Source organism: Diadema setosum, chromosome 6 (genome assembly GCF_964275005.1).
Source record: "Diadema setosum chromosome 6, eeDiaSeto1, whole genome shotgun sequence".
NCBI classification, from domain to species: domain Eukaryota; kingdom Metazoa; phylum Echinodermata; class Echinoidea; order Diadematoida; family Diadematidae; genus Diadema; species Diadema setosum.
Genome location: NC_092690.1, coordinates 42492096 through 42564184, shown reverse-complemented (window position 1 = coordinate 42564184; position 72089 = coordinate 42492096). Strand labels below are relative to the sequence as shown.

The 72089-nt window shown below is 39.3% G+C and overlaps 2 protein-coding genes and 1 pseudogene across 2 annotated transcripts; 2 read left to right on the top strand and 1 right to left on the bottom strand.

The window, feature by feature from the left end:
• The first annotated feature begins 18870 nt into the window (after positions 1-18870).
• Positions 18871-41781, top strand: LOC140229817 (SID1 transmembrane family member 1-like). Its single transcript, XM_072310048.1, is given in 10 exon segments — positions 18871-18884; positions 20983-21106; positions 21977-22094; positions 26042-26100; positions 28115-28161; positions 29315-29394; positions 29397-29419; positions 29932-30051; positions 33050-33163; positions 41764-41781. Coding segments are annotated over 10 exon segments (717 nt in total).
• Positions 41782-51927: 10146 nt separating this feature from the next.
• On the bottom strand, positions 51928-56494 carry LOC140230297 (uncharacterized; annotated as a pseudogene).
• Positions 56495-65386: 8892 nt separating this feature from the next.
• On the top strand, positions 65387-67930 carry LOC140229844 (uncharacterized). The gene has a single exon (XM_072310068.1). The coding sequence runs from the start codon at positions 65387-65389 to the stop codon at positions 67928-67930; it is 2544 nt and encodes an 847-aa protein (XP_072166169.1).
• Positions 67931-72089: the final 4159 nt, after the last annotated feature.

Below are 72089 nucleotides of genomic sequence, written 5' to 3'. Positions count from 1 at the left end.
AGACTCATCAAAGTTTCTTGTGGTCTTCGTCGTTCATCCTAACGATCAGATGTGTCATTATAACTACACGCCATCGAACCGTCAAAGTGGTCAGTATAAAATCGATACACCTCGCATTAACCCGTTCCTTACGGGCGTCAAGTGATATATGGGAACTTGGTATACAAGGTTCTCAAAATGTAAACAAGATTATCTATATTCGTGGGCTGAATTCATGTTTGTTTGTCTTATGCTGCCCATAAAAAAATGTTGTAATAAAAGGATTATAGTTCCTTCTCGTCAATTGATTGCAATTTATTCGGCACAAAATCGATAAGTATAGAATAATTTTGCATTAACATAAAAGACAATGCCTACACCTGCACTTGTTTAACAAATCAACGCCAGGACCCCTTTGAAGTAAATAGAGCTTGTAAGTAGGGCCGGAAACGATTACACGGAATATGGCTGATTGTTACACATATCATGAGAAAAAAAAAAATAGTTGTATAGTGGATGAGAACCAAAGGAGGAAATAGGTTAAGCATGATCAAAAGTCAGTGCAAACCAATTTACCTTTTGTTGAACCCGCTGTTTGAAAACCATGCACCCTATGTCGGCCACCTTAAATGTCATTATTAAAATAATTCACCTTACATTGAACCCACTCAAAGAATATATCTGAAACCAAATTACAATGTACATTTCCCTAAACACTCTGAAAGGTTATTTATTTCATTTACTTCTCAATGAATTTACTTTAAAGTAATTGAAGAAAAGCATTTAGGCCCTACTTGGTAGTGAGACAACATGACATGCTCCGCCGGCAATAAGAATTGTTCCGTAAAATGCGACAAATCATTAAAAGATAGACATAAGTATGGCCCAGCGCCAACTCTGCCGAAGACATTATTTGAATTCTTAATTGAATTCTGAGTTGCTTTTGACAATTAGAGTAGATCCTTTGCTTTTCATGAACTGCATGTATCTAAAAATAGACGTATCTATCTTTAAAGAAAAAATTGTCAAGCACATTCGTACGGAGTGCATCTCTTGTAATTAATATATTCCAGTGGTTGTTTTTGGTCAGTGTATCGCGTTTGAGTGTTTTTATAAATTAACAGTTGAAAATATTTCACCTACTGTAACACTGAATGATAATTTTATGGACAGAATATCAAATATGATAAGGGATTAGAACAAAAAAAAAAAAAAATAAGTGAAGACAGCTGCTTAAAGAAATACCGGTAAATCATAATGTCGACACTTTACGAGACCGACACCCACGTGACCGTATTAAGAATAGTTCCATGAATATTACCGCTCAAGTGCAAATATATATCTGTACAGGGTGTTGCATTAATGACCTGTAAAAGGGTAAATGACATACTAATACGAATAATTTAAAGCGCATTTTCGTCACGCTATTTTTTTTTCCAGGCTAACATTGTACCTTCCACCCCCCCCCCCATTTTCCCTTTTCTCTCTCGCTTCACTAGAGAAATGTTAGATATCCTGCCTGATTGCTAACAAATCATTACAGCGCCAAGTTGTAATCATCTTTGTAACTACAACGCATGGTAATCAATTGATCTAATCGTATAAACGCTTTTTGTATATCGCAGCGATGCATCCTCCATTTGACGTTTGTGTTTGCGATGATTCTTTCCCCATGGTAAATTTATGAACGAATAAATAGCTCTTTGCATGGATGCATCTTCTTTTCCTGATACATTACTAATAAATTGATAGAGTACTTCGTTATTTGAGGTGAATTCATACTAAATCTAGTATTACTATGACTACTGCACCTCTTCAGATCGTGTGAAGTAGGTGTGTGTTGTGACATTGACCATCTTGTGAAATATTTCCTTGATTTTCGTTTTCATAGCTGCCTAGATTACGCATTTTATACAGAGTGATGAAAGCAAGGATATAGCTAAAAAGTTTGCAGAGTAACAAGTAAACGGGGATGCGTTTACATATTTGGAATTGCAGTAAAATGATCTCTTCCACACTTTAGTGAAATTTGTAAGTTTTGTTTACAGACACACACACACACACACACACACACACACAAACACACACATACATTATTAAGCGTCTTGATTTTTTTTAGGGGATGGGGGAGGAGAGCTGACGTTGTAACACTCTAGCGCCCGTTCTTTCCCATCACTTATTTCTTATGCCATTATCGGTACAGCCTCTACAATTATGCATTCTTCATTGGCTTTTAGATGGTGCTTTTCTTCCTGTCAATCTCATGAGCCTTCTTTGCCTATAGGTGTTGTTGTTGTTTTTTTACTCGTAAGCGGTTTTTTTTTTTTTTTTTTGCGTACTGTCGTACTCATAGCCTTTATGCCTAGTGTTGAACTCATGGGCTTTATAACTTGTGGGCCCATCTACTTAATGTCAAACTCGTTGGCTTTGGTCATTGGGCCGAATGCATAAAACAAGCAATTGCTTTAAGCAAAAGCACAAGCTCGTCTAGCAAAAGGTCTAGATCAAGCAATTGCTTAGAACCATATGCATAATCTTTTGTTTTGTGGTTATATCTTTTGCTTGCGTTTTCAACAAAAGGAACGTCACGCCTGTGCGAACAGAAGAACAAAGGCGAGTGTGCTTGAAAGGGCATTTGTGTGCGGAAACTCTCTGACATAGCAGAAGAGCTACGAAATGACACTCATAAATGCACACACACATACACACACACACACACACACACACTTACGTGCTGGCTGATTCCCATCACTGCTTATAGTAGCCCGGATGTGCCAGATTGCACGTGGAAAGAGGTCTCCTTGCTCTCCACCGAAGTCAGACATCTTACCTGTTTTTCATCACATTTTGCGTGCTAACCACGGGACATTCCCGTTGTTGGAACGAAAATGCTTCTTACACTACTTAGGAGTAATTTCTTGTAGATTTATACCACTCCTGCACAAGTGTGATCTTTCTTTTATGGATATGAAAATGATACTTAAAAGGGAACGTGCCAGTTAAATAAAAGCTCAAGCTCATGTTATAGAGCTTGGAAAACTGTAAGCAATTGCTTGCAAGAACAAGCAAAAGGTATGTTTTATGCATGCGTTTTTAAGCAAATGCTTGGTCCTTAAGCAATTGCTTGCGGGCAGTAAGCAATTGCTTGTGCTTGCTAGCAAAAGCTTCTGCTCGCAAGCAATTGCTTGTTTTTATGCACACGGATTTGAGTAAAAGGCTAGCACAAGCAATTGCTAGCGTCTATGCATCCGGCCCAATATAACTGGTGGGCTGTACGACTTATGGGCTGTGTGATTCAGCAGGGGATGTAAGACTCGTTGGTGTTGATCTTGTTACCCATGGTTAAACCCTTTGGTCGTCAGTTGGCGATATAGGGGTCGTAATTGTTGGTGCCGAAAGCATTACTAAAATATTGGTTCCTGTTTGCGTACTGACGAGACTTGAACGAGCCCTTTATGGACAATAAAGCAATTCATTCATTCATTCATTCATTCATTCATTCATTCATCTAGGTAGCATGGATTTCATATTTTTCAAATGTACTTTCCTGAAATGGGACAAATTTCGAATGCTATAAAGGAGAAATCATGTAAATACATGTCCTGTTGCATAATGTACAAATAATAAACCTGATACAGCTTGTTATGATTTGGTGTACTCGTTTATCAGTTCCATTGGCTTCACTTGCATTTTCAGTCTACAATAAACTATATTTACCTTACATGTTGCAGCAGGAACGAGAGAGAAGGAGGAGGTATTTTTACACCTCGTCATGTTGCCATGTGACAGCTTCTTTCTTCTTCTTTCTTAGTGTGAAACAACGATATTCTGTGCTGAATTAAAGACAAAGTCTGAACACTTTGATTTCCTTTGAGACAAACGGAAAAATGTCACAAAGATAATACAATTCTACACGATAAATGCTTATATATATATATATATATATATATATATGCAAAATACAAATCAAATAATGAAGGGAATTGAAACGGAGGGTCCCACTGAAAAAGGAAAGCTTGTACGACATGGGGCCCTAAGAAAAAAAAATAAGAGAACGAATAATAAATTAATAAAACTACAAACAGATATAAACCAAACTAAAAGGATCAATGATATTTGGTCTGATGTAATACAAGAATTAATCTCTCAGGAAATAGAAGAAAAATATCTACTGTGATTCAATTCAATTCAATTCAATTGACAAGATTGACTCATTTCATCTATTTTGACTCCTCACGCAAAATCTTGACGAGCCACTGTGTGTGTATGTCTCCGTACGCGCGCGTGTGTGTGTGTGTGGGTGGGTGTGTGTATTTGACATACGGTCACGAAGGATGTTCTAAAGAAACTTGACTTCATAGAAATTATTTGGATAGTGTGACCACAAAACTCAATTTGCCAAATCGAAACAGCATGCCACTTTGAAGACCCCGTCTTGTGAGGAATTGCATTTTTTGTTTTGTTTTCTAGAAACTTCCCATCATCGGAATGATTCATTCAGAAGGAAGACAGTCACTATCAATGTGGAGGAGAGGTGTAAGTAAAGGACTTCATAGGGAGGGAGGAGAGTTATAGGGAAATAGGACTTCGCCCAGGAGTAGATTTCGGAGAGATGAGTTCAGCGAAATGGGAGTTCTGAGAGAGTGGATTTGTGTAGGCATAGGGCGGAGTATGGAAGAGCGTTAAAGAGGTAGAAGTGGAAACATGAAGAGAGGATGAAGTCAAGGTAGGGAGTTCAGCTGGCATCAGACTGGTCATTAATTCTTCGTGTATTTTCCCCTCTTTCCCTGTATCAAGTTTTATTATAAGGGGAAATGTTTCCTTAAGATAAAGTTGGAAAGAGAAAAAGGCAACGGTGCACACGCTTACATTGATAGACAGGAAAAAAAGGACAAAGCAAGGAAGAATGGTGGCACAACATCACCAGGAAGATCGCTGTCAGACAATGATAAAATGTATAACCAGTGATGGGGAAAAAAAATCGTAATTTATAGAGAGTTTTATCACTAAACGAGCTAAATCCATTCTTGTTGAGATATTTGTGTTTAAAGCTCCCTAAAAAAAAGAAAACAAAGAACTTCAAGAATATTCCTTGTTATGTCACAAGTGAGGTATTGCTGAAAAGGTTTACTATCTGATGATGGACTTACTTTGAAATGTTTAAAATGGCGCTTGGCTCATTTTGCAATAAAACTCTTCAAATATATTTCTATATTTATCTGTCTGTCTCTGTTCAGATTTTGACTACTGGAAACCCATTTTGACGACGTTTGCAGTCACATTGGCGATCTACCTTTTGGCTGGAGTTATTCTGGTTGTTTATTGGTGCAAGTAAGATTTTACCAACGTCTGTGTATAGAGATATGTGTCCGGTTACTATGACAACAAGTACTGAAACTTATACCCGCATACCACTATAATTCATTTACAGGATCATTTCAAGTGCAGCTGTGTATACAATGCACATTGGAGCCAGACCCATCTCAGACACTTCTATATGCAAACAGTGTGTACATTTGATTATGTTTCAATTATTTCAGCTCAATACTAATGTTTGCCATTAGTGCAATTAGAATGATTACCATGGTTCCTCAAATACAGTAACATATTAATTGTGGCTTTCAACAGGTACAGCTGGAGTTTGTCTCATGTTCTGAACTGCTACTATCGTGGTAGCTTAATACTACGAAAAAAAAAGCATATCCTTTTCTTCTTCTTTTGACGGATCGCACGCTTAATTCTGACTATCCCCTTATCCAGGGAGGTCACCTCCCTGCCTTATCCAAGTACCGCAGAGTTCATAATATATTGACTCAAGTGCTAAACATTATCTTGTGTGAAAGTTAAGAAAGCAATGTGACTGGTTACATTGTGTCTGTTTCAACGTTACCAGTGACGGTATGATTGCGAAATCAGAATTTTACCCAAACTCCTAATTTATGAACTATCAACTACAGAAGACAAAAGTTTGTCGTCAAGGAGTGTCTTGTGCAACATTCCTATTCAAGAATTATGCACTTGTCAATGTAATGACTCACCCCACTACCCCCGGACATGGGTGCGTCATTTCCTCGTTTGGTCCGTCAAATTTGTGACCCAGGTGTTCGTCATTTTACCAGCTTTGTCCGTCAAATGTTTGACCGAGGGGTGCGTCAAAATCCCATCATTGTCGGTCAAAATTTTGACCGAGGGGTGCGTCATGGTACGTCACTTGGCTATGGAAAATAACACGCATTTTTGCACGCTGGATACACGTACCGCGAGTGAAATTACAGTGAGCGCTTTCCCGCGGCAAGTGAAAATCAAAGTCGGGAAGCGTTTTGGAATAAGAGGAAAAAATGCTTGCCAGAATCTGGCAAGCAAAGAATTTAAAAGCCACCCTTTCTCCTTACATTTTCCCTCCAACAAACCCATGAAATCATGCATACTCAATCTCAAACCAGGGACTGTTCAGCGATGTAACAACTTAGTTCAATCTTCCTGTCGAAACGGCAGCAGACTGCTTGCCGCATGCCATTTTCTGCTCGCGGGATAGCCCGACCAGCTGGCCAGACGCGCGCGCGACGCTGTTAGCTGTGCGAATCTCTACGTACCGCGACTTGGCTGTAGTTACGCAGTACTCGAGCGGGAATATGAATGCCGTGGCGTGGTGTGTACCTACCTGCGCTGCAGCAGTATGCATCCACCGCGCGCACTAGCAATGGCCGCGCACACACAGCGCATTCTGCACACATGTGATTGTCATGTATGGGTTGCATGCACAGAATACATATTATAAAATGGGTTCAAGAATGTAGCCAATAGGAAGCGCTGAAATGAGACACACCTCCTTCCTTTACTTCAGTACAATTGCACTGCCTGTAATCCTATGGTAGATTGCCGATCGTCTGTGCGCGCGGCGGCTCCTTTGATGAATTGCATGCATACGCGCTGTCAATCCTGTAAACAACTTCTAGTTCGGGCTGCCGGCCGGCCGGCCTGTCAGTCCCTTGTGCACATGTGTGGCGTACGTACGTATACTCTACTATACGTACACTTTGTACAGTACAGTAGACCAAGCGTTATGGGACCGGACGCGTACATGGAGTCACTTTGAAGAGCAAATCCAACGATTTAGCAGGTTAATTCTCACGCCGTTTTCAGAGTATGTTGTCTAGTAGGCCTATATGAGGAGTCTATATCAAGTCTTTAAGGTAAAGGGTGCATATTCTATGTAAAATAAGTAAGTTTTCATGCGGGAACTTAAGTGTCCGGAAACCCAACCCCCCCCCCCCATTATACTTATACTGTATGTGTGGGACTTCCGCGAGTGCGACGTGCGTAAATGTTTGGGACGAACATCTTCGGACGTCTTGCGCCACAAAGGTACGTGAAAAACGCTGAAAAATGATGTTAGTTTTCGAATTTTCGACCCATTTTATAAAACAAATGATGCACAGGATTATTTCGTGGCGTTAGTGGAGGCGTAGCTCACTCTCGGGTATTTACAATGTAGTGCATGTTTCACAATTGTAAATACCCTCGAGTGCACCACGCCTACACTAACACACTCTATCCTGTGCATCATTTGTATATTATAAAATGGGTTCAAGAATGTAGCCAATTGGAAGCGCTGAAATGAGTCACGTGTGCGTGCATTATTTTCTTCAGGTAAGCACTAAGAAGAGTCTCTCTTCCACCTCCCTGGCCTGACGTACGTCACAATGTTTTACACTAGCAGTGCGCACTCAATCAGTTGTTACAAGTGCGTCACGCGCTACTATACGCGCTGTCAATCCTGTAAACAACTTCTAGTTCGGGCCGCGGGCTGCCACAACAGCCGGCGGCCTTTCTTGTGCATAACAGTACGTGGTGTACGTATACTCTTATACGTACGTACAGTATTAGGTGAGTGTGCGGGATTTCCGAGTGCGACGTGCGTAAATGTTTGGGACGAACATCTTCGGACATCTTGACTTTTGAGCGAGTGCTACATGTAGCTGACTGGTATTGACCCACAAAGGTACGTGAATAATGCTGTTAGCTTTCGACCCATTTTATAAAACTAATGATGCACAGGATTATTTCGTGGCGTTAGTGAAGGTGCGGCTCACTCTCGAGTATTGACAACGGTTGCAAACATGCACTCGGCTGCGCCTCGTGCATGTCGCACCATTGTCAATATAGTCCAGTCAAAATATGAAATAACCCACAACTAATTGCAACAGAAACAATTCCACTTGCATTTGACCCGGAAGAGCTATCGAAATAACATAGTAAAAGTTCCCTAAAATTCGAGTGGTGGATCAGTGTCTAATTTGCATAAATTCAAAATGGCCGCCATACAACCTATTTATGCCTATATCTGGGGATATGTAACCCACAGACAGTAAATTCCGGTGTCTAATCCTATGTTTTTTAGGTCAAGGAATACAAATATGTTATGTATAGCAACTTTCAAACATCCTTTTATATAGTTTTTGCATATATTTGCATATAATTACATGCAAAATGGCCGCCATATTGCCTGCGCAAGCCCGTATCTTCGTATATCATTAATGTAGTACACTCAGGAATAAGTCGCTATATATCTGGACATAAAACCGCAGAAAATAGATTCTGGTGTCTAAACCTATAGATGTTTTTTTAGGTCAGGGAATACATTATGATATAAGCAGTAACTTTCAAACTTCCCTTTACACATTTTTTTGCATATATTTCCATTCAATTAAATGCAAAATGACCGCCGTAGTGCCACTACATGCTTATATTTCTATCTGTAAAAGGTACCTAGTGATGGTGTCTGTGGTCTTAATTTTACTACTGAGAATCACTGATGTAGAAGACGTTCCACTCAGCAATAGTTACCAATATTTCACTAAAAATTTGCATATATTTATACATAAATCTATTCAAATTACTACCGTGAATATGATTTCAGATATACAAATACAAGCTGCAGAACGTTGATTGTACTGTAATGTCTCATCCAAGATATCAAGGGAAAATTGTTATACCATTTAAAACCTTGATGATTATCCTACACCTAGTGTGTATATTCTTGCATTATTAAAAGTATTGTATTACATTGTACTCACATTTTCTTGAGATACAGCCTCAAAACAGAGAACAACTGTAAGTAGCATCGAATAGAACATATCTTTATTAACTGTAAATTCAACTTATCTTCCAAAGTGTGCTCAATAGGTACACAAATATTAAAGTCTAAAATTATGTATTAGGAATCGTTAAAATATTTCATGATTGCATGATATCTAATGTATTATGTTTTGTAATTTGCCCTCATGTTTACTGCTTATTACTTGTGTCTATGTTGCAATTCTTTATTTCTTCTCTCTTTTTTTTTTTGCCAAGGGGGGGGGGGGGGGCATGTCATCAAGTTCATGATTATCCATAAGCTACTCTACAAAAGTTTAATGAGTTTGGACATATCTCATATAGCTTTCAAAGTGTGCTTACGGTACACAAAAATTGGTCTTAAATCATTCAGCAGTTTTTTTTTTTTTATTTCAAACATCTTTTTTCCTACCTACGATGATTTACATCCATGTTTAGTTGATACTTGTGTCCTTTGTTGCAAAACTTTTGGTAAAGGCATGTTTATCAATGAGCAACATATGACCGTGATAATTTGTATGGAAGTGGATTTTGTCATATTTTTGCACGGTTTCACCCAGTGACTCACTTAAAATGTAAAACATTGTGATTTACAGCCAGATACAAAGAAAAAGAAAAAAAAAGGAAATGCCTTAACATTTCTATTACTAGTACTCTGGATTCATCAGTCGATCAATACAAACAGCATCCTTCTCATTGGCTTCAAGCTCATACAACACATATAAATTCTTATACGTCTTACTTTCACCATTTTTCATGTTGTATCTGCAGCTTTAGTAAAAGAAATGTTTCCTATTGCATTGAGGCTTCGCACTAATAACATTTTCACCAACACACAGTTGTTGTTTTTTTAGAAATGCGAGCAGCATGAAGGCTGAATTCAATTTTGCTGGCGAAAAAGCAGTCTTAAGTCAGATAAAAAACAAAATACATAACATCATTTTCTGTTCCTAACCCTTCCAAAAGGTCCCTTCCCTCCAGCTTTTCTTCAAGTTAAACAGTGGAAGGGAAATGACATACAATCATTGGAATTGGGACGATTTTAGGAAGATGTTTAATCAAAAATATGTTCTGATCACTACAGAAAAAGCTGCAGCTATTAAGGAACTCCTGAAGAAAGTCTGATGCAACTGCAAGACAGGATGTTAGCAACTGGCAGTGTATAGTTGCAGGGCAAGCAGATTTGACTGCACACAACCCATACCAGTGTCAGATGCGGGCCATTATATATCAGACACTTGTAATGTTGTATTTCTAAAATATGTGAGGAGTGAGATTATGCTGTTCTAATTGGTGACTAGGAATAAGAAGCATTCTCGAAAGACATCGACACAGTTTACAACAAACGTGAGACTTACCACGCTTCAGTATGAAATGGAGCCGAGATCCTGTTTGCTTTAAATTAATCAACTGCAATTTCACACCATCCTAGTCCAGAATTTGTGGTAAACACATAAAACACTGTGAATGTAAGCTATAGTTTTGTATACTCGTGTTTCTATTTTGAGAGATCACATTACATACCTTAGTATCTGTATTATCACAAGCTAGAAAATGAAAATGATGTACAGGAAACGAAAGTTTTCTTGAAATCAAGTGACTTTGATCCATTAGATTTTAAACTCATCTTAGCCAAAGGTTCAAGACAGCAAAAAAGATTCAAGCTAATATTGCAAATAGCCATCATTTATATTCTACTGTCCGGTCGTCGGTCATGCATACATTTTCAAAAGCCATTTCCAGCTAGGTTCTCTTTAAAAAAAACCCATGTAATGACAGATTTTCAACAAACTAGGCAAGTAGCATCCCAAGGATGATAGGCTTTCAAGGTGTTCAAATAGACACCATATTCCGAAAGGTCCCAGAACCCCGAAATTAAGGAATCTATTATAAAAAAAAAACTCCCGTCACACACACACACCCTCACACACACACACACACAAAAGTAGAACCAAGTGTAACAGAGCTAGGTATAATGTACAAAGTTGAATATCTTGGAGATTGCATATAGATTTAAGCTTACTTTCACAGTTTAACTTATTTTCGAAATATTACACATTATATATATATATATATATATATATATATATATATATATATATATATATATATATTGACAGCAAATCTTGCACATATAGACGTGGCTGGTGTTGGGTAGCACCCCTTTAATCATCGAGTGTGGTCTTGTAGTGTTGTCTGTGTACAGACAACACTACAAGACCACACTCAGCACCAACACAATCCTGAAGAAGGGCTTTTCGCCTGAAAGCTCGATGATTAAAGGGGTGCTACCCAACACCAGCCACGTCTATATATGCAAGATTTGCTGTCAATAGATTTACTGTTCTTGCACTGCCCCGCCATGTTGTGGTTAAGTCCTTTGATGTCAGTATATATATATATACAGTGTATATATATATATATATATATATATAATGATACTTGTAATCAATGTGTTGGTACCAGTACAGAAAGATGACGAATCAGGGTGGTAATGCATTTCAGTCCAACAGTGCTATTTAGTCAGACCAAATTTTCGACGCAAACATTCGTCTTTCTTCACAATTGTCATTGTCGATCCTGAGGAAGATGAATGTATCCGTCGAAAATTTGGTCTGAATAAATAGCACTGTTGAACTGAAATGCATTGCCACCATACTTCGTATGTATATATATATATATATATATATATATATATATATATATATATATATGTATATATATATATATATATCTCACGGGTACCATCTACCCCAACCCCCCCCCCCCCTCCACCCCAGGCCACAGGATGCCCAAAGGCACCTTGAATATTACCTATAGGTGCGGATGCCTTGGGGCTGGGACCAGTTATTGGGGGCCACTTTTGATTTTTGATTCTCTCTTTGAAAACATATGGTCAAATTTTCAACAAACTTAGTACTGTAGGTGCATTTATCGCTAGTGTCATGAATATATGAACATTATGCCTCCCTGGGCCATGGAGGTCCCTAAAGGCTTGTAGAAATGGCCCTTCCCAAAGTCTTCCAATCTCCTCTCTCCCAAGTAATAGTCTGTAAGAATGCATGGAAGGTGAACTTGAGATACTCGAGTGAGGGCTGGACCCCTGGGTCTTTTATTCAGAAAGTGAGTGAGTGACATGGTATCCTGATATGACAAGAACATTCTCTAAACAAATGTCCAAACTCACGAAGCTATTGTAGAGTAGCTTATGGATATAAGCTACTCTTAATTTGAATAGATTTATGTATAAATATATGCAAATTTTTAGTGAAATATAGGTAATTATTCCTGATTGGAACGTTTTCTACAACAGTGACTTTCAGCAGTAAATTAAGACCATAGACACCACCACTGGGTACCTTTTACAGATAGAGATGTAAGCCTGTAGAGGAATTATGGCGGCCATTTTGCATTTATTGAATGTAAATATATTCCAAAAAATATATAAAGGGAAGCTTGAAATTTACTGCTAATATCATAATTGTATTCCCTGACCTAAAAAACATAGGTTTAGACACCAGAATATATTTTTTGTGGGTTTTATGTCCAGATATATAGCGACTTATTCCTGAGTGTACTACACTAATGGTATACGAAGATACGGGCTTGCACAGGCAATAAGGCGGCCATTTTGCATGTAATTATATGCAAATATATGCAAAAACTATATAAAGGGATGCTTGAAAGTTGCTACAGATAACATAATTGTATTCCTTGACCTAAAAAACATTTACTTTCTATTGGTTACGTATCCCGAGATATAGGCATAAACAGGTTGTATGGCGGCCATTTTGAATTTATGCAAATTAGACACTGATCCACCACTCGAATTTTAGGGAACTTTTAATATGTTATTTTGATAGCTCTTCCGGGTCAAATGCAAGTGGAATCGTTTCTGTTGCAATTAGTTGTGGGTTAACCCACTTGTTGTCGTATTTTGACTGGACTAATACTCTCAAGCGCGCCGCACCTTCACTAACACACTCTATCCTGTGCATCATTAGTATACTACTGCACGGAATATCGTAGCAGCAGCGTGATGTACGGTGAATGACAATACGGTGCTTACATGGTAAGGGAAACTTGCCGAAACTTTTACAAATTATGTGTACGAACCAAAAGAAAATGAAATTGCTTGAATAAAACGTATGCAAAAATCGTTTCAGTATTTACGGGGGTGCGTCAAATGTACCGAGGATGTCCGTCAAAAAAAGTGACCGAGGTGTGCGTCACTTTCAACGTGTTGTCCGTCAAAAAAGTGACTGTGGTGTTCGTCACTTGCAGCGTTATGTCCGTCAAAAAAGTGACTGTGGTGTCCGTCAAAAACCCCGTTTGGTCAGTCAAAAAATGACCATGACGCACCCATGTCCGGGGGTAGTGGGGTGCGTCATTACATTGACAAGTGCATTACTTTTTCTATCCATATAAGTAATTTTCTTGGAGTCATAGAACAACAAACTGATTTGTAATAATGTCCCCTAGCAGCAAGTCCCAGAGATGTATTTTAGCCACAATTTGTTTTCAGGACAGAGCAACGTGGCGAGGAGTCTGGTGCTGCAAACGAACGAGGTATGGTGTGATAAGAAAATGGGACTCTAAATTCCCTGAGCAGTTCAAAGAAAATAGTCTTTGGTTATACTGCGGTGACATGAGGTAACAATTTGTGGCATTATGTGGTTTTCAAGTAAAACCTGTAAATAGTTTCATCACGCAAAGAAACGAATGCTTACTGCCACTGGCACAAAAACTCATCAAGAAAAAAAAATTATGCATGCACCCACATAAATACATACACATACTGACATGCTATCTACGCTGACAATGTTATAATGAAAATTCAGCACACTGATTTTAAAATGCAATCTTCAATTTCTTGTAAACAAATTTAACGATGAAATCTTCTTGACAGGAATCCAAATTTTTGGTCATAAAAACGAATATACGTAACATTGTACCACCAAACCAAGAAAAAGTCGCAAGACAAGGAATTTTGATTATAGGGCAGATTCTGACGTGGCAGACTTTAAGCTTTAAAATGATGTGTATTAAATTGAAATCAAATGGACTCTCCGAACCAGTCCAAATATTGGAAAGAAAGCACACATAATGGAAAAGTGTATAATGTGAAAAGAATCTATGAAGTATAGGGTATAGTCAAGGGCTTAATCCTTCCAAGCAGTGCTCTGAGCATTGAATGGGACAAAAAGTAGGATGTAAAACTCCATAGCAACAACAGTGAAAGTATTAACAAATTGAGTTGAAATCAAGTATGCTCTATTGACACATTTTGGACATTACTAGTACCATGAGTACCATATGTCAAAACAATATCCGCATCAACTTAACTGGCTAACATTACAAAAGTTTTAACTATAAAAAGCAAAGGCATGTATGACATTTAAATGTGTTCACCACCTTGCACCCTCCTTTTAAGCAAACAAATTTTGTTTCTGCATGATGATGAAGCGCAACGCATAACACGTTACTCACAATAATTTAAATTTGAGCATCCTAGAGGTAATACTGTTTTACAGGCGGATTGGCATGATTGGAATGATTTGCCACTAGAGACACTCTGTTTCCCTAATTTAGGATTGTAGAAAAGTAAATCATGATGTGTGTTTTTTTTTATATCACGATTTTATTCAGTGATTAATATCCCCACAGTTATATCAGCTGTTTCATTTGAACAATAGATGTTATTGTCCATCATTTCCCCAATTAATCTCTCTCTCTCTCTCTCTCTCTCTCTCTCTCTTGGTTTGTTTAGAAATTGTTGTATTTACATGTCTTTGAAATTATTGTATCACCGGGTAATGCTTGTTTTTTTAATTACATTTAAATGCTTTTTTAATTGTTTGCTAGTAATTGTTTTTATATGTGACTCTGCACCTCAAAACAAACAAAAAGTCGCGAGACATGAATTTTTAGTTAAGACCATATTCTAAAAGAGCAGACTTTAAGCTTTAAATTGATGTATAGCTCCAATCAAATGGACTCTCCTAACCTATCTAAATATTGGAAAGAAAGCACAAACTCAGGAAAAGTGTGAACTGAGAAAAGAGGCTCTGAAGTACAGTGTCTATTCAAGCGCTTAATCTTTACCAAACCGTGCTTGCTGTGCGATGAATGGGACAAAAAACAGGAAGTAAACCACCAGAGTAACAACAATGAAGGGATTATCAGATTAAACTGAAATTAAGCATGCCTCATTAACACATTCTGTCCATACTTAATGCCAACTTTCAAAGCAGTAGCATTATCCCTTCAAAAGTTATTAGAGTTGAAAGTGAAGAGTGTGGACAAGGTTTTTCAGAAAGGAAAAGGGGATTCTAAAGACACACCTGATCACAGTATTCTACCAAAAATGTTCGAGATAAACTGCTAAAAAAACACACTTTCCTGCCCGTTTTGTGATACCAAATTTTAGCATAATGTAAAAGAAGACCCGCTCTTTCAGAAAATATGAAAAAGTCAAGATCGGCTAGGTTGACCCATTTCACTTATTTTCAGTCCTCACGCAAAATCAGTGTGTGCGACTTTATGTTCGTTTTGAGGTGCACTGTCACATATATTGTTTTATGTACTGTGTTTTAAAAGGCCCCGATGGTAACAAGCAAATGCTGACTTGGACCACCATTTTAAAAGATGTAAAATAAATGAAACAAATCCTTTCAAAAGTTATTAGAGTTGAAAGTGAAGAATGTGTAAAGGGCTTTTAAGAAATGTAAAGGGACTGTGAGGCACATCTAACCATATTATTCTTCACGAAGGTATTCAACAAAATAATACTGCTTTAAACACAATTTCCCATTCGTTTTATAATGATAAACTTCAAAATCATGTAGGAGAGTTGGTCTTTCAGAAGTTATGAAAATTTCAGCTGTCTACGTTGACCCGTTTCACCTATTTTGAGTCCTCACATACAACCAGGGAGCGACTTTTTGTTGTGCACAGTTACGCGCACATACACACACACATACATATGTGACCCTGCACCTCAAAACAAACAAAAAGTCGCCAGACATGAATTTTTAGTTAAGACCATATTCTGAAAGAACGGACTTTAAGCTTTAAAATGATGTATAACTCAAATCAAATGGACTCTCCTAACCTATCTAAATATTGGAAAGAAAGCACAAACTCAGGAAAAGTGTGAACTGAGAAAAGAGGCTCTAAAGTACAGTGTCTATTTAAGCGCTTAATCTTTACCAAACCGTGCCGGCTGTGCGATGAATAGGACAAAAAACAGGAAGTAAACCACCAGAGTAACAACAATGAAGGGATTATTAAATTAAACTGAAATTAAGCATGCCTTATTAACACATTCTGTCTATAATTAATGCCAACTTTCAAATCAGTAGCCCTATCCTTTCAAAAGTTATTAGAGTTGAAAGTGAAGAGTGTGGACAAGGTTTTTTCAGAAATGAAAAAGGGATTCTAAAGACACACCTAATCACACTATTCTACCAAAAATGTTCGAGATAAACTGCTAAAAAACACACTTTCCTGCCCGTTTTATGATATCAAATTTTAGCATAATGTAAAAGAAGACCCGCTCTTTCAGAAAATATGAAAAAGTCAAGTTCGGCTAGGTTGACCCATTTCTCTTATTTTCAGTCCTCACGCAAAATCAGTGTGTGCGACTTTGTTCGTTTTGAGGTGCACGGTCACATATATGACAGTCCATCGCAAAATCAATAGAAAATTTGATTTTGCGCTTCTTCTAGTTCATTCAAGGTGATTACATGGTACTCATTTTTGTAAATCTTCATTTGATGTATTTACTGTGCACTGTTCTCGCATGCTTGTTTGTCTCCCGGCTGTCTCAGTTCCCATGAATTAATACAATTTTCATCCGCTTTTCTTTCAGTGTTACTCTTTCTTTAGTTAGAATTCAGCATAAAAAAGATTAAACGCGCTGGTCATACAATAACAGAAGAAGAAATATTCTTCAAAAATACCCCTGCATTCAACCTGAGCGAGGTTTCGACTCGGCTCTCCAATAGCGCGTGCTAGAGGTGTTGGGGTAGAAGAAGGCCAGGAAGCAAGCTTGTCCTCAAGCTATCCCATAATGCATCTAAAATGATGCTCCGTCGGCACATGCCATCTCGGTATTGGCAATCCCGAGAATTATTGTAACCAGGTCCATATTTATGTCACCAGTATTCTGTGACTTCCAAAAATGCTGTTAAACTTTAATGACCTGGTCAGAGCCCGGATTGATTCACACGTATGATATCATTGTCATAAGATAAATAATATAGATGGAAAATAATCAAATACGAGTTTCTTTCTAAGATTTTAGATATTTTAAAGGCAATACGGATATGGACCGGTGATTCGACATTTATGACCAATGACCAGGATGAACTCCAGTAGTTCTTAATTATTTCGTCTTTTGGATGTGATTGATCAGTAGTTATTTTATATCCGCTCTTTTCTTAATTTCCTTACTATAAAAGTAGACCACAATGAGCTAGAGGAAGTCCCCAATCCTGTAGGAGAAAGTCGGATGTCAAACTTTGACACAGCAGGTAAGATCAAGACGAGGTTTTCATTTCGCCTCAGTCTTCACTAATAATATTTCATGTGACACATCTGTCACAGTTAAAGGGAAAGTGTAATTGTAAATGAGATAGAGATTCAGAATGTATATATATATATATATATATATATATATATATATACGAGACAAGTAGAAAGCAATTATATAAGATTTTAAGATGGAAAATATGATTAATTAATTCATTTAGAGATACAGCCCACTCCAAACTCTGCTTACAATTCCCACAGTTTGATAGTTCTTATATCCTTTCATCAACAATGTCATGAAACTCCCAAGCAAACTTCCTGTGGAAAAGCCAACCATCACAATTATACACCATCCTCTGGTAATCCGCAGTGAACTTAAAGGGAAAATCCAGTCCAAATATAAGTTAGTCTGATAAGAAAGAGTATAATCTAACAATTTCAATGATATAATTTTGATCAAAACCGGATGGAAAATAAGAAAATTATGACATTTTGAAGTTTCGCTATTTTTTTTAGGAAACAGTTCTTGAACAGTCAATATGAATATGCAAATGAAAGAGTGAGCATGTCATACCCTAACAACTTGGCAAATTTTAATATAGTTTGTACATAAGATTTTGAAATTTCTAGTTTTTCATTCAAACGCAATTATGTCCAAGGCTCAAATCCTGATGTATCTAACTGATCACTATTCTGAAGTTATTCAACCAGGAATAAGATCATGTTTCAGCTTCAATGACAGAAACATTGAATTTTCGCCATTTTCTGTACTTGATCAATGGAAAATTGTGAGGATAATACTATGACATGGTCAGCTCACTCATTTGCGCATTCATATCCACTGTACAAAAACTGATTTGCTGAAATTAGAAAAACTTCAAAATTTCATAACTTTTTTTTTCATCCAATTTCAGTCAAATTTTTTCCCTTGAACTCGTAAGATTTTATTTTTTTTTAAAATCAGACTAACTTATTTGTGGACCAAATTTCCCCCTTAACACTTGAATAATATAGTATATGTAGTATAATAATATATATATATTATATATATATATATAATTATATATATAGTATGACATAGTATAATATGGCATATATCATACATTTATTACATGTGTATTGACGTAAGCTTGGTTACCTAAAGGGCTTGATCAGAGACTACGCCAGTTCATACCACTGATCGTTGTTATCCGTGTAATATAGATACAACCCCAGAGACAGTGGAGAGACAAGGGGAAGATGGATCTACAAAGGTAACAGAAGTGAGGTTTTGAGAACTAGACTACACGTGTGCTGTAATTACTCAGTACTGCATTCACTCTACCTTTAATTTGCTAACTGTGAAATATATATTAATCTGGAACATAAATGGTTATTAGAAACTAGGCCTGTTTTATATGTGGGAGTGTGAAAAAATGCTCTGTTCTATTTCTTTTTTTTTAAAGATTTTCATAGGTGTACATACATCATGATATAGTGTAAGATTTGAGATTTACGTCTTTTCTGACAAGAGTCTGAAGAATAATTTCATGACATACTTATAGAAACACATACCTTGCCCATTTAGAACTCTTTGCCAGCATTCGAAGCAGCAATGTGATATATGAACAAGGTTCTATGAATGGATTAGATCAATTGAAAATTCACTCCTGCATAATGTATCATAACCCCGGCCTCCGCTGATGTACACTGATCAGCACAGATATATGTCGGTAAAGAACAAAGGGAAGGACAAGGGAATAATGCAGGAGTAATCATATTTTTTTTTACAGTGAACGGCTGTCTTTATTTCATTACTCTTGACCACATACTTTTTTTTACATATATTGATATTAAATTTATCTATAGTCAAATGAATATATATCTCGAATCTTTCTCTTATCAGAACATACAGTTCGTGAGCGACCTTTACACTAAGAATCCTAGCTACCTACAGAAGAAATACAAACTCTACACCTGGATGGTCATCATTGTTTCTCTCTTCTTTGCTCTGCCTGTTGTCCAACTTGTCGTGAGATACCAACAGGTATGAATTATAGGGTCTGAAAATGAACTTTTGATTTGGTTTTGTTCGTTTGTTTGCATGATAGAGTAATGTCATTCGCAATCCAAAACATTTTGAAGGTAAATGGGCAAACACAAGTGAATTCATATGAGAGGGAAAATCCATTCTCTGGCAGCTTTCTGTTAGCAGAGTGTTGTATGTTTAATGCTGTAAAAACACACAAACAAACAAAACTAACAACAGAACCATATAATGCGACATTGACCAAACTGAGCCTCCAACTCTACAAGACATAATAAGACAGGGAGAAAATCAACTAAATATAATTATGATTTCTTTTTCTGGGTGTAGCCACTATCTCATACGATCATTCTGACAAGGCTTCTAGAAAAAAAAAATGTTCTCAATCTGAACTTACATTTAGTTTTGAAATCATGAATTCTTTAATCTTTGTTGAGAAATTGTTGTAAGAAAAGAATCCAGATGTACACGATTATAGAGCACAGTGTGTAGGTCATTACCTGACCTTGAAGGGGAGAGCCAGGGTTGAGTAAAGTAACGGGATTGACTATCAGAAAATTATTTGATCATAATCCTTTAGTGCTGCTGTGTATTGCCTTGATAATTAAGTGTGAATAATATAAATTATATTGATTACAATGTTTCTGTTGATCTTTATTTCTTGTACCATGTCTTTATGATGACCCAAATACAGAGAATTGATATATGATGACATCCTTTCGTTTGTTTATTTGTTTCTTTGATAGTTTGTTTGATATTATTCGTCCGCAGGTCATCAAAATTACAGGAAACGAAGATTACTGCTATTATAACTTCAAGTGTGCAAAGCTGTTTTGGGGGTTAAGGTAATGAAACAGGAGCTATAAGATATAGTGAAAAGTCTATGAAACAAAGGTATTACACATCTGGCTGACTCCGACCTTTATTACCCCCCCCCCCAAAAAAAAAAATACTAGTATTAAAGTCACACTTACAAAACAAATTTCTCTAACACAAGCCGTTGAATAATAGACTTTGATATTTTCAAGTAGCTGTAAAATTATTTACATTCATTTCAAAAGTGTACAGGAACATTATATTGTATTTTCAAAAATGCCATTTGAGTTTCTGCAAATACGTGTTCGCTTTGCAATAGTTTTCAAAATTTTGTGAAGAAAACATTCTGACAGCTTCCTCAGTTCTGGCCACATCAATTTTCTTTGTCAGATAATGAAAAAAAAAGGATATCTTTGATTATCAATTCACAATTCTGATTTGAGGATGTAATGGTAATGATGTTGATAAGCAAGGAAACAAAGTCTCTATGTCACTCATGTCATTGACAGTGCCTTCAACAACGTGTTCGGCAACATTGGCTATGTGGTCCTAGGAGTTCTATTTCTACTTTTGGTCCTGAGGAGAGAATTGATCCACAAGAAACGTCTGAAGGAAGTATGCATTAGTGAGACGGTATGTCTATCCATTTATATACGAGACATTTTTTTTTTTTTTTTAATTCTGGTTATGCAAATGTATCCGAAGACTTTATACACTTGATCTTCCTGCGGACACACATTTCATGTGTTCTTCGTTACAATTGTCAGAAGAATTGTGCATCGTTAACAGCAGTACTTATTCCCCTTTGAGTTTTCAATTTACAGTTGATATTCCGACTGCTTCAATGAATAATATTGACAAACGCAGCACTTGTGATACGCAATTAGTCCGGTTACCTATTTTGAGAGACAAGTATAGAAGGAATTACATGATTAGAATGGTAACATTAAAGTTGAAACGACAATTAAAAGATATCCAACACATATTTTACCAGCACATGAAGCAAGCGAGTGTGATATCAGATACGTTTTTTTTTTTCTTTTTTAATGTTAGAATGGATTTTTCAGATGAGCTGATACTCAGAAGAAGAGCATACCATGCAGGAAATATGTCATGTAGGGTTGCAGAAATAAAGTTCCTTTCTCAGATAGCTAAGATTGCTCTTGGATTTTCTTATATTTTTACTGTTAATTGTTTACTATTGCAACAGTGGAAATTTCTTGCGAGGAACATAGGAACAGGTTCTGCAAATTATGTTGTAGTTGACACCTGGTTGAAGCATGCTCTTTGTATTAGTGTGTGGAATGCGTCGTTGGGATCACAATATTTATCAAACTCTGTTCAAGCACCTCGAATGAAAATATTAAAAGATTTATCACAGTTTTCTGTTTAACGCTTCCAATTAACGAAGGCATCGATATACTGTGTATGTCGTATTTCCTCCTAGAAACGGGAATAAACAAAAACGATGATAAAATATTACTATGCATGTACAATCTGCAGGAAAATGGTATCCCTGAACATTATGGGCTCTTCTATGCCCTTGGCTACGCCCTTATCATGGAAGGTGTAATGAGTGCATCCTACCATGTGTGTCCTAACAGAGCTAACTACCAGTTTGGTGAGTATAGAGAGTCAGCAGATTGTTTTGGATATACCCTGAATCAGTTTTTAATGTCTGCGCAACGAAAAGTCACCAGAGACGCGATGTTTTTGAGTCCGTCCCCCGTTCGTTTATCCGTCCGTCTTTTTGTATAGAAGTCAATTTTGAGGATAGCCGCGTAATCAAAAACCGTTTAAGATATTGTAATGAACCTTGGCACATGTACCTATAAGGGGACGAAGTGGCTAAAAATCAAAGGTCAAGGTCAGATTTTTAAGATACCACTTATGTTACCATTTTTTTCCTACAATGCCTGCAGTTAGTTTCTTTAAGCCCATAGTGTATACATGTATAACCTGATAGAGCTTCTCGGTAGAAAGTTTTTGGCAGTGGGGTCAAAGGTCAAAGATCAAACGTCGAGTGAATATGCTAAAATTTCACCTTCCTCGCCAAACCTTCGATATGGCTCAAGGTAATATCATTATGATACTATCATATTGGTACTTCATATATGTATAAGTAATAAGTAACAACTGGCAGTTATTTATTTGGGAACTGTGGGGTCATTGGGTCAAGAGTCAATGGTCAAATGATCCATAAGAATCCATGGTACCATCCATAAGAAATGGATGGTACCAGTAAGTGATCACTGAAAAAAAACACGATCTACTGTAAAAATAATGCGATGTTGCAGAATCATACACATCGCCATAACGACATTTCTTGTGTGTATGTGTGTGTTGTGTGTGTGTGGTGTTTTTTTCTCGTTAATTATCTGTTGTGTATCAGTTTGTTCAATGTATACTATGCGATATTTTTGCATCATGGGCAAGAGATGTTACTTTCAGCATGCTTCATACAGTCACTACCATTGGAATAAATGGCTGATTTGTTTGCCATGGGATCAAAGATAAAGGCTTAAGTTCGAGTGACAATGTTTACATGCTCTTAAACGATACAGACATCTATTTCAGTGAACATTAGTCATAGGAAAATAAACACTGAGCACATCTGAGACAAACATGTCATCATTATTTGTCAGTTATGTGAAACATTGTCAAGACGAACTGCTGACCTACTGCATGGGAAAAGTTATGACAGAATTATACAAATCGCCGTAATGACATTTCTTGTGCGTGCGTGCGTGCGGATGTGTGTGTATGTTTGTGTGTGCGTGTGTGTGTGTGTATTTGTCGTTCATTGTCCGTCCATTCGGTGTATAGTATACGACTTTTTTGCATCCAGGAGATGTTACTTCAGCAGACTTCATACACTCACTATCATACCGTTGGAACAAATGGCTGATTTGTTTGACATAGTATATGCTCACGAGCAAATCTTGATGTTTCACGTTAAATTTTACGTTTTGTATTAATTCGTCTCCTTCCATATGAGGGCTATATAAGTATCTAATTATTGCATATCACGCGCTAGTATTACTTAGGATTTCTGTATGTCTAATCTGTGCATAATTGTAAATTGTCCTATGTGTTCCTTATACGGTCGACCTGTCCTGGGCAATGTATTGCTGTAATGATTTGTAGTTTTTCATTGTATTTTACTTTTATGCATGCTATCTTTGTTGTTTGATTATATTTGATAAACTCCAAAAGTGATGTTGTACAACCTTTACGATGTTGCAAAGCTGATGTTTTGTTGGCTTTGACCTAGATACGGCTTACATGTACGTAATAGCATGTCTTGGGATACTCACGATGTACCAACAGAGACATCCAGACATAACTGCCAAAGCCTACCATGCCTTCCTCGGCTTTGCTTCTATTCTCTACATTGGCTTTCTTGGATTTGTGAGTATTTAACACTTATATCCAGGGTTTGTGAGAATCTTATACTTATTTCTTGCTCAAGAACAGCTTGAAATATCAAAATAGAACTTGACATATTTCATGCATGAATGGACAAAAGGTAAACTGTGCCTATCAATTCTCGTTTGTATATTCTGAAGGTCAAAGGTCAAGGCCAAATTCTTAGAATTTCTCTATTTTACCCATACTTTATGCATTTATCTCACGATTGTATTTTTTCCTGAAACTTAGTACATCTATGTATCACCAAATTAATATTCTCAAGGGAAGGTTTGGACCATGAGGTCAGAGGTCAAGATGGTGTGAGAATGCTAAAATTTCATTTTTTTTCTCCTTATCTCGGAGAAGCGTCTAGATATTCATATGAAACTTGCAATATAATGTATTTATGAGCGAAAGTTGACCAAATGGACGTTCGTTGCGTTAGTTTAGAGTAAAAGGTCAAAGATCATAGTCAAATTCTGTCATTATTTTACCGCACATTGTATTATGCAATGCTTCATTTTTTTTTTCAAATGGCTGAAGATGTTTTCATGAAACTTTATATCCATGTATTGCCTTTATGATTTTCCTAGGTAGGTTAAAGGTTAAGGGTTAAATGTTGGGTTAAATGCCACAACTTTATTTTTTAATGTTGAAATTATATTTTTCGTCCTATAGGCCCTATTGGAGATTATTCAATGCAAATATCTAATGAAAGAATCTTATTGTATGATTTGGGATGGAATTTGTTTCTTTCAAAGGGATGTGAGGCTGGACTTCTTCGTTGCGTTTAGATTGCTGGATACAGTATTGGTATTTCGTCTGTCTAAATACTTTTTATCCTGTTTTCCGCTGCCCTGCTCTTTGCATATTATTGAAAGTTGCGTTTCTATCATATATTAGTGAACAGAATGCAACAATAGGAAAAATCAAATAGAAATGAAATCTCTCATCATCTCTGCTTGTCTTCCTTGTTCTTCCAGGTGTTTACTTCAGCGCATTTCAAGCGGAAAACTAAGCCTTACGGTTTTTATGCAGTTTTCTTCATTGTCCACATGATAACGTGTGTTCTTCTTAGTGCCCGGGTATACTATGCGCCATTCGTCAAGTTCAGTAAGTTGCCCATTTTAACAGGCTATTATATTACAAGATTATAAATTGTGGTTGATAATAGTAAATTCCCCTACAGACTCTGAGGAAGGCTGGTCTCGCTTATTCTTTCTTCGGATTTTGGGGGGACTACATGTCCCTATATTTGTTTCGTTGAAGATCAATAAACGTATGAAATTCGTAAGAAAACATAACAAAACCATATTCTTTCTCTGCAGATTCGAAAACCCGCTTTCAAATTTCAGCATTGGAATGCAATAAGTTGGTATAGATATACTCGCATATAGATATGAAACGTATGAAAGACACTGCATGAATCACAATACAGTTTGACCCCGGTCGAAGGGATCATCGCGTAGATCAGTAATTGCATGCATTGTGTGTTCGCGCCATCAGAGTCTGCACAGTTTGGAAGGGGTTGAAGGTGGGTGAGTTGTAAGTGACAGGGGGTATCGTAGAGGATATAGTTCACAGCTGAGGTGAATATCTTGTTGCCTACCAAGAAATTAGGACTGTCTCTTGAACCAGCGTGTGTTTCTGAAAGCAAACGTGAAGTATGATGGGAGGGTACCTTGACTCACCTTCAAGCTAACCATAATACCAGAGAGATTGGTTTTATCAGCATGAGTTGAGGTGGTGTGTCAAAATACTAATCCGTAAACTTTTAATCTAATTCAAAGGAAAGTACAGTTTGAGCTTTCCTTGCGATTTTAAACTCTGTTTCAATGTCAAAGCAGGAATGATGGAGATGGTGACAAATATGTTTGAATTCTCCAAGGTACACTCCAAGGAAAATGGATTATGGGACTCATACAATAGGCGCAAGACCATTGAATACCAGTTAGAAAAATAGGAGAGTCGTTCATGTAATACTCTTTTTTGGGTTTTTAGATTGTCCGTCAGTCCATTCCGGATTTCAATATTGGAAATCTAGAGAAGTTTTCACAAGATTTATCGAATTCTATCGAATTTCATCAAAGGTCCTACATTTATCCTTCCTGTTTATGCTAAATATTTTACTTTTTATCACTCTCTCTTTTCGCACAGACAAGGGTCCTTTCAAGATAATTCGAAGCATACAGGAGTGTTCCCATCCAAGGGACAAGGTATGTATAGAAATCAGGTACAGTACTGTAAGCCATGTATCTCTCTGCGAGCACACACACACACACACACACACACACACACACACAATAACACAAACACATGCACACACAGAAACACACACATATAAACATTTCATGTAAAGTTAAGTCTATGTGACTGTGCAATTGTGTAGGCCCCCATATCACTCTAGGACCACAATGTATGAGTTTGGTTCTTCTTTTTTTTTATGTTTGTCTTTGAAAGAAATAACACGTTTAGTAAAAATGTAGCTCATGCACAGGAGTAAAGTTACCGACAGAGAAAATTCAAAGCCTTGTTATTATGTAAGTCTCATGAAAAAGCTTTGATTATTTTCTTTCCTTGGAAGTAGGGCTGGAATGAATGACCTTTGCATACATAACAGATATTAAAATATTTTCGCGCAAAATCCATTTTGGAACAACGGTGTTTGATCCCCAGGCAATGCAAGCTTTCTTTGTAAGGAATGGAATTTTGAGTACAGCTTTTATTGTTTTTCGGCAATTCTGCGATTATTGATCGTTTTGAGATGGGTTGTGATCTGACCCGTCCGTCTGAACATTTCACATAAAGAGTTAAGATACATCTTACTCAAACATCTTTCCAAAATAGGTCATTAGGCAAATCTCTCGTTTGAAGAAGCTACACCCCTGTAGACAATGCCAGTGTATATCTTGGCAATCAAGGACTTAAAAACCAAAGCTATATACACCTGTTTCTTGACCCTGGCCTAATCTAAGCATCAGTCACCGCCACAGGGGGGGGGGGGGGGCACCCGCGAGAGGAGGAGATTGGTTCTTAAAAATGTATATTGCATGAACTATGAATATAGGTTCTTAATCCGAAAATGTAAAGGGGGTGCGTAATAATAAATCTTTTTTTAAACTACACACCTTATTTCATTTTCGGAAGAACGAACCTCCGGAATAGCGAATATTATTCTCATTGTTATTTCATGATTTGTGTTTATGTTTTAAAGAAAATAGAAGAAAAAGGTTCAGAAATAAGCCATGGTTCAATAAGGCCTTAAGACAGTTATGTCCTTCAAAATGTATTATTAGATTGGTATCAAATATCAGAAAACGCAATGACAGATGACTGAAGTCAGATATGATGAATATAACTGTTACGAAACAATGTTACTCAAAAAAGTAAAAACGCAAACAGATTTTATTTCAACAAGAAATTTAAAAGCTGCTGGCAATATGAAAAGCATAATTGGCTCTGGAGGTAAAAAAAAAATCGCTTAATCCACGACTGTTCGTTGGAATGATAAAGAAATTACTGGGCAATGTGCAATATGCAATACATTTAGTGAATACTTTACCAATTGGACATAGTGTGGTAGGAAAATGTCATGAAATAGAGTATGATAAATGTATGCTATATGTTCATAAAAATTAAGCAAGTTCCTCTTTCATGTCATGCACTCCTAAAGAGATTATTGAGATTGTGTGTAATTTGGAGATAATAGTCTTGGTTTTGGTAATAGATGTAGTTTTTGTAACGAAAGTTTTTTCGTGCTTTGTTTGTCACAATTTGTGCTATAATCAATTTATCATATGGACATGTGCTTTCCTGATCAAATGAAAATAGCGAAAGTTTTCCGATTTCTAAAGGTGGTGATAAAGAACAGATGTCGAATTGTCGCACTTTGTCAATTTTACTAATGTTTCGAAAATTGTAGAAAAGTGTGTTTATACCTCCATTGTTTTGCGTGTGTTTGTTTGTTTTTTTTTATAACTGCAATACGGTTACAAATAACCACTACTGTATGTATTTCGGGCCGTCACTCCACATCTTCTGCCATTGCAAAATTTGTTCATGAAGTTGTAAATGTCTTGGATGATAGAAATATAATGATAGGATAATTCTAGAGTTAAGAAAGGCATTTGTTTCTTTTAATCATGATATTTTGTCAGATAAAACCAGACAGAAATCATCTCACATTGATACACTAAAACATTGATCTTTGCTCTTTTCTTTTCTTTTCAGAAACGGCTTGCACTCTTTTCGGTTGGATTACTAGTAAACCTAGCATTGTAAGAACAACCTTTAACTACAGAGTCAGTCAGTAAAAAAAAAAAAAAGAAGTTCCGTCACTTTGAAGTTATCTTGTTTAAAGTATTATAATTCAATCATGGACTTCATGAAATGTCTTGGTAGAGCTATTCTCCAAGCATCATTTGCTACCCTATTCATTTCGGAGCTTTGCATTCATGACTGAATAACAGACAATCTTTACAAGACTGCAAAATTTCACTGGCGCCGTGTAGTTGGCTATAAAGATTTAAGCAAATTTTGAAAGAAGCTGTAAGATTTGTACACACACACACACACACACACACACACACACACTTGGTGGTGGTGGTGGTGGTGGTGGTGGTAGCGAATGTTAGAAAATTGCCACTTTATCATTCTAAAAACTACGACAGGTTACAGATTCTTTCAAATTTGTTTTAGTCTCCACCCAGGCACTTAGCGCAATTGAGATTTTGCATTCTTGTAAAGATTGTCTTTCATTCAGTCACGCAAGTAAAAATCTAACTAAAGAGGGTACCAAAAAATGTTGGGTCATGGGAGAATAATTCTACCAAGACATAGGCGTTTTCACATCAGCCCGATAAAAATCCAAGCTCGAGATATTTTTCGCAGAAAATAGTGCGCTATTTCGAAACATCGGGCTGATGTGAAAACGCCTATTATGACATCCATCACGATGTTTAAATGATCATACATTGCTAAGGTACTGAAATATTTAAGAAAAGATATTGGAATGCACCTTCCCCTCGAAACAAAAGACATGGCGAGGGAGCACGCAAGTTATGCCGAGTCGAGGGGATGGTGCATTCCAATGTCTTTTGTTAAACATTTCAGTACCTTACCAATGATTGACAGATGAGATCATCTCAAGAATATTAGTTTGGAAGGATTTTTGGTGGGTGTTCGAAGTAATCTGAGGAAAAATAGAAGAGAAAATCCTTAAAAATTTATGGAATGTTTCTTAATATTCGTTTCACCGCAAAAGTGATGTTGAGGGTATCATAAATCAACACAAATCAGTATGTATTTAGATTTCAGGGCCCTTTAAAACAGCCTATATTGATAAGTATTGGTTTGAAACACTCGACATTTCACCTTCATAAACGTATGATACAATAGTGTTAAGTGATGTTCCCTCTCTCCTATGTTTAGGAGTATCGCAGGCCTGGTGATGACCCCCGATGACTTCTCCACTTTTCTTCTTGCCATCATGATTGTCAACATGCTGCTCTACCTTCCTACTACGTCATTATGAAGGTAAGTCTTCTCTAGAAGACCTCCGGCTACCTTCAGTAAAGTTCTGTAAATGGGGGCCATGAGTCATGACACTCGACAAATCAAACTTAGATCTTGCTATTATAAACTAGGTGCATCACATCATACCTGTATTCTTTCTGATATCCTTATCAGCTCAATTTTCCACATTTTAAGTAATGTATGCGTGTCTTCAAACTTTCACTTCTGAAGACTGTAATGGCTAATTAGATTCACCTTTAGATAATTAATTGTACGTCTTATAGCAATTCATTTGCCCATATCACTTTCATTCCATCACCATTTTGTTTTAAAGAACAAACAATGATAATTCTATGATGAAATTAACATTATTAAGGTTCGTCACAAAAATAACAAAATGTTAGCAAAATGTTAGCAAAGGATGATCACCGAGTTATCATACGGAAGTTAGATACACAGTACAGCTGTACTTCCGTGTGAAGATACACTTATTCAGCATTTTTGTTTCTAACAATTACTTAATCTTGTTTCAGCTCATCTATCGAGAAGACATTCTCCGCGTTGTCATCAAGTTCATCCTTCCGACAATCTTTCTCTGGATACCTGCTCTCATCTTCTTCTTACTTCCCCGTTTTAGGGTGTCAGCCTGGGAGGTAGGTTCTTCCCCGTTTTAGGGTGGCAGCCTGGGTGGTAGGTTCTTACATCCCCGTTTTAGGGTTGCAACCTGGGAGGTATATTCTTGCATCCCCGTTTTAGGGTGGCAGCCTGGGAGGTAAGTTCTTATATCCCCGTTTTAGGGTGGTAGCCTGGGAGGTAGGTTCTTATATCCCCGTTTAAGGGTGGCAGCCTGTGAGGTAGGTTCTTTTATCCCCGTTTTAGGGTGGCAGCCTGGGTGGTAGGTTCTTATATCCCCGTTTTAGGGTGGTAGCCTGGGAGGTAGGTTCTTATATCCTCGGTTATAGGGTGGCAGCCTGGGTGTTAGGTTCTTTTATCCCCGTTTTAGGGTGGCAGCCTAGGAAGTAGGTACTTATATCCCCGTTTTAGGGTGGCAGCCTGGGAGGTAGGTTCTAATATCCTCGTTATAGGGTGGCAGCCTATAAGCTGTAGGTTCTTACTTTCCCTTTTTAGGGTGGTAGCCTGGGTGGTAGGTTCTTATATCCCCGTTTTAGGGTTGCTGCCTGAGTGGTAGGTTCTTATATCCCCGTTTTAGGGTGGCAGCCTAAGAAGTAGGTACTTATATCCTCGTTATAGGGTGGCAGCCTGGGTGGTAGGTTCTTATATCCCCGTTTTAGGGTGGCAGCCTAGGAAGTAGGTACTTATATCCCCGTTTTTGGTTGGTAACCTGGGAGGTAGGTTCTTAATCCCCGTTTTAGGGTGGCAGCCTATGAGGTAGGTTCTTATATCCCCGTTTAAGGGTGGCAGCCTATAAGCTGTAGGTTCTTACTTTCCCTTTTTAGGGTGGTAGCATGGGTGGTAGGTTCTTATATCCCCGTTTTAGGGTTGCTGCCTGGGTGGTAGGTTCTTATATCCCCGTTTTAGGGTGGCAGCCTATAGGCTGTAGGTTCTTACTTCCCCTTTTTAAGGTGGCAGCCTAGGAGGTAGGTTCTTACTTCCCCGTTTTAGGGTGGCAGCCTGGGAGGTAGGTTCTTATATCCCCGTTTTAGGGTGGCAGCCTGGGAGGTAGGTGTGATCTCATCATCAAACATCAAACAATGTTTTGCACAACAATTACACTTAGTTCATAAAGGTTTCTGATAGTTATACTTGATGTGAGGTCTGGTGTATTTTTTTTTTCTTAATACTCAGCTACCTCAAGTATATCATTTCGTCTGCAGTGGTTTGTTGATTCAATCAAAGTGAAATTTCCTTCGTCAGAATAGTGTCCTTTCGTGGCCTTGTTGTGATGGTTGGATGAATGTGGTTGACAATGTGCAAGGTCACTTGAGTCACTGACCTTTTTTCATCCATGGATGAAAAATTATCCTGACTTTGATCAAATGCGCATTGCGCTGTATTATCTAACAAGTATCAGGGCATGATGATCCAAGGAAGTTCCTCCTTGGATGAACTGTGAAAGTGTGTAGTTAGAAGTAGGACCTAACCCATAATTTTCGTGCAGTTCTTACATTACCGTGTCGCCGACTCTTCTTTCTGAATCTTGAGGAAATTATGTATTGCAAAACATGATTCTTCTCTATTACCTATTACTGACACGTGTTATTGAAGGTGTAAATAGATATGCAAAGGAATGAAGTAGGAGTAATTCTTTATCTCTCATTCAGTGAGATACACATACGTGAAACAAAGAAAAATGTTCCAGGAAAAAGAAAAGGTAAGTGTAATGTATTGATTACATAAATTGAAAGGACGTTTTAGTAAACACGATTGTTTAGTAAAAACTTGTATCAAATTGCCTATTACAGAATCCTTTTACAATGTTTTATAACAGTATATTTTTGACACAAAATATCATATAGTTTGTTTGAATTACCATTTTGTATTTCATAGTAGCTACAGCAAATGTAACCCATTACACCTACACTGATAAACTGCATGGAATATTTCCCGCCACGTTCTAAAATGCTTTAGCTGTGTAACATTATGTTATCGTGTGTGATGGTATTTCAGAAAATCATGTCTACTTATTCTTACATTTTTATGTAACCTTGAATCACAAAGCCAAGAAAATGTCGCACTTCCTGATATTACAGGACTTAAACGGAAAATATTCCTTTGAAATCTAAACGTTTAAAATCTAAGCATTTTGATCTACGTTGTGTGTGTGTTGTTGTTGTTGTTGTTGTTGTTGTTGTTGTTGTTGTTGTGTTTGTTCACTTACAGTATATCCCTCACTCTGGGGGTGTAATGTATTCTTTCGGTTTATGTCCCTGTAAATCTGTTTCACCTTCAATAGCACTCGCCGTGGAGCATGTAAGATGCAATACATGTAATCATGTTCATGCATTATGGACATTTCTGAGAAATATAGGCAGAGTAGTTTTAATTCCGTCAAGATAGAGGGTTTGATTGGATAGGGTTCTCTTCTATGTTTGTGTGTGTGTGTTTGTGTTATATTTCGTGTTATTGGTTTTGTAAGCACACACACACACACACACACTGAAAATATTTCCTGATGAAATGTTCATTTAGCTTAACTACATCAGCAAACGACATGTAATTATGTAGGCCTATATTATTATATTGAAAGAAATTAGACTTGAGGCGGACGTTGCTCTCGATCTTGTTCTCCCTTTTAATCGGGATTTCGGCCAGTCATCAGGCCTCTATCAGGCTCTACCAACAGATCAATAATAATATCTTAATGGCATAATGTGCCAAGATGAATAACGTAATGTCGTATAATACCAATCTTCTGAGGAATTGCCTTCATATACACAAATCAATTATTAAATTCAATACAAAAATACAACATCATTTCATCAACGGAAATACATTATGTATCAAAATGAAGAAGAAATAGAAAATAAATTCAATTCTTACGCGTATATCATACTTCTGAAATATAAAAATCATACCATTTGCCATCATTCTAAGCATGATTACAAACAATATGTATGTAATATTCATAATATGTCTATATGCAATGCACACATAATACAATGTTGGTGTAATTCATGTTGATTGTTCCAGGACACACCAGCGGAGTCAAGAGAAATGAACAAATCCTGTGTGGTTCTAGACTTCTTTGACTATCATGACGTCTGGCACTTCTTGTCAGCCGCAGCCTTATTCTTGTCTTTTGTGGTAAGTCCATCAAGATTGAAAACTGTTAGGGATCAAGGAATGTACTTTCTTACTATATCTGTTTATAATAAAATTCACATAGTAGCTCTTACTAACATTTAAGGTATGTCTGATCAAGGAATGAATCTAAGAAATCCATTTTTTCGGAGATGTAAGAGATTGCCGTGAAGAGCTTGTAATCTGCTATTTTCTCAGTTCTCCATTCTTTTTTCAAATAAGAAAACATGTCCTACGGCAGCATGTTATCTATTTTATCATCCCATGGCGCACACAGCTTTAACATGCTAGTGACTCATGCATCTTAGATCTGTCATATTTATACAGCTGTATCATAAAATATGTGCTACTTAGTGTAGTTACAAGGTCGTTTTTTTTATTAAATTAGATTAAATGTTTAATGCATTAATGATAATTATGTCTCTAATATGTCTGAATTGGGGACGAGGTTCATTTGTTTTCTTTCAGTCTATTCTCTACATGGATGATGACTTGAAAGATCAACCAAGAACAAAAATTAGAGTGTTTTAATCACGGAGGAGATCTTCTACAAGGAATGATCGCACCGCACTAAGCATTCCTTCTCGGCTTGTAGTCTTACTTCATCCAAGAACTTCACCCAAGTTGCTTGGAGGAATACAGCTGTCTGTTGTTGTTGCTGGTTTTTTACTTTGGCAGCTGTCACGCTCTCAAATTTGGAAGACTTTCTAAATAATATTTTTCTCAGCTATTCTTCTGATTGACATGCATTGAGTTTTTAAGTTGAGGGGAAAAATGTATAGCCTTATGTTGTGTTTGTTGTTTTTGAGTGGGCCTGTGTTTTATATTTACAGCTGCTATTTCATTTTCACAGTAAGACGAATATTCGGTGTATCTTTGAAGTAACACAAGGTTTGAGATGACGATTAGCTGACAGAGAGGCCTTAAACCTTTATAAACATATACAAAAATACATGGGTGTAGTGGTAAAATTCACCTTTAACATATGTAAAGAGCGTTATCTTGTGAGATTTGAAAAACATTTCTGTCGTCGGACCTGGTCAAGTTTCCCCCCCCCAAAAAAAAAATGAATAAATAAATAAATAATAATATACATATATACACAAGTATACATAACTATATATTATGTATTATATACAGTGCTGTAACATCATAAAATATTATATCATAATACATTATTCCATAATCAGCTATCAGAATCAAATTAGTCATCTCATCTGAACCGAACTTTTGAACAAACAGATGAACAGGTGAGGTGTGACATCAACAGAGGATTTCATCTTTGCTGTGTGTCATTTATCGGCTTCTCTCTACTTTCTATAAAAGTGTACCTTGCTCTGTCAGCATGCACACAGCTTAGCTGTGATTAGCCGTGCAGATCCCTCATATAAAATGTATAACTTATGACTATCGGTTTTAAAGTAAAATTTCACACATTTTTTTTACAAATATGATTACGTTATTCAGTGTAGAATATAGGAAAATATTGCTGTTGTTTTTTAAGGTGGTTCACATTGTAGCTGTATGCCTAGTATTATCCTGTAGTTTATAACTGTTATATGAGAAAATGAGGATAGTGCTTATTCGTAGGTGCAGGGAATGTAGAACACCTGTAAATAGACATCAGATTATTCCATATTGATAAGACATATAAGAGATACATAAGCGACATATTATTAGAATGAAGGTTTGTGAAGATCGGGGCAGGAGGTTTATATTGTAATGATTCCGACACTTTCATCAGAATAGTGTGATGCATGAAATTAAATATTTGAACAACTGAATGAAATACTGCATATTGAATGTTAGTTTCAGTTATTGTCCTGATGGCATGCCACAGTATGAGTGTAAGCCAGTAATGAGCAAACAAACCAGGGTTTAAAATAGTCATAAGCAGCTTGCAAAGCCCAATAGATATGGTATGTTGAGTATACACACTGGAATGTAAGTTGCAGTGGTGTCATCTTGGATTCCTGTCTCAGCCAATAAAGTGTTATGTCTTGCGGACAGCATTTGAGTTCTTTTCCCAAAGATCCTAAATCCATTTTATTTTTCAATAAAAGGGGCTTTTTGAGAAAAGCGTACTAACCTTTACTAGTCTCATACAGTGAAATTAAATCACAAATGACAGGTGATCTTCGTACTTTAAGATGTATGAAACTTGCATATGTAAATATTTATTTCAGTGCTAACACAGAAAAAAAACCTGTATCGATGTAGTTATGTATTAGCTTATTTAGACGTGTACACGCTGCTATACATCAAAATACTTGACACCTATGCCGCCTTATATAAGTTTAATTTCAATCATTTCCTCCTTTTTTTCCATTTCGTACCTTTAATTAGTACCAAATTATAGCTGGTAATATGGAGTGTATGCATTTGTTATATTGTGCAAACATATGAAGAGCTTGCAACCAAAAGGCGCTAAATCCATTCCGGCTACTTTCGAGTAAATTGATGTTTTTTAATTACACATATTACAGCTTGTTTATTCATTAGCTCTATGCTCCTTGTGGAAGAGCCATCACAGTAGGTAACAAAAATGCACATTAAAAAAATCCTGCACACACCATTTATTTTTTATGAATTTTTATATTTCAGATTTTTTCGGATTTAGCGCCTTTTGGAAGAAATCATGGATTTAGCGCCTTTTGGAAGAAATACTTTTGAGTTGTTCAATAACATTGGTATTAGGGAATGTCATTAATGTACAATCCAGGTAAATACTAGAGAACTGCATAAATTTGCATCACAGTAGCCACACATACCCACACACACACACACCCACACACACACACACCCACCCAAACACACACCCACATACACATACACACACAAATGCACCAAAACACACACACATCAAAATGTGAAATCTTTCCCAGCATGCTGCTTTTAATTTTACTCATAATAGCAGCATACTGTACATCTATTCATTATACATTCCACACATGCAAAATACAACTGCAGCAGCAGCAACAACAAATAAAATAACAACTAATAACACTTTGCACTGAATATCATGAAGTCTATACAGAAGGTACAGTGACTCAAGGAAAGTGAGGACTTGCAGAGATTGTGAAATCATGTTGACTGATAGTATTTACTTCAGGTGAGAATAAAATACAGGTTGTCATGCAGAAATCTGACTGCAACAGACATGAAAACAAATCACTATGATATAAGCCCTCACATTGTATGCTTTACCTATTAATACTATAGAAAGCATCGCAAGGCTTTGCTGGAGGCTTTTTGATTTGGACTAACCAAACATCTGTTTAAAAAATATTGTCAATTTGCTAAAACTGTAGTACTTATTAAGAAGGCAACAGATGCACATGAAAGCACATCTGTGGACAAAACTCTTTGTTTATACGTAAGTCAACAGCAATAAGGCCTACATCTAGGCATATGTACTGTGAATCACATTGTCTTTTTTTGTCTTCTTACCATGTTCATTTCTGAAAAGTAAAAATTCAGTCATTTACAGCCAAAACAGGAGGTTTACCGCATGAAATGCACACCATCAAGTCCATGGCAGAATATCTCAACTAGTTAAAGTGCCTGCCCTAGGAATCATAATGTCTTGCCATAAGCTCGAGTCAGAGTTCCGTTCATCATTGGTGGCCACTGTTGCTTCATCCTCATTGCCAGAGATGTCCACTGTATTCAATATCAAGGAAGTCATTCAAAGCACTGGCCACTTGGTTAGTCCCTCGCCGAATTCCTGTCCACCGCCTAAATGCAAGCAATATCACCTTGATGTTGTTTTCCAGGGATGTTTTCTCATCCTCTCAGCTTAAGTTTAATGATGTCAAAAACACACAGCCACTCGAAGTACGTTGCACCTACCGGCGTACTCAAGAAAGCTTGATTCAGCATTCAATGAGATTAAGACCACTGTGATGGTTCCGTTGTCTGGTTCAGTATGCATGAGCTCAGAAATGAACGATAAGCTCTGTGATTTCTCACAATCCTCTGATTCACGAAATCTTGGCCTTTCATGTACTGCTATGAATGCATCCTGTCACCCTCCTGGTATAAGGCATGGTAAATGTCATCGATGTGCGCTTCTTCTTCTTCTTGCGTATGAGGCAGCGGCAGCTAAATAACATCCCTCAGTTGTTGTAGCCAAGTTACAGTCTCAGGAGTAGGGTGTGTCGGGTCCATGTTGTCAGGAGGGCAGAGATCAGGGCACTCACTCAAGATGTGTTGAGCAGTCTGTTCTGGTGCATCACACTGGCAGGCTGCTGACGGGCGTAGCCCCTACCGATGCATGGCTGCGTTGAAACGCCCAACTCGGGTTCGAATCCGATTTAATGACACCCACTCCCTCCTTGGGAGGTTTGCTCCTGGGGGGACAGATGTATTGGGCGTGACAACGAGTTGGGCAGGTCGTTGGGTGTCTTGCCAGCTCAGTGACACTTGCTGCTTGCAGATATGCTGTAGGTTGTATGACTTCCAAGGATGATTTGCCATTAACCTGAATTGGGAGAAGAATAAGAGAATTCAATCAAAAGTAATTAATACTGTTGGCTTAGAATATCTGTCCAGGAGTAGCAAACACAACCTCAAACTTCCAATTTTGATACATTTCTCAATAGCTTCTAGACAGCCATAGTGATTTGGAGCAACACTTACTCTACTAAAAGACCAAAAAGAAAGGGACTAGTTTGATTTACAGATTTTTTAACATAATTTTTTAATGTTTAATATAACCATTAAAAAAAAAAACACTAATGCAATATCAGGATTATAAGATCCATCAGTGAATATAAGACAGGCTCTAATTCTATCATTACCAGGGCAATGCACCCGTGCTGCATAGACCAACTCGAACAGTTAGAAAAGTAGGTAACCAGGTCATTACCATGGCAACACAGCATAAGCAGTACTGTATAGACTGACTTGAATAGTTACACGCTGTAGATCTACAGAAAACTTAACTGAGAAAATGAGTCAAGGTAACTTCATTTATTGATCACAGTTCCTTACAACAGATAATTAGTGACATACTTGTGAAATGGACCCCACCACTGTCTCTCTATCATCAGTACTAAATAATACGGCAGCTTACCTGTTACATCCCCACCATGTGGTGTTCAATATGGTGCTTTCTTGCACAATACAGGGCTAATACTGAGGAATGTGGCCCCACCAAACGACACTTTAATATGCATGATTGATACAGCAACAGGACCAGTTTCCATGCATACAATGTAGCAATACACTTCATTTGGCATACTCGTGAAGTAGGCCCCACCACTGCATGTCAGTACTAATACTACAGCGGCTCGCCTGTTTATACTCGTGAATTCAGCCCCACCGTGTGGCGTTCATCGGTACATAGGCACGGCGTTGGGGCTTTCTTCCATAGTATAATACTTGTGAATGCGGCCCCACCAAACGGTGTTTACGAGCAATTGATACAGAGGCGGGGCCAATTTCCACAGTATACTCCTCCCTTTCTCCCGTTTTTTTTTTTTCTTTGGTCTTCATGTTTTATTCTTGGAAAGACTCCCTAATGTCCCTCGACGAATTCAACAGCCAATTCAACTATAAGTACAACCCTCACCTAACCTTAAACCCTAACCCCAACCTAACCTTGCTTAATTGCTAAATGAACGAGTGCAAGCACACTGCTGTGGGGCCGATTTCACGATTTTGCCCTTCATTCTATCCTTGGAAAGACTTCCTCATGACCCTTGATTATTCTTACCATAGGTATACAACCCTACACTAAACTAACGGCATACTTGTTAAATAGGCCCCACCACTGCATGTCAGTATTGGTTCACAGCGGCTCGCCTGTTTATACACACGCAGCCCTGTTGCTGTAAGTCCACCCTATGTTAGTAACGTTAGTAGTAATTTACCTTGCTTGGCATTGCATCGCCGAAAAGTATCCTGTTTATACACACACAGCCCTGTTGCTGTAAGTCCACCCTATACGTTAGTAGTAGGCCTACTGGTAATTTACCTTGCTTGGTATTGCATCGCCGAAAAGTACCGGTAAATTTACCCTGTTTATACACACGCAGCCCTGTTGCTGTAAGTCCACCCTATAAATATCTGGTAGTAGCTACTAGTAGGGGCCTATAGGCCTAGTAGTAAATTTACCTTGCTTGGTATTGCATCGTCGAGCAGAACCCGTAGATCAAGAGGTTTAATTTACTAAAACTTATTGTACTAACATTTAATAGAGCTGTAACGTTAGAGCTCTACACTACAGCGGCCTTGTACAGGTAAACATTTACTAGGTAGCTGGTAGCCAACACGTAAAATAAAATTTTACATAATTTACATTGATGCACAACGACGAGCCCTGTTTGTGGTGCCGGTGCATGGTGGGGCCCATTTCACGATTTTCCCCAGCAGATTATTGATCCCAGTGAATGATTAATTATAAAATTTGTAATAAAACCCAAATTTGACATTCTACGTTGCTCATAAATCAACTCAACATGTTCAAAGTAGGGTATGATGCCCATCTCGGTCCCAACACCAAGACGCACATATGGGACTGACTTAATCTGGGCGTCGTACAGATAAGTAAACTCACCTTTCACAGCTGTATTTCCACTGCTTAGCCTTGCATTTCTTCAACACTGCATCATTTTTCCACTTTTCGTACCACTTTTTAGATCACCGGCAGTCTTGGGTCTTTCATCCATTATGAAACTGTCATGTACTTTCGACTGGTAGCCATGGTTCTGTACAGCACTACAGACAACAGTGGTAGTGATCCATGACCGTGAAGAATTGCCATTGAACTACGTAGTGCAGTATCGCTGCATGTAATAGTACGTGTTGCATGTTCTCATTGGTCAGAGCACCCCTAGCTGGCGTGCTCTGACCAATCAGAGACCGGAATAGAGAAATTGGATATAGCGCCTTTTGGTTGAAAGCAAAGATGGATTTAGCGCCTTTTGGTTGAAAGCGTGAATTTCATGCTTGATTTTTTCATATTTCCTAAAACAATTTTGATTAAATTTTTAGTGCTTTATGTGCACATGACAAAGATCTGTTCGAATCATGCGAAAGATGGAGTTCGATAAAAATTGGATTTAGCGCCTTTTGGAAGCAAGCTCTTCATATGCACGTGTACTATGAAATATGTCCGTACAATTTATGCACGTAACTATGTGACAGGTTGACTCACTATCTATCAGCCCAATAAGAGTGTCAAATCCATGGCGGCATGGCTGATTATATGAAGATATCCAACAAGGAGCATAATGCAAATTACGATCACAGAAAATGCAAGTGACTTTTCTCTATGCATGGTTCTAGCAAAAACTTATTTTTTCTTTCACGCATCTTATTTCGATGCTCATCAACAAAATATCGTGCTCTTATAACGAATACTTACGCGAACAGACGAATCTGTCGTCGTTTCACATTACCTAAAATTATCAAGCATTTTTTTCCTTCAGCTAGTGACGGGAAACATTTAAAAATTAAGAATCCTCCTTTACTCCTTTAATAACATTTTGTCAGATTGCATAAAAAAAAAAACTTATTTTCTATGAGGCGTATCGATTGTGTACCCATGCAGTATTTCGTAATGTTGTCCTATAAAAGAAGAATAATGTGTATATAATGTGCTCCTTTGATAAGAAGAGCAATTCCGTATAGCTTTGGCATAAATTTGAATCACCTGAATACTTTTATAAACTTAAAGGAATACATTGATTACGGAGGTATAAGTATCGTTTGCTCTGACGAAGCAAGGAACTTGACAAGAGACTTTTGGAGGAGAGTTCTTAGAGAGTGTTTGGAAAGAGTTTTAGGCAAGTCATCGTGTTGTCAGCTAGACAAGTTTGTAACAACTCGTGTCGACAATGTGTGTCAACGGAAAGTATGTACCAATAAACTAGCAGTTCCCCCGAAAATGCTCTTCTTCACTAGTCTTGAACTCCGTGTTGTGCTTCTCTCATACGGTTGTCATACTGATGGTGAATTGCTTGAATGTGCTTGCATTTTTATAACTAACTTTCTTCAATTGCGGATTTTTTTTTTCTATTGGGGGCATTACGCTCAACTTGACAAATAACCTGTAAATATTTATTCTCAATATAGTCAACTTGTATTTTCAAGAAACAATATGAAGAGTTTGTTTGCAAAAACCGATAAGTCCATATTTGCCAAATGGAGATATTTGCGATTAAAGGTCAAGAAAAATAAAGAGAATAATAAGAAATTTTTTGCTTCTTTTGACCATAACTTCAAAAATATACCATTATATGTAGTGACCAATATGTCATTTAAAAGGTATTATTTTGTACTTTGTGACAGAGATCGTACTTCAAAATCTTCAAAAATGGACTTATCGGTTTTTGCAAACAAACCCTTCATATGTTGTAGGGAATTTTAATGTTGATATACATTTATCTATTCAAGTTGCAGTCCTTGGATACCGCCAAGTCTTTTCTTGATATTATAATGTCCTCATGATTTTTATTCCTTATAACAAACCCAAATCAAGTAGGTTACTATTCAGCATTTCTTTTGTTTTGTCAGTACCATCTGACGAAGTTGCAACAGTTTTTTTTTTTAAACTACAGGTAGTCAGTTTTTGTTTTTGTTTTTGTTTTTTACAGGTAGTCAGTAGTGTATAGAGGTGATGGTTAAAAAAACAACAACATATGATTTATGGAGAACACTGATGTAACTTTTGTAAAAATGTGTTCCACAGGTTAGGAAAATAAGTGAGTGGTTGTAAAAGATTCCAAGGCCTTCCATGGATACCCAAGTCCTTGCTACAACAAAATTAACCATCAAAATAATTTATATTATGCTGATTGAATTTAATGTGCTAGGGAATCACATTGTAAATATATTTCAAATAAAAATGTTCTTAATCAATTAATGTTACGTGTGGAAAACGTAAATAATCTGCTAATCTCAATTACTATTAAGAATATATCGTAATTTTTTCTGCTTTCTTTTACAATTAATCATTTTTTGTTGTGATAGAAATAATCAGGATTGGGTACTTTTAATTTACAAAAAAAGAAATAAAAAAAGGAGTTTCGAGTTAAGGCCACTATGGGGATATTTTTAACGAACTCAAACAGAAATTATAGGGAAGAAAGGAGTTAAAGATTTTGCATATCTGTTTGGGATCATCTACAATATCACTAAAACTTCTTTTCAACATTTTGATATTTTTCTTGAGCTTTTTCAAAACATTATTCACAACTTTCAATGTATTTTGCATATCACATGAGAATAAGTAAATATGCTTTCGATAGTATTGTTTTTTTTTCCTAACCGTTTGGATTTGGCTGCGCCATTTACTTGTAATCAAGGTTTATTGTTTCTTCCCCTCACGGAAGTTTAGGGGTTTTTCTCTATTTGAATGTCTTATTTACAATCAAAAGGACTGTACAGTACTGGCTGAGGTGATGATTCAGCTTGTAAAGTTTTGCGAGATATTTAGGAACCGCTCTATGAAAATTTGTTAAAGAGCATACAATTCTAAGGGGGATCAAAAGTTTATTTGATGAAAATCGTTTTTTTAAATGACTGAGATATCTAAAAACAAGAAAAAACAAAGAGATCCCAATTCAAATTCAATTCAATTCAAAATTATTTATTTCCATATCAAGTAAAGCAAAACAATATACATAACGCTTACATGAATACATAAGTTCCAAAGGAACTTTCAATAACGTAATTTTCAACAAAAATGAATACAAGTATCATAATGAAACACCCACGCCAGTCAAAAGCAAACATGGAAAGACTACTGCAAAAAGGAAAAACAAAGGAAACAACACAAGTAAAAAAAGATGAATGTGAAAGTATTTAAGTACTTATAGTTCATAAACTGGAACACAACACAATGGCGAAACATAATAATAGACAACGCCAAACGAAATGCAACTTATGGAAAAGGAAAAAGCAAAAAATGGAATGAAAAGGTGAATTTATTTCATTTTGTTTCCCTTAACGTAAGGGGAATGCGTGATCAGATGAAGAGAAAGAAAATATTTGCATGGATTCATGCACAGAAAACTGATATTGCATGTCTTCAGGAGACATATTGGACAAAAGACATAGAAGAACAAGTGGTTAAAGACTGGAGTGGTCGTATATTTTTTTGTAATGGTTCAAATCATGCCAGAGGTGTTTCAATTTTATTACGTAAGAACTTACCTGTAGAAGTGATAAATACTTATTATAAAGGTGATGGAAGATTTATTGCTCTCCGGCTAGGTTATCAAAAATGTTTCTATTTACTCATAAATATATACGCTCCTACAAAACCACGAGATAAACAAATGTTTTATAGAAATGTATTGGTATGGTTCAATAAGATTAAGAAAGTTAATGATTTGATTATTTGTGGAGGAGACTGGAATACACCGCAAAACCCTCAAATAGATACTAGGGGCGTTTCTCAAAAACGCAAGCTTTTACAACCCTTTCAAAAATTTATTCAAGTAAACAAATTAATAGATGTCTGGAGAAAGATGTATCCCCACAAAAAACAATTTACCTGGCGTCAAGTTTCTTTAGGTATTTATTCTCGCCTTGATTATTGGCTGGTGTCTTCTTCTATATGTGACCGTGCACCTCAAAACGAACATAAAGTCGCACACACTGATTCTGCGTGAGGACTGAAAATAAATTAAATGGATCAACCTAGTCGAACTTGACTTTTTCATATTTTCTGAAAGAGCGGGTCTTCTTTTACATTATGCTAAAACTTTGTATCATTAAACGGGCAGGAAAGTGTGTTTTTTTGGCAGTTTATCTCGAACATTTTTGGTAGAAGAGTGTGATTAGTTGTGTCTTTAGAATCCCTTTTTCATTTCTGAAAAACCTTGTCCACACTCTTCACTTTCAACTCTAATAACTCTGCCCCCCCCCCCCCCACGGAAAAAAGCAGTAACTGACATTTTTATGAATGTTTACTTTTTTGCAAAAATGAATAGTTTACCCAATGCTCTCCAATGTTAATAGGTCAGTTTTGCAAAAAGAAAAATGAAAGTGACCAAAAATACAATTTTTCACTTTTGCAAAAAGCAGTAACTGCATCCAGTTGATTCAACTTTGCGAGTTTCCCCACGGAAAAAAGCAGTAACTAACAAAGCCCACGGAAGAAAGCAGTAACTAACAATTTAGTCTTTATCATTCAGACTCTGTATAGTCCTTCCTGTATATTTTTTTCCCTAATACCATTTATTTTTTCTACTAATTTTTTTTTTTTTAAACAATGTAAACAGCAGTTTCTCCCATAATTTAGGAGAGTAGATATAAAAAGATTGTTTCACCAGTAACTTGACTCTGCCCGCAGGGAATCATATGACAAGTTGTAGAAAAAGCTTCTTTCTGGAGACTAGCAAACCTGGCAGACTCAGCGCGCTCAGAGTGCAGAATACGCGTGCAGCAGCTGCAGGCGCATAAATTCTGCAGCATACAGTAACTAGCTAAACATTGCATCACATCACAGTCATCACTTGCATGCACAGTATTGCAGGTCTGGTACATTTGACTGATCATGCCAGTGCTAACCATGCTGTCACACAGTTTCTGCGGTCCAGGCATGCCTGTAAATCTATCATGAATTGCAGAGGAAAAGTCATGGTAGCCATGGCTTTGGCCAGAACCAGAAAATCTAGGTGAGCTGAAAATATATTGAAGGGAGATGAGCACTAGTATTAATGCACTAACGTTAGTCTAAATAAGGTTAGATGTAGGCAACCTAGGCCCTAAAGTTTAAAATAGGTCTAGGCCTACCAGATCTAACGTTACAGAGTAGATCTAGATTCTAATCTATTGTTAACTGTTTAGTGTTAGACAAAATGTCAGTAGGCCTAATCTAACGTAATAGATCTAGGTCTAGCACTAACATTGGGCATAGATCTGTAGTCTAGCTTAAGTGTAACGCCAGAGTTCGACTAGGATCTAAGACGAAGAGACTTGACTTTATTGTCTAGTCCAGGGTCATGTGTCAGGGGCCAGGCCGGGCACTCCAAAGTTCAATTAGGGTACATAGGTGTCTACCTGATTTTTACACAGAATGTCATTCAATCGACAAGACCTAGTCTAGGTCTAGCGATAGGTCCTAGATCTTATAGATCTAGACTAACCAGAAAGTAGAAGAACTTTTTAACCTGGTGGTGGTAACAATTCTCCTCCTATGGTCATGTGACATGTGCAGTTACTGCTTTTTTCCATGGGGAAAACAGCAGACTCCTGGCCGTCTGCAGTTACTGCTTTTTTCCGTGGGGAAACTACCCAGAATCAAGTGTGAGCCACCGCAGTAACTGCATTTTCCTAAATTACATTTAAAAAATAACGGAAACATAATTTTTTCCTAGGTATTGTTAGACAACTAGGTATGGTGCATAATCATACCACAAAATTATTTTTGAATGTTTCTGTGTTTTTAAAGAATCTGCAAGAAACACAAAATCGCATTTATCTCAGCTCAGCAGCTATGCAGTTACTGCTTTCTTCCGTGGGGGGGCAGAACTTTTGAAAAGATAGTGCTACTGCTTTGAAAGTTGGCATTAATTATGGACAGAATGTGTTAATGAGGCATGCTTAATTTCAGTTTAATTTCATAATCCCTTCATTGTTGTCACTCTGGTGGTTTACTTCCTGTTTTTTGTCCCATTCATCGCACAGCCAGCACGGTTTGGTAAAGATTAAGCGCTTGAATAGACATCGTACTTCAGAGCCTCTTTTCTCAGTTCACACTTTTCCTGAGTGTGTGCTTTCTTTCCAATATTTAGATAGGTTAGGAGAGTCCATTTGATTTGAGTTATACATCATTTTAAAGCTTAAAGTCTGCTCTTTCAGAATATGGTCTTAACTAAAAATTCATGTCTGGCGACTTTTTGTTTGTTTTGAGGTGCAGGGTCACATATGTGATTTTGTGCTTAGTACGGATATTCGTCCAGCACTCAAATGCGATCACAACGCAGTATCGCTCAAGTTGAGGGTCTCAAGCACCCCTCGGGGTAAAGGTTATTGGAAAATTAATAATGCTTTGTTATTAAATGAAGAGTTAAAATATTATATTAAGAAGTGATTAAGAAAGTTAATATGTGACACTGCACCTCAAAACAAACAAAAAGTCGCCAGACATGAATTTTTAGATAAGACCATATTCTGAAAGAGCAAACTTTAAGCTTTAAAATGATGTATAACTCAAATCAAATGGACTCTCCTAACCTATCTAAATATTGGAAAGAAAGCACAAACTCAGGAAAAGTGTGAACTGAGAAAAGAGGCTCTGAAGTACAGTGTCTATTCAAGCGCTTAATCTTTACCAAACCGTGCTGGCTGTGCGATGAATGGGACAAAAAACAGGAAGTAAACCACCAGAGTGACAACAATGAAGGGATTATCAGATTAAACTGAAATCTAGCATGCCTCATTAACACATTCTGTCCATAATTAATGCCAACATTCAAAGCAGTAGCACTATCTTTTCAAAAGTTATTAGAGTTGAAAGTGAAGAGTGCGGACAAGGTTTTCCAGAAATGAAAAAGGGATTCTAGAAAACACCTAATCACACTATTCTACCAAAAATGCTCGATATAAACTGCTAAAAAAAAAAAACACTTTCCTGCCCGTTTTATGATACCAAATTGTAGCATAATGTAAAAGAAGACCAGCTCTTTCAGAAAATATGAAAAAGTCAAGTTCGGCAAGGTTCACCCATTTCATTTATTTTCAGTCCTCACGCAAAATCAGTGTGTGCGACTTTATGTTCGTTTTGAGGTGCACGGTCACATATGGAGTATTATAATGAAAATTCACAATTGAGATGGGAAATAATTAAAATTAAAGTTAGAGAATTGACAATTAAATATTCAAAATGTAAACAAAATGTATTGAATGAGAGAATTAAACAGTTGCAACATAAGTTTTCAGATTTAAGTGAAATGGTAGATAACAATGGAAAAAGTGAAGATATTCAAGAAATGAAAAATGTTCAGAAAGAATTAGATGAGATATATACGCACAAATGTAGAGGTGCATATGTAAGATCAAGAGAAAAGTGGATGGAGTTTGGCGAGAAGTCAACAAAATATTTTTTAAAGCGAGAAAAAATGAATGGAGTTAAAAAAGAAATTGATTGTGTTATTGAAGATGGTAAAAAAATATTTTGTCAAAGTGAAATTTTGAAAAGTATGGTGAAGTATTATGAAAAATTATATTCTGATACAAATATTGCTGATGATAATGAATTAGATATTTATTTGAAAGGAACAAGGTTAAGTGAGTTAGATGAATTGGATGCAAATAGTTGTGAAGGAATGATTACAGAAAAGGAATGTTATCAAGCCGTTATGTCTATGTCAAACAACAAGGCACCTGGGTGTGATGGGTTAGGTATTGAATTTTATAAATGTTTCTGGATGGATATAAAAGATTTATTGGTTGAGAGTTTAAATGAAGCTTATGTTAAAGGGGAGTTATCTGAAAGTCAAAAGCAAGGAGTCCTCACACTTATATACAAAAAAAGGAGATAAACGAATTTTAGATAATTGGAGACCGATATCATTATTAAATACAGATTATAAGATAATTGCTCGAGTTATGTCTCAGCGAGTACAAAGAGTGATTCACAAAATAGTTTTTAGTGATCAGACCGGTTATATAAAAGGGCGTTCAGCTGTAGACAATTTGAGATTGATTCAAGATATTATTGATTATTGTCATGCATTTAAAAAGGAAGGTACACTTATTTTTTTGGATTTTCAAAAAGCGTTTGATTGTGTGAGTCATAAGTTTCTTTTGCAAGTTTAAGAAGGTTTAACTTTAAGGAATCATTTCGTCGGCGACCATCCGAACCGTCGTATCTGTCAGCGGCGTGCGAGAACACGTTTTCGAGAAAAACGCGTTTGAAGTTTGGTGGTCCTTTGAAGTCTAGTGTACGGAAATTTCTTGCTTTTATTCCCGATCTTTTTATATGAAAAGAAAGGCAAATTCCAGACGATTCGTATAATATATGTATTTAAAATCATGTATGAATGAAAGCAATGCTACGTTCACAAAAGGAAAGGCCTCCGCACAGGAAGAGTCGAAAAACAGGTATACGACGGTTCGGAGATCGCACTCTCAGTACGCGCGGTCATCCGAACGCTGCCCCCCCCCCCCCCCCCCACGGAAAAAAGCAGTAACTGACATTTTTATGAATGTTTACTTTCTTGCAAAAATGAATAGTTTACCCAATGCTCTCCAATGTTAATAGGTCAGTTTTGCAAAAACAAAAATGAAAGTGACCAAAAATGCAATTTTTCACTTTTGCAAAAAGCAGTAACTGCATCCAGTTGATTCAACTTTGCAAGTTTCCCCACGGAAGAAAGCAGTAACTAACAAAGCCCACGGAAGAAAGCAGTAACTAACAATTTAGTCTAATCATTCAGACTCTGTATAGTCCTTCCTGTATATTTTTTCCCTAATACCATTTATTTTTTCTACTAATTTTTTTTTTTTTTTAACAACGTAAACAGCAGTTTCTTCCATAATTTAGGGGAGTAGATATAAAAAAAATGTTTCACCAGTAACTTGACTCTGCCCGCAGGGAATCATATGACAAATTGTAGAAAAAGCTTCTTTCTGGAGACTAGCAAACCTGGCAGACTCAGCGCGCTCAGAGTGCAGAATACGCGTGCAGCTAGCTGCATGCGCATAAATTCTGCAGCATACAGTAACTAGCTAAACATTGCATCACATCACAGTCATCACACTTGCACAGTATTGCAGGTCTGGTACAGTCTGAGTGATCATGCCAGTGCTAACCATGCTGTCACAAAGTTTCTGCGGTCCAGGCATGCCTGTAAATCTATCATGAATTGCAGAGGAAAAGTCATGGTAGCCATGGCTTTGGCCAGAACCAGAAAATGTAGGTGAGCTGAAAATATATTGAAGGGAGATGAGCACTAGTATTAATACACTAACGTTAGTCTAACGTTAGATGTAGGCCCTAAAGTTAGGTCTACCAGATCTAACGTTACAGAGTAGATCTAGAGTCTAATCTATTGTTAACTGTTTAGTGTTAGACAAAATGTCAGTAGGCCTAATCTAACGTAATAGGTCTAGGTCTAGCACTAACATTGGGCATAGATCTGTAGTCTAGCTTAAGTGTAACGTCAGAGTTCGACTAGGATCTAAGACGAAGAGACTTGACTTTATTGTCTAACGGTTAATGTTAGTCCAGGGTCATGTGTTAGGGGCCAGGCCGGGCACTTCAAAGTTCAACTTCAGTTACCTTATTTTTACACAGAATACCATTCAATCGACAAGACCTAGTCTAGGTCTAGCGTTAGGTCCTAGATCTTATAGATCTAGACTAACCAGAAAGTAGAAGAACTTTATAACCTGGTGGTGGTAACAATTCTCATCCTATGGTCATGTGGCATGTGCAGTTACTGCTTTTTTCCATGGGGAAAACAGCAGACTCCTGGCCGTCTGCAGTTACTGCTTTTTTCCGTGGGGAAACTACCCAGAATCAAGGGTGAGCCACCGCAGTAACTGCATTTTCCTAAATAACATTTAAAAAATAACGGAAACATAATTTTTTCCTAGGTATTGTTAGACAACTAGGTATGGTGCATAATCATACCACAAAATTATTTTTGAATGTTTCTGTGTTTTTAAAGAATCTGCAAAAAACACAAAATCGCATTTATCTCAGCTCAGCAGCTATGCAGTTACTGCTTTCTTCCGTGGGGGGGGGGGGGGGGGCAGAACTGACGTATCGGGGTGATACGTCAGTTTGCTGAACGCGCGTACCGAAAGTGCGATCTCCGAACCGACGTATCCTATTCTTATAACACGCGCGTCTATTCGATATACATGGTTACGTGGTATTTATCTGTAAAACGAGTGATTTCGTGCATATTTTTATGTGAATGCAACTATTCTGTGTCATAATGTCATAAGATGTAGTACAAATATGTCCAAGGTCTAGTTTTGGCATGCATGATGAAACACTGGTAGGGGAGGGGGAGATTCCTCTGCAGATTTTTTGTTTGCTTGTTTTGTTTTGTTTTGTTTTTTTGACATGAATTACGCTTCAGGCATCAGACGAGAGTTCCTTTGATGTAAAAAACAAACAAACAAACAGACAGACAAACAAACAATTAATCAAAAAACCCACTCCATGTTTAGGACACATTATCTTTGATCAGTTTGTATCTAATTTGTATCACGCAAAAAGTGGTTATACATGTATTGTGAAAGAGGTGGGGCCTATGAAATTATTGCTTTTTCATTGCAGCCTGCCTCTTCTTTTTCCTCTCATTTCATCTTCTCACTGCTCTCCTCCACCTCTTCTCATTCCCTTGCCACGCTTTAACCCTCTCTCCCACTCTCCAATACTGTAAACAAAAACCAAAATCACACATCCAAGCCTTGCTATTCTTTGTGATAATCCATGCCGCAATCATGACTGCAATGACCTAACTTTCATTCTTTCTAAGCTGCCATGATGAATACTGTACATTTTAACCCATGAATAACGATTTTCTTTTATAGCTTACATGCATGGCAGACATAATTCATGATCATTCAGTTGGGTAAAACTCAATTATCAGCTTGCTCATCAGAAATAACATGCAAAAAAATTACTTAGCCACACGTCTGTCTCACATTATTGTTTTTTTTTATATAATTATACATGACACGTAATACACGTTCAGGACTCTGAAACAGATGCAAATTAATTTTCTACGCAGAAACATCCACACACACAAACATGGATTGTACTTGTTCACACAAATAATATAAGGTGTATTGTCCTACAGACTTAAATGATATTCAAGTAGTACTATGAATATTATTTCACTTCCAATTATATATGCTGACATTTAAGTGTGCATAATCCTCACGATATGAGATCACAGTACATAGAAGAGAAAAACAAAACAAAACAAAGAAAGTGAGTCTTGAGACAAGGCTGCATTAAAATGCAGCAATATTTATTTCAAAATCAATCCATATCTCACATCCAAAAAGAAAAGAAAAGGAATGAACATGTCCTTAAATACAATGGTAAAATTTCATTAAAAATTTTTGAATTTACAGAATGATCCAGATGTCTGTGGTAAAATAGATATTGATTTAAATTCATTGAAAATGAACATGTCCTTTAATACAATGGTTACATTTCCTCGAACATTTTTAAATGTACAAATCAAAATGTCTTTGGTTAAATAGATATTGATCTAAATCAATTGTTAAACCGATTTTAACATGAGAAAATTGTACACAATACAGTTTATATTGAAAAACATTCTGAAACATTCATCAGATGGAAATGGCTTAAAGCAGAAGGCCAACTTCCTCCTAATATTAGTGAATCTCTAATAACTCAGGTCTTAGGGCTAAAAAAAAAAGTACATTGTATGATTTGAGTTGTTATTATGTGCATATTTGTGATTGTACTTTCATTTCGATATAACGGTAATATCTACGCAACGGTCCTACAGAAATCGAATCACATTTGGAAGGAGGAATAAAGCTGTTACATGTACATCTTTCACACGAAAAAATATGACAATTATTGTTAAAGAAATATCAAAGCTTATTATGATACCATAGAATATTTAATAGCTATAGAATAGACAAATCATAACATGGCGAATTGTGGTGGGGAGATAGTGCGGAGTGATAAATTATCAAAAATTTGAATACATAGACTAAATTGCTTTTGCATGCACAAACAACTGTAGGCACCATAGGCAAGCAATAATTAGTGAGAAGTTGGTCAGAGCTGACATTTTGCTGGGATAGATCTGATGGTGCTTCATTGTTCAATTCTGGTACAAAGTGTGTATTGGTATCTCTTGAATGCAGTCCATGTCCTTGGTGATGCCAACTGGAAATGAAGAAAAGAAAAAGGAAAACAAGATACACATGGTGCATAAATATTACATTTGTTTTATCATATTTATCAAAAGACTGAATTTATCATTTCTTTGAAAGGACAAGATGTCATCCAGCTTACAACTCATGGTGGATCCATGCGAGGACATATGGGGTGTAAGATGCCCTTATTGTTTTTGTTTTTTTGAACAAAATATCAACAGAGAAAACTGGAGGACGTGCGTGTGGTCCCCCCCCCCCCCCCCAGACACACACTTTACAGAATTCCTGGACCCACCACTGACAACTGCAAAAAAAATAATGGTACATATTAGCCAGGATGCTACATTCTATGCTTGTGTATAGTTGATGTCATTCTTTTTATTTGTTATTATATGACAGCAATAGCATCATTTATTCCGGATTACTAATGGTTATTCCAACAAGATTGAGTCAGCAATATCTGGTTGGGTTTCCCAATTAGATTAAGTGCTTTACAAACACTCACCAGTGAGAAGTTGCAGGTCAGAGATGACATTCTGCGGGATGGATCTGACGGTGCTTCATTGTTCAATACTAGCATTGGTATCTCTTGAATGCAGTCCATGTCCTTTGTGATGCCAACTGGAAATGAAGAAACAAAAAGAAAAACAAATACATATGGTGCACAAACATTTTATTTGTTTCCATCATATTTATTGAAAGATTGACTCTATAATTTCTTTTACTAAGATTAACCTTTTAATAGCACAATTTTCAGGTAGCCCTTTGTAAATGTCCACAAACAAGAATTTTTTTTTTTTTGCCCAGCAGAGATCGGACAGATTGGTGATCTGCATCAATGCAAAAGCAGTCAAACAGTACATGCATCCTCATTTGAAAATTGCTCATAGATTATCACTCGGCTTGGAAGGTCCAGGTACAAATGGCAGACAAGCTACATTCTCCAGTTGTGTGTTAGCCATTTGCTACAATATGACAAGAAGGATAACATGTCATCCAGATTGCAACCAGTGGTTAATTCATGTGGGGCACATCAGGTGTAAGATGCCCTTTATTTTTGTCCTTTTTTTTAACAAAAGAAATAAACAGAAAAACTGGAGGACGTGCGTGTGGTCCCCCCCCCCCCAAACTTTCACAGAATTCCTGGACCCACCCCTGACAACACAAACACTGGTACATGGTAGCCAGGATGCTACATTCTTTGCTTGTGTGTAGTTTATGTCATCCTTTTTAATTGCTATTAAAGTGTATAAGACAGCAATAGCATCATTTAATCTTAATCATTGATGGATATTCCAACAAGACTAATGCAGCAATATCTGGTTGGGTTTCCCAACAAGATTAAGGCTTTACAAATACTCACCAGTGAGAAGTTGGTCAGAGCTGACATTGCTTCGTTGTTCAATTCTGGTACTGGTATCTCGTGAATGCAGTCCATATCCTTGGTGATGCCAACTGGAAATGGAGAAAACAAAAAGAAAAAGAAAATACACATGGTGCATAACTATTACATTTAAAAAAAAATCATATTCATTGAAAGATTGACTTTAGCATTTCTTTCAAAGGACAAAATGTCATCCAGATTACAACCCATGGTGGATCCATGCGGGGACACATAGGGTTTAAGATGCCCCCCCCCCCTTTTTTTAACAAAAAAAATTAACAGACAAAAACTGGAGGACATGCGTGTGGTCCCCCCCCCCCCTCCAATTTGCGGCAGAATTCCTGGACCCACCCCTGAAAACTGCAAAAAATACTGGTACATGGGAGCCAGGATGCTACATTCTATGCTTGTGTATAGTTGATGTCATTCTTTTTATTTGCTATTATATGGCAACAATAGCGTCATTTAATCCGGATTACTAAGGGATATTCCAACAGGATTGATTCAGCAATATCTGGTTGGGTTTCCCAACAAGGTTAAGGCTGTACTAACACTCACCATTGAGAAGTTGGTCAGAGCTGACATTCTGCTGGGGTGAATCAGACGGTGCTCCTTCATTGTTCAATACTAGCATTGGTATCTCAGGAAGGCAGCTGATGTCTTTTTTTATGCCAACTGTAAATGAGGAAAACAAAATATACATAGCCTATGTTTATTTTATTGTTTCTATCAGGGTTTTTTTAAAGATTGAATTTATCTTTTTTATATCAAGATTAACCTTTTAATACCACAATTTTCAGAAAGCCCTATTTAAATGTCCACAAACAAGAGGGTTTTTTTTTTGCCCATCAGCAGAGATCGGACAGACTGGTGATCTGCATTAATGCAAAAGTAGTCAAACGGTACATGCATCCTCATTTGAGAATTGCTCATAGATTAATCATCACTCTGCTTGGAAGGTCCAGGTACAATTTGCAGACAAGCTACATTCTCCAGTTGTGTGTTAGCCATTTGCTACAATATGACAAGAAGGATAACATGTCATCCAGATTGCAACCAGTGGTTGATTCATGTGGGGCACATCAGGTGTAAGATACCCTTTATTTTTGTCTTTGTTTTAAACAAAAGAAATGAACAGAAAAACTGGAGGACATGCGTGTGGTCCCCCCCCCCCCAACTTCACAGAATTCCTGGACCCACCCCTGACAACTGCAAAAATCACTGGCACATCGTAGCCAGGATACTACATTCTTTGATTGTGTGTAGTTTATGTCATCCTTTTTAATTGCTATTAAAGTGTGTAAGACAGCAATAGCATCATTTAATCTTAATCACTATTATGGATATTCCAACAAGATTAATGCAGCAATATCTGGTTGGGTTTCCCTACAAGATTAAGGCTTTACAAACACTCACCAGTGAGAAGTTGGTCAGAGCTGACAGTTTGCTGGGATGGATCTCCTGGTGCTTCGTTGTTCAATTCTGGTACTGGTATCTTGTGAATTCAGTCCATGTCCTTGGTGATGCCAACTGGAAATGAAGAAAACAAAAAGAAAAAGAAAATACACATGGTGCATAAATATTGCATTTTAAAAAAAATCATATTTATTGAAAGATTGGCTTTATCATTTCTTTGTCATCCAGATTACAACCTATGGTGGATCCGCGCAGGGACACATGGGGTTTAAGATGCCCTTTTTTTAAACAAAAAATAAACAGAGAAAAACTGGAGGATGTGCATGTGTTCCCCCCCCCCCCACCAATTTACAGAATTCCTTGACCCACCCCTGAAAACTGCAAAAAAATACTGGTACATGGAAGCCAGGATGCTACAGTCTTTGCTTGTGTATAGTTGATGTCATTCTTTTTATTTGCTATTACATGACAGCAATAGCATAATTTAATCCGGATTACTAATTGATATTCCAACAAGATTGATTCAACCATATCTGCTTGGGTCTCTGAACAAGATTAAGGCTTTACAAACACTCACCATTGAGAAGTTGGTCAGAGCTGACATTCTGCTGGGATGGATCTAACGGTTCTCCTTCACTGTTCAATACTAGCATTGGTATCTCTAGAATGCAGCTGATGTCCTTTTTGATGCCAATTGTAAATGAGGAAAACGAAATATACATAGTGCATACATTTTACACTGTTACTATCCTTTTTTTTTAAGATGATTTAAAAAAAAAAATAAGATTAACCTTTTAATACCACATTTTCAGATAGCCCTATGTAAATGTCCACAAACAAGAGTTTTAATTTTGCCCATCAGCAGAGATCTGACAGACTGTGGTGATCTGCATTAAATGCAAAAGCAGTCAAGCGGTACATGCATCCTCTTTCCACAGTCAATTGCATGTGCTTATGAAGAATACAAAAACATTGGAAGTGAGGCACAAAAATAGCATTTGCTGATAGGCTTACAAACTCTTTTGTTACGTATAGGGCACCCGAATGGGGTCAGTAAGCCAAAATTCTTTAAACTCAGCCTTGCTGGCTACACACATAGATTTTCAGTTTTGCTGCAAAACAACGCATTATGAAATTGGAAAAAGTAACTAACACAAAATACAAGCAGATGTGACACAGAAAAAGAAAAGAAACTGATAGAAGGTCTAATCTGTTCATTAAAGTTTTTTTTTTTTTTTTGTAGGCATAACAACAAATAAACATGAATTAAGGCTACACAAGTACACGCTCATGTCTTTATTTTGAAAACATGGTATACCAGGTTGTGCTGTCTATGAGTTGACACCATGAAAACCTTATATACCAGGCACTACTTCATTGCATTCATACAGTATGGAGTAAGCTACTTCTAACATTGCAGCACAGTTATGAAGTTATTAGAGGCATTGAATAAACACACACACACTATATACTGTCCATACTTTTTGCTACAAGTATGTATTCGTTTGTGTGCGCACAATCTTACCTAATTTCGCCAGGTGAATGCTGTCATCATCGTCATAATCAGAAGTATCATCTTCGTCACTGCTGTCTGCGGTGCTTGTGTTTCCATCATCGCTACTGCTTTCAGAATTCTTTCCCCCATACACAGCAGTAACTGTGCCTTTCCACAGTTTCCTGTGCCATCGCATTGACACACGAACTCCAAGTCGTGGGAAGCGTGCCCTTCCTGAATTTCAGCTGATCAACAGCTACGGTATTCCTTGTACCATCTTTGTCCCAAAGGACTTCAACATCTCTTGGTTTCCCCGAGGACAAAGAGCTGTAACAAACAAAAACAAAAACATTCACTACAAGTGTATTAAAATATATTTTTTAATTTTAGCAGAAATGTTTTACCTTGTAGTAGTAGCGCCCCCTAGCGGTTTTATCTTAACCCCCCTGTCTACACAGGGGAGGTATAAAAGGGATTGCCTGTACGTGCATCCCTCAGTTGTGACCTGGAACCTGATTGAAAGACATACTGACTGAGCTACAAGACAAGTTACAGTTGCAACTCACCAGTAGTGCCGGTAAGTAATACCGTTACTACAACAGTGGCGTCACGGACAATTGTCCTACTTCCTGTGCCATTGTTTTCGTGGACATAGAGCCGCAATTTAAGCTGACTCCGCTGCCGCTATTATTTTCGCCAACAGGCGTTGCACTCCTATACCGCACCGATACGCGAAGGGTGGAGCATATGCGACGGAGCCGAGGCGAGAGCTCTTGGCAGCGCGAGGGAGCTTGGCGGTGTCCACGTTTGTCGATTGTTCCTGTAGTGTAATTTGTTTTGTGCTTGTTTTATCTAATTGTCTTGGTGTGATCGTTTTCATTGGTAATTTTGTTTGAGGAGGAGTGTGAGCCGATTGTTTGAGTGACAGTGAGTGAATTGTTCGCACCTTGCACTAGACCAGGCCCACCTGTCTTCAGGGAGCCCTAAATTCATTGAAATATCATCTTTTCTGGTTGTTCTAGTTGCAAGTTTGCGTTGTTTTGTTCGTTTGTGTGCCTGTGGTGTTTGCTGAAATTATACCTTGGTGTGATTTCGGTTTGTGAGTACGATTGTCATTGCTTGCGTTGTGCCTTTTTCTTAATCACCGTGGTCCAGGTCCAGATTTCGGTCTGCCCTGTACGGTAATTGCGTGGTAGTCGTCTGCGTGATCTGTTTCTCGTTTTAAATTGTTTCACGTGTTTCGTTCCACACGTGTTCGGTGGCTTGGGTAGGTAGAACTCCCTTGCCCCATTCGTTGTGTGATATCACTGTATTCGTTGCGTGTTGTATTCACGTGTGTATATTTGTGTATCCCGGCTTGGGCGAGTTGAGACTTGCCGGCCATCTCGCGCGATAGCTTTGCCGGATAGCTCGTGTGTGCGGTGTGTATTCACTGCACTCGCTAGCCGTTCTGTCAAAGCTTCCAGTGTATATACAGGCTCTGGCGTGCACAGTTCTCCACGTCCATCGTGTGTAAGGAGGGAGGGTATTTCCCTGCGGTGAGCTGCACGCCTGTTGTGCTGGATACCTTGGTATCGTGCTTTCTGATCTGTGTGTTTTCGTATAGCGAGACTCTTCGTGTTTTTTATTCGTGTTCTCTCTCTCGCGCTCTCTCTTCTCTTCGCACGTAGTGCCCCGCATCGCGGTTTTCTGCGTTCTCTCCCTGTCACGCTGTCGTTCTTTTGCTTCTTGGACTGCGTGGTCTTCTATTCTCGCTGTCATTTCTACACGTGTTTTCCGAGCTGTTCGCACTATATTCTTTTCTCACTGTGTTATCTGTGGAACGTTCGTGTTTTCTTCTGGTCGCGGGAGTCTTTCACCCCGCGATTATTTAGTGGCAGCGGATGTCTCATTTTTCTTTCTTCTCGGACGGGGAGTTTTTCATTCTCTTCGGGAGGAAGGTGTGCCAGTGGCTTATTTTTGGGAGGCGTTAGCTTCTCTGTTTGCACTATTTTTGCTGGGCGGTATTGTCCAGCACTACTGCATTGTTTTTAATTTTGCTGTGATCATCCGGGGATTGCGTTGCTCCACGTTTTCGCTCCGTTGGCATTGTTGTGTTGCTGACGGACATTGGGGTAAGTAGCATTATACTTTCTTTTCTTCGAATTAGTGTTTCGGCTAGTGGTTTTTAGTTTTTATTTTTATTTTTTGGTCACCGAAGATTTTCCTTTCTTCTTGTCGAGTGCCGTTCCCGATCATTTTGTACTCTGTGTCTGGATTTTACTATTTGTGAATTGGGTTGCCTGGCTGTACTGTCAAGTGCCAGTATCAGTCTGGTCTTCCTGTGTGCGTATTCCGTTTGTCGTTTGCACTACTGCTGGCTATTGCTTACTCGGCCTGAGTTTTTTTTTTTTTTTTGTTGTTGTTGTTGTGTGAGTGTAGGAGTGTACAGTGATTCTTTTTGGACCAGCTCCCGGTGTCCCTGTGTAGGTAACCGGGTGTGAGTGGTTACTCCATTATCATTATTAATTTTTTTTTTTTTAATTATCTCTGTGTAGTAGGGTATCTACATTTCTCGTTTGGGGTTCGTGGCTTTGGCTCTCGCATCCCGCCTGCATTTTTTTTTTGTGTGGTCTTTTTACTAGTGCTCACTGCTCACCGGTTGTTTTGCTAGTGCAGTAAAGTTTTGTTTTTAGTTCTGATTCCGTTTTTTTTTTTTTTTTTTTTTTTACCTTATTGTGCCTTGGTCCCTGCTGCTCCCTTTCTTTTTGTGATAAGGGGAGGAGTGGGTAGTGAACAATTGTTACTCCTTTGGACAGCAGATACCAAGCATATCAATTATTAAGTTTGATTTATTGATTCGTAATTTTGGTGATTAAGGGGTAGATATAGTGGTGTATAATTACGGAGTGTGTGTGTACAGTGGTGCTCAACAGTTGCTGGGTATATTGTTGCTTCTAAAATAATCCCAGAGGGTATTGTATTTTATTCGTGTAACAGTGGGTATACGCATACGATTTTGTTAAATTGTTACGTGTTGGTTTAGGACAGCCATTTAGGCACATTTGTGAAGTGAATAGGTTACTTACGGGGGCGCTAGTCATGGCGATGCCCATTAATTATATATCCCGTAGTGATTTAATACGTCTTGGATTGTCGTCAACCCAAGTCGATGGCATTATGAAGCTCCGGGATGAGCATGGTAATGTCACTCAGGACTTGTTGGAGTCCTCCGACATTCCAGGGGTGGAGGAGCTCATCCCGAAATTTGTGTTTTGCCCACGGTTAGAGCCTGAAGAGTTAACGTTACCTTCAGGCGCCCCTACAGCTGACCATGCTGCGACATCCGGGGGAGGAGTCCAGTCTCGGGGGACTTCCCCATACCCTTATGATGTATATCCTCCCCTCAGGGAGGGACAGCCAGGGAAGACCACTTCTTCCCAGGTCAGTCACGCACGCGCAGCAGTGAATAGTCACCATTCCGTGCAGCGTCGAGTCCCACAAGATATCCGTTATGGGAAGTCACGCGGGGGTGGTGTTAGCTGTGACACCTCGGCCTCCGACTCCCAAGAATGCGAGGGTGACGGAGGGGGACGAGGGTTTCAGCGACGCGGTACCCCTAAAGGGAGGAGTGGGAATGATAGAGAGTATTCCATGGACAGGGAGAATGCCCACTCCCTACCAAGGGAACGTGCACACTCGCGTACAGCGAGGTGGGATCATAGCGAGGCCCAGTGGGGTAGGCAAGAGGCGCGCCATCCTAGCCCTGTCAGGAGGAGTGAGTTTTCTGACTTCTCCGAGGGTAGGCAGGGAACGGACTCGTCTGACAACTGGAGCTACCAACCCCTCCCAAAGACTGTTTCCTACGATGGAACAGGAAATTGGAGGGCGTTTTACCGCAAATTTGAGGCTTTCGCGAATGCGAGAAACTGGAGCCCGGACCAGCGTTTAGATCAATTATGCTGGTGCCTATTGGGGAAGGCGAGCAATTTCTTTGAGCTTCTGATGAGTCGCGAACCAGAGTTGAAATACTGCGAAGTCATGTACCGCTTTGCAAAACGGTTTGATCGTCAGGAGCCAGCGGAGGCAGCGCAATTAGAGTTCAGCACTGCTCGTCAAAGCGCGGAGGAATCTCTGTGCGAATGGGCAGATCGTTTGAACGAACTGGGAAGCCGCGCGTTTCCAGAACTCCCCGAGAGAGCAGTGCAGCGACAACTGGTACTCCGTCTATGTCAGGGGTGTACTGATAAGGAGGCAGGGTGGTATGCCCTTGACCGACAACCCCTGAATGTAGACGATGCTGTGGAAGCTTTACGGTGGTATCAACACTCCCGTAAGGCAGTGTATGGCAAGGCACGTCAAGCCAAATCCATGACGCTTGATTCAGATAATGAGGGAGAACCTCAAGTCTGTAGGGTGGATAATACCCCCTTCCATTCGGGCCGAGGGGGCACCCCAAGAGGGACGCCCTCTCCCAGTATAGAGCATCGTGTAGCTGACCTAGAAAGGGTGGTGGAAAAACTAGGGAAGAAACTTGATCGCTTAGCATCCATGGAGAACGTATTGGAATCCATGGGGAAGAAGCTAGACACCCTGGCATCTCTTGGGAAAAAGGTAGATGAGTTAGCAGAGGGACAGAACCCCCGCAATGCGGGTGGGTTGTCACCCTCTCTAGGGCAGGGGGAGAGGAGACCTCCCCGTAATCCTGGGGGAGCACCGAGCTCCCCAGGAAGGCAACTTATTTGCTTTCATTGTAGACAGGAAGGACATTTCAAGAAAGATTGTCCCCTCTTAAGAACTGAAAAGAGGGTGTCTTTCTTGGAAACGGATGAGGAGTCAAACTCCTCGGGGTCGGAGGATTAGGCCCTACCCCGACCCACATAAATGCGGGCCCATTTCTGGTAGGAAGCTCTGAGAGTCAGGGAAGTAAGGGGGGTAGTAACCATCCTGAATTTGACCCAGTAATCTCCCTCTTGTCTCAGTACATTGAGGAACGGACCCAAGAGGGAGACACCATGCCCCTCAAGGGAGATAATATTCCAAGGGGTGACAACATAGCCGTTGATATCAGTCCATTAGGGGAGCACACCCCTAAAGAAAATGACGAAGTTATTGTGTGTAAATTGAGATCTACCTCTATGTTCATGGTACCGGTACAGATAGGCAGCGAATCGGTAAAGGCAGTAGTGGACACTGCTGCAGAAGTATCAATCATTTCAGATAAAGTGTACGAGAAATTAGACCCTCGCCCTGAAAAGATCAGGGAGGTGTTTTTACATGCGGCGGGTCGCGATATGCGAATGCCAGGGATGATTGTAGGTCCTATTCCAATCAAGTTAGGGACTTGTGAATGCCGAGTACAACTGTACGTGGCTGCCATTGAAGATGAAATGCTGCTAGGGCTAGATCTTCTCCGTCAGCAAAAGGTGACTCTACACCTGCAGCAAGCCCGATTACAGATAGGGGATGAATTCATCCCCATGGGGCACAGTGAACCCTCACCATATGGGAGAGTATCGCGAGTGTATGTTTCAAAACGTACGATCGTTCCTCCCAACATGGTTAAGAGGATAACAGGAATATTAGATCAACGGTTAGGGGACTTTTTGTTTGAACCTGCCCCAGACGTGTGTGTGATGATACCACATGCTATCCACCCAGCTGGACAAACAGTGAAGATGTATGTCATTAACCCCACTGATAGATCAGTGGGATTGACAAACATGGTGGTCTTGGGGGAAGCCCAGGAGTTGAATGATGCTGGGACCATCATACAGGACTCTTGTGGCGATCCACAAGTGTGCCAACTCCAAACAGGGGAGGCAGATCTCCCTGCTCATATGGAAAGCCTGTATGAGCGCTCCTCATCCTTGCTATCAAGTGAGGAGCAAGCCCAGCTAAAACAGCTGTTAATACAGTATGCCCATGTCTTTGCTAAGGATGAATTCGATCTAGGGAATTTTCAGGCCCTGGAGCATTCTATCGATACGGGTACAGCAAACCCAGTTAAGCAAAAGATGCGGCGTACTCCCTTGAATTTTGCAGGGGAGGAGAAGGCGCATCTTGACCGCATGATAGAAGCAGGCATCATCCAACCTTCACAATCGGAGTGGGCATCCCCTCCGGTGTTGATCAGGAAAAGGGATGGTGGAGTACGATGGTGCGTAGACTATCGTGCTTTAAATGCAGTCACCCGGAAGGATGTCTATCCTTTGCCCAATATTGAGGAGTGCCTCGACACCCTCGAAGGGAATAGGTGGTTCGCTAAGCTGGATGCGAATTCGGCTTATTACCAGGTGAAGCTGTGTGAGAGTGACAGGAAGAAAACTGCCTTCCCAACTAAGTATGGCCTATATGAATTCGTGAGAATGGGATTCGGGTTGTGTAATGCACCTGCTACCTTCTCTAGGGCCATGAACTTGGTCTTGCACGGTCTGACCTGGGAGACAGTATTAGCCTTCTTGGATGATATTGTAGTCCTGGGACGTTCTGTGGAGGAGCACCTACAGAATGTGAAACAGGTTTTGAACCGGTTTGCAAGCTATGGGTTGAAATTGAAACCCAAGAAATGCATCCTTTTCCAGGAGAAGGTGGAATTCCTGGGTAGGGATGTAAGTGCAAACCAAATCGCGCTTCGTGAAGAACATATCGAAGCAGTTAGGGCATGGCCAGTACCATGTAACACTAAACAGGTGGAACAGTTCTTGGGACTGGTGAATTATCACCGCTCCTTCATTAAGGACTTGGCAGCAATTGCGGTGCCATTGTACCGCATCACTGGAAAGAGGGAATTTCAGTGGAAGGCTGAACAGCAGGAAGCTTTTGAGCTCCTGAAGCAGCGACTGACAGAACCACCTGTATTATCCATGCCCAATGCACATGACCGGTTCATTTTGGACACGGATGCATCAAATGATGCAGTAGGAGCAGAACTCCTACAGTTACAAGATGGGGAGGAAAAGGTGATTGCGTATGGAAGTAGCGCACTCTCCCCAGAACAGCGGCGGTACTGTGTAACGAGGCGAGAATTGCTAGCAGTTGTGAAATTCACGCGACAGTACCGCCATTACCTACTTGGTAGGGAATTCACGGTCCGAACGGACCACAGCAGCCTTAGATGGCTGCTCAATTTCCGTTACCCGCAAGGCCAGTTGGCCCGTTGGCTTGAAGAGCTGAGCCAATACGATATGAACATTGAGCACCGTCCAGGTAGGCGTCACGGTAACGCAGACGCACTATCGCGGATAGTTGCAGACTCTCCCTACTGTGAGGGGTATAGGCCGGGGGTTAACCTTGAAGACCTACCATGCAAGGGGTGTGGCTATTGTGCCAAAGCACATGACAATTGGTCACACTTCGAAGAGGAGGTTGACTATGCGGTCCCCCTCTCTGCGAGGCCACGGATACAGGTGGCATGGAGAGCGCTCGATGACAAGGTATGTGTAGTACATGCCTCAATAGATGCAGCTGGTGGGAGTCACACTACCCCCCAGGGTGGTGATGAAGGGGAATCCCCTCCTAGCGGGGGTGAGAATACAGCAAGAGAACTCCCACATGAGCGGGTACGGAAAGAGCAGGAAGCCGACCCCCACTTAACCCATCTATTGCGATGGATGGAAAGTGGAATTGTCCCCGATGAAGCTACCACTATGCTGTGGAGCCCCGAGGAGAAGTATTTGTGGATTAACAGGGAGGTTTTCCACAAGATTGAGGGAGTATTGTACTTCCATAAAGATGGGAGGGATCTCCTCGTAGTGCCACGCTCCTTAGTGCAGGATGTATTAGAATCTAATCATGACCTCCCATCAGTGGGACACGCTGGGAGGGACCGCACCAAGGCCCTAATAAAGGAGCGCTATTTTTGGTACGGTCTGGGACAGGACGTGGCAGATCATGTGTCTTCCTGTAAAGCCTGTAATTTGAATAAGAAATCTAGCAGGTATGGACATAGCCCTATGAGGATGTATCATGCAGGCTCTCCAATGGAGAGGGTACACCTCGATTTTTTGGGCCCATTACCTAAATCATCAAGGGGGAATGAGTACATCCTCATGATGGTGGACCAGTTTACGAAGTGGGTGGAGTGTACCCCCCTTCCCTCCCAGACAGCGGAGCAAACGGCTCGCGCGGCAGTTGAGTTCTTCAGTAGGTTTGGCTACCCCCTTGAGATTTTCACTGATCAAGGGAGGAATTTTGAGAGTCACCTCTTCAGGGAATTGTGTAAGGTGCTTACCATCCACAAGGCGAAAACCACGCCTTACCGCCCTTCTGGAAATGGCCAAGTGGAGAGGTATAACCGCACCTTAATGGATGCTGTGAGGTGCTACATAGGCAAAACCCAGAATAAATGGGATGATTTTCTATCCCAGATTGCTGGGGCACTGCGAGCCACGGTGAACCGGAGCACGGGGTTCACAGCAAATAGGCTGATGCTGGGAAGGGAGGTTAACCTCCCATCTGATGTAATTTATCCAATACCCAGTAAGCATCCTCCTGAATTGGGTGAGTATTCAACAGGGTTGAGAAATGCTATTAGCCAAGCCCATCAGGCCGCCCGCAAGACGTTGAAATCCACACAGAAGCGGATGAAACGTGATTACGATGTACATTCACATCGTAGACAATTCACAGAGGGTGACTTAGTGTACATCCTTGACAGTGCGAAGGTCAAAGGGGTTTGCAAGAAATTGAGCTCCCCCTGGAAGGGACCTGCACGCATTGTGGAGCGGCTTTCTGCAGATTTGTATAGAGTGGAGTTACGTAACACAATCTCAACCCAACACCAGGACCGGCTGAAGCCCTGTCGAGACAGGGACATACCAGCCTGGTGTCGAGGGAAACGCCCTCTTGAAAAGGACATGCTCTATTGTGTGTGCCGGAGACCCGATGAAGGCACATTCATGATCCAGTGCGACTGGTGCGATGAATGGTATCATGGGGCATGTGTAGGAGTAACACCACACGAAGGGGAGGCCATGAAGAAGTACAAATGTCCCCCTTGCCAGACAAATCAAGGTAAGTAGGCTTTTGTGGCTTCTTAAGTAGGTACAAAGTATTGTGCATTAACCACGCCTTCCCCATTTTCTTTTTGTATCCCCTCTGCAGAGTTATGGAGGGAGATCCACCCCCACCTGGAGAGGAACCCATCCTCGACGAGGCACCACCCGAGGCTTTGTTGAGGGCAGCACGGGAGAAGGACCGTCTCCTGTTCCCGGGAATATTGGTGCGTTTTGCACCAGCTGTCACCCCAATGAGGAGGATATTAGACCTCCTCGACCAAGAGTACCTGCGAGCTCTGGAAATGGAGGAGTTTCAGTGGGTGGCATGCCTCCAGGAGTATCTCCTGGACTGTATGCCATACCAAGAGATAATCCTCCGTTTTCCCATGCCTGAGGGACGGGAGGATATTCCCTCCCCAGGGAGCTCATTCCCGAGGGAGATCTATTTTGATCCCCTCACACCCTGGTGGAGTGCATCCATGGCAGAAACTCAGCGGTTTCCAGTGGGGTTGGCTTTCCACCCCTCTTTTCGGAGCCGAGCTTCAAGAGTCTTGCCACAAGGGCAGGGAGGAGTGAATCCTCCTGCAGAGACTGACGGACCTGGGGATGTTTTGACACCCCACGCAGGTCGTGTTGAATCTGAGCCAGCTCCTCCAGGGGATGCCGCAGACACCAGGGTGGCAGAAACACCTGGTTTGGAGGAGTTGATGGATATTGAATCCGACCAGGAACCACCACCTGAGGAGGGTGCTAAGCTACCCCCTCAACAATCTGTGCTCGAGGAAAAGGTCCCACCATCCGCCATGGGAGGTCCCGGACCATCCTCAATCCAAGGTCAGGGTGCCAAAGAGGGGAGTCAAGACACACCCTTATTACAGCACCAACCGGTGGAGGACGTTCCTGCATTATCTCAGGATAGTGAGGTAGAGGGGGAGGGCATGGTGCCACCCCCAGTAGGTAATATACAGGCCGGAAATGGTGCTAAACCATTCAAGCAGAGGGTGCGGGTTACATTCGCACGCTCTCAACGGCCAACCGGGCTGGCTACTGTGGAGTCATCTAGGGTGGGAGGTCGATCTAGCCCACCCAAGCGGCCCGCAGACTCAGGGGGAGGACACCTTCCCACAAAGGCTAGGAAACGTTGCCCGGTGGTGGGGTGTACCGTAAAGGTCACCTCCAAATTGAAGTGGCATATATATGGCCACATGCCAGCTTGTTTCCAATTCCGGGAGAAGGAGGCCACCTTCTCACAGGGAGTAATACTCCAGCAGGTAGGGTGCCTACGTTTCCTAGCGCAGACCCTTACGGGATCCGCAGACTTGGAGGGTCTCCTCCAACTTCTGGATGCAGAGGCTCCTTCTCATTTCATGTGGGAGATTCCTGATCACCTACGGAAAGAGATGGATGCACTCATTGCTGGGATGGGATGGCATCGACCACCCACTTTAACAATCAGGCCCAGCAATACTCCCGCAGCCCTGCTGCATTGGCGGGCACTAGCTTGGCTGACAGACAAGCTGTCACAGCGGGAGTGGGAGAGGTTTCTCCTCCTGGGCAGGGTAGAAAATCGCCCTGGCCCAGTGCATACTCAGGCTGCGCCCCCTTCCTCGGTGCCGGCTAGTGGGAGTACAGACCCCACAAACACCACGGCCCATGGTAAGGGTGCTCCCATTAAGCGGGAGGATGCGAATGCCCAGGCAAGGGATGGCATATCTTTGCCTGCTTCCCAGAGGGGTGCGAGTAATACGTCCCCTCGCCCTGCGGAGGCCAGAGTGTCCACTGCCCCGCCCTCGGGAGCAACACCGACCCTCACCTTTGCAGGTGTAACCCGCCGGCCACCTATCCCTGCTGCCTTCGACAGTCATTTTCATCTTGACAGGTTGGAGAGCAAGTTGCAGAAAAAGGGGCACGCTGCAATCACAGCGGAAGGTGAAAGACCTCCGCGGGTCCCTGTGCGGCTCACTGGGGGGGTTATCAATTATTGTGATCCCACAAAGTTTTCCGCAGTGGACATCCCCAGGGAGAGATGCTGGCCGGTATCGGTGGGAATCCACCCAAAACATGCCAACACAGTGGGAGAGAAGGAGGTAGATGAGCTGAGTCAGCTCATCTGTAACCCTAACATCCGGGCCTTCGGAGAAATAGGGTTAGATTATACCTCCCCTCCCCAGTACTGGGACAAGCAACTTTCCCTGCTGAAGGCATGCCTCAAAATTGGGGCAACAGGGAAAGTATTAGTACTGCATATCCGGGGTCGCAAGGACGCCCCAAATGCGGATGAACCCTCCCGGATTTGCCGGGAGGCAGTGCATGCATCCGTCAATCGCTATCAGAGGATTCACATCCACTGTTGCGCATTGGGGACCTCTGAGTTAGTTGCTTGGAGGAAGATGTTTCCCAATGTGTATTTTGGGTTCACAGCCAGGGTGCGATTTTTCAGCCCCAACCAGCTGGAAGCCCTGAAGACGGTGTCAATTCACCGTCTTCTAGTGGAGACAGATTCTCCACATTTACCCCCTTCCAAGGACCTTAAGGTCACCACTCCAATTTATATTGGAGAGGTAGCCTCGCTCGTTGCTCGAGCGCGAGGGGAAGCTGTCGCTCCCCTGCTGGAGGCAACGAGGGTGAATGCCCTCACACTCTACGGGGCGTAAAGGGGATAGGATCCTCAGTGGGAGTTTATACAGCCCCACATCCACCCACCATCATGGCCAGTGGGAGGATTTTTCCCCCACATTTGTAACAGTATTTTGTATATAATGTTTACCTCTGAGGAGATTCCATTTGGTGAGGTATATTTATTGTGTTCTTACCTCATTTTACTCAGGACCAAAGAGTTTTTATGTGTGTGAGTTATTAAGGCCAGGGATTTGCCTTATTTTTGTTGTTACTGCCAAAGTGTTGCCAAAAAAAAAACAAAAAAAAAATTGTGCCAAAGTTTGTTAACAGTATTATTAAAGTTGGTTAAGTTGACCAAAAGTTTTGTCACCAAAGACAAGTAGTGTTATATTTTTAGAGTTGCCAGGGCTTGCCATTTGATGTTTGAATGGCAGCCATGGATACCTTGTTGTCATGGTTATGCAATTGTATTCAGTGTTAAGGTTTTTACTCTGTAGTATGTTAGGTGAATTGGCCAGTAGAAATTGTGGCCGTCAGTTGTGATTTTGTGTGATTATGGTCGTGATTGTGTAGGTTCAGGGTTCCACAGGCTACGGTGATTTTTGGTGATTTCCTCAGGTTACAGGAATTTTTAGCGAATTTTTTTTTTCGGTCCGCGGGGGGCTGGGTTCATCTCCCTCCCAATAGCTCCGGTCCTTCACACCTCCATTCAGTGCATGAGTGACCTAGGCGGTGGCCCGCTGAACCGTCCTCGGCAGACCCCCGAGGACTGGTCAGATTGCACATTCCCATGGGTGGGGCTCTGTGAGCTCCCCGGTTGTGCGGGATTTGGGGGTTATAGTTATGTTTTTGTTTTGGCCGGGGTTGTTTTTTTTTCTTATTATGCCCTTTGTTTTTTAAAACGGGGGGGAATGTAGTAGTAGCGCCCCCTAGCGGTTTTATCTTAACCCCCCTGTCTACACAGGGGAGGTATAAAAGGGATTGCCTGTACGTGCATCCCTCAGTTGTGACCTGGAACCTGATTGAAAGACATACTGACTGAGCTACAAGACAAGTTACAGTTGCAACTCACCAGTAGTGCCGGTAAGTAATACCGTTACTACAACAACCTCAAGCCTATCTAGTGGTCTATTTTTACATTGATCATAAAAATGCAAAAGCACAATTCAACTCATATTATAAACGGATAGAGGGCGAAGATCCCCTGTGCTTATGGTAGGTAGCAAAACTACTCTCTAGAATGTGTGGGCACCTATAGCCTAGCTAGGCTATATCTGACAATTGGAACATTGCATTGCATTAAGACCTCAATTTATATATTTTAATTGTAGAACATCAACGTATTACTATTAGATATCACAGGAGGGGCTTACTCAAGTACTGCCCTCTGGCCTGTTAACATACTAAAGCCTTCATTGCAGTGATTTCAATATTATGGAGACTTGGCACTCACAGCGACATAAAAATGCATGTGATAAAAATTCATACTCAGTACCGGTATCGTACAAAGCATTTGCAGTTGGCTAGATCTCTGAACAACACACATGTATTTATGGGCCAGCATAATTTAATCCTACTCCTAGAGTCCTAGGAATCCTAGTATCAGATGAATTTACAGACGTTCGTAATTTATAATCGTTCATTTTACTATAGCCAGTATAGCCTATACTAGGCCCTTCTAGTTCTACTCTACTACTACTAGATCCATGGCTTACATTCCATCATTGGCAAATTCACATGAGATACATTACACTCAGATTTGGGTGTTTTTCTTTGTGTGTGTTTGCAAGCTTGGGGCTCAATCGGCCATAAAAATATAAGTAAGTACAACCTATCATCAGAACTCTAGGGCCCTACACTCAATGATGAACCAGCGATTAGCGGCTCTAAATTGTTGGCTGTGACTACGTAACTTAATTGTTAGACTCGTAGACTCGTCTAGTAATCTCGTACTTTTTGTGGTAATTCCCAAACAACTCACCCTGAAGTGTTAACAGTTTGGCATTGCCCACACCCACTACGTATGAGGTCCATATATGGACCATAAGCACATAAAGCCAACTCAATGAGATCATTGTGAACGTTGTTTTCTTCTAGATTAGTAAGGGTCTATGATTTTAAACCCTACTAGAGTATCCCTTTGTACCCACATATTTATCTATACACAGGACTACACCTAACAACACGACGAAATATCTGGGGAAACCCACAATCTGCGTATTTATCTTGACAAGTGACAATCTTATGGATAGAACTTGCTTGGGTCTGTTCATTTTAATTGAAATCGCATGATTTCATAGCTACTCATAATAAAACTCACCGGTCCTGGGGAGGGTCCAGTTGACGCTCCATCGTCTGCTTCTGCCAGTTCTGGCTGATCTGGGGCGATACGACACCTTCTCTGAACGCGACTTGAAGTTTCGCGTCCACCCGAACCGACGTATTGACCGATTCGGGTTCGTTGAGGGTAGCAGACATTTTATGGCACTGGGCGCAGCCATGAGCTCAAATTGCGGTGTCTCAGCCGACCCCCCCCCCCCCCTGCTCTCCCCCACCCCACGGGCAACATGTTTATCGCGCAACTGTAACAAAGGTTCGCGCACTAAGCAAGCATTTGCGCACTCAGTACGAGACGCCCATTGGCTAAAACAACCATGCATCAGTTTCTCATTAAGCGCGCGTGAGAGGGGTGGGGAGTGGGAAGGGGGGGTCGGCTGAGACACCGCAGTAATTGCGCTGCCCATGCCAAAAATATAGCGCGTCACAGAATCGGTCAATAGCGATACGTCGGTTCGGATGAACGCCTTCAGCCAATTCGCGTTCAGGCAAAATGACGTATATCAAATTTCTCTGTTAAAAACACAAAATCCGGTTCCAAAATTTTGTGAGTAGAAAGAGTGTGTGCTGGGCTTTCTTAAAACGGCAAAATCTGAAATTCGAAAAATGTACCGAATTTTGACATATACGACGGTTCGGATGGTCGTCGACGATTTATCAAATGGATAGAGGTTTAATATACTGATGTAATGGCAAAGGTTATTAATAATGGATGGGTTACAAATGTATTCAAAATCAAAAGAGGTATAAGACAGGGTTGTCCCCTATGAGCGTTATTATTTGTTTTAGTAGTTGAGGTAATGGCAACACGTATACGTTCTAATATGAATTCACACGGTATTAGTATACCAGTTTATGATGATCCGTCTTATGATGTTTATGATAGACGTATTTCACAGTTAGCTGATGATGCTAATTTAATTGTTGACTCGGTAGAGTCGGGTAATATTGCAATGAAAGAGGTATTAGTTTTTGGTGAACATGCGGGGTTAAAGTTAAATTTTCAAAAAACAAAAATATTACCATTGAATATTGATATTAATGAAGTAAATTGTTTAGAAAATTTAGAATGGACAGAAGAGCCGGTTACATATCTTGGTGTTGTCTTGTGTCAGACAGAAAATGAATTTAATTGTTTGAATTGGTTAGTAAAAATTGAAAAAATTCAGCGAATAATAACTATGTGGAGAATGAGAAATCTAACGTATTATAGGAAAGTAGTTATTATTAAATCTTTACTTGTATCTCAGTTGATTTATCTTTCAACTTGTTATAGAATTCCTCAGAAATATGTAAAACAGTCGAATAAGATATTATTTTCATTTCTGTGGAATTCTAAAAGAGATAAAGTTAAAAGAGCAGTTGTAATGAATGGTGTTTTACAAGGTGGGTTAGGAATGATTGATTTAGATGCAAAAATGAATTCACTTAGGCTTTCTTGGTTGCCGAAATTATTAGATACTAGTGATAAATCCTGGAAATAAATTTATGTAAATTTTGGTTAAATAGAATCGGAGGGGTTTATCTATGTTTACATTATAATTGTTCAGCAACAGATATGATTTTATTGTGTAAAAGATATAAATTACCGGTATTTTATTCTGATCTTCTTTCTACATGGGCAAAAACACATTATACAAACATATTGCAGGTGACTGATATATCAAATGAAATCATTTGGAATAATACGAACATCAAGTATATGAATGAAGTTTTATTTAACAGATACTGGATTGAAAAAGGTATCATTTATGATTGATTGATTGATTAACAATTGATAGAAAATGAATCATGGAAAAATCATGAACAAATATATGAGACAATGAACTTGACTTCTTTATTAATATTGTTTCAATA

Coding starts and splice junctions, on each gene's coding strand:
- LOC140229844 (XM_072310068.1), top strand. CDS start 65,387: ATGGAGGGAGATCCACCCCCACCTGGAGAGGAACCCATCCTCGACGAG.